A 69404-nucleotide genomic window follows, 5' to 3' on the forward strand; every position below is an offset into this window, starting at 1 on the left:
CCTTGTGTCACCTTTACCTTCCTTTACCTTGTGTCACCTTTACCTTCCTTTACCTTGTGTCACCTTTACCTTCCTTTACCTTGTGTCACCTTTACCTTCCTTTACCTTGTGTCACCTTTACCTTCCTTTACCTTGTGTCACCTTTACCTTCCTTTACCTTGTGTCACCTTTACCTTCCTTTACCTTGTGTCACCTTTACCTTCCTTTACCTTGTGTCACCTTTACCTTCCTTTACCTTGTGTCACTTTTACCTTCCTTTACCTTGTGTCACCTTTACCTTCTTTTACCTTGTGTCACCTTTACCTTCCTTTACCTTGTGTCACCTTTACCTTCCTTTACCTTGTGTCACCTTTACCTTCCTTTACCTTGTGTCACCTTTACCTTCCTTTCCCTTGTGTCACTTTTAAAGGTTCAATAAAATCTTCATTCAGCCAAGACATTTTCATTGATGGAATATTCAACAGAGTGAACAGTCATGTACCAATGAGATGAATTAGTGGCCGTTCAGCCTTGGTATGGGATAACTGATGACTGACAAAATAACTCATCATTTCCCTCGTTGGGGAAACAAGTCACACTTCCAGTTTGCACAAATCTGTATTTGACTTGCTGTAAAACAGAGATGAAGACCACATAAAAGCATACATTGTTTGAATATGTCTTCATTGTGTCTTAATTGAAAATGAAAGCATAGTCTTCCTTTATTTACCATTTCAATAAGGAACGAGCAATACCAGTATTTTAATGTCCAACAGGCTCAGACAATATCCATAAGACCTATAGAGGAAGTTCTAACACTTCAAGCCCCTATCGTCAGATGGCTTTTCACAAAGACGTCATGGTAAGTAATGAAATCCACATTTCTGGGTGCGTGGGGAGATAGTGACTTGAGCGGGAGAAATAACCAGTGGAGGCAGCCACCGGCAGGTAGAGCGGGGCCAGGTGGGATTGGGCCAGGCACATCCAGGTGTCAGGCCAGGGTGTCCTCAGTTGCAGTTTAAGAGCCTCAGGCTCTCCGGTAATATGAAGGGGAGACAGAGAAAGAGTACATACTGTATTAGGGTTAGCGAGATCATGGCTAAGAGCATAGTACACCGCGTGCTCTGGGGGTAGAGAATAATCAGTAGTGTTGCTGTGGACACTGGACAATCTGACTAACAAACACCTGTTTGATCTCGCTATGATAAATTAGGCCTACTTAAGTTACTTTTCTAGGTCAATTCAGGAGGCATTCAATGTCCTGCATTTGCATTAACCATGACAGCCAGCGTAAATAAATAGATGTGCTGTCCAGTGGAGGCTGCTGAGGGGAGGATGGTTCATAATAATGGCCGGAAGGAGCAAATTGAATGGGATACCATTCCACTAATTCCACTCCAGCCATTACCATGAGCCCGTCCTCCCCAATTAAGGTCCCACCAACCTCCTGTGGTGCATAAAGATAATCAGCTTCTGAGTCTGTGAATCCTTTCCCCTTATGTATTGTTCATGTCAGCCAGGCCCATCTTTTCAAAGACACACCATTGATTTCAAATCAAATCAAATGTATTTGTCACATACACATGGTTAGCAGATGTTAATGCCAGTGTAGCGAAATGCTTGTGCTTCTAGTTCCGACAATGCAGTAATAACCAACAAGTAATCTAGCTAACAATTCCAAAACTACTACCTTATACACACAAGTGTAAATGGATAAAGAATATGTACATAAAGATATATGAATGAGTGATGGTACAGAACGGCATAGGCAAGATGCGGTAGATGGTATCGAGTACAATATATACATATACATATGAGATGAGTAATGTAGGGTATGTAAACGAAGTGGCATAGTTTAAAGTGGCTAGTGATACATGTATTACATAAAGATGCAGTAGATGATATAGAGTACAGTATATACATATACATATGAGATGAGTAATGTAGGGTATGTAAACATTATATTAAGTAGCATTGTTTAAAGTGGCTAGTGATATATTTTACATCAATTGCCATCAATTCCCATTATTAAAAAGTGGCTGGAGTTGAGTCAGTGTGTTGACAGCAGCCACTCAATGTTAGTGGTGGCTAATTAACAGTCGATTGGCCTTGAGACAGAAGCTGTTTTTCCGTCTCTCGGTCCCTGCTTTGATGCACCTGTACTGACCTCGCCTTCTGGATGATAGCGGGGTGAACAGGCAGTGGCTCGGATTTCAATCTCGACTTAAGTAAAACAAGGAGTCTATTGCGCCAGTCCTTGTTTTGTCTTCACTTATTGTTACCTGGTAAATAACCAACAGTCATGGATAACCACAAGGATAATAAGGTGAGGAAACAGTCCGTGTCAGCCAGGCCTCATTTTTTTTCTTCGAAGAAACACCTTATATTTCAATTTCTAATTGAGTAAAATCAGTTATTTTGTTCTGTTCACAAGATAATTCAGAACGTTGTGGTAAACAGTGCCATACTCTGAATGTTCTATTCTCAGCCAGAAAACAATTGAATTCTCTCTCTCTTTTTTGCAAAATAATTTGTTTTGTTGTGATCACAAGAAAATCCTAAGAACAGAGGGAAAGAGCGCCACAGTCACGCAGACAAGTCGGAATGTTCAATCATAAAGGGAGAACAATTCATTTCCCTGACTGATATGGCTGCTACTTAGAAATACTCGAACAGTACATTGATAGATGACATTCACTGCTATAAACCAGTCTCCCATATAATCGCATAGTTTACACAGACCCACCACGGTCGCTTCTACTGAGACGCCTGAACCTGTAGAGCTAGCTGAGGCGCGGGAACCAGTCGAACCAGCTGAGGCATGGGAGCCCGACGAGTCGGCTGAGGCATGGGAGCCCGACTGGTCGGCTGAGGCATGGGAGCCCGACTGGTCGGCTGAGGCACGGGAACCCGACGAGCCGGCTGAGGCACGGAAGCCTGACGAGCTAGCTGAGGCATCCCCTGTAGCTTCGGCAATGAAAGCCTGATGAGCCAGCCAAGGCTTGAGAACCTGTCGAGCCAGCTGAGGCACGGAAGCCTGACGAGCTACCTGGAGCAGCAGTAGTAGACAATGATGTTGCTTTTTCTCAAGGCCTTTTAGGCTTATATACAAGGGATGCAAACTTGTCACTCTTCTGCGAAATTCGCAGTTTTGATCTCAAAATATGTCATCCGCATTAATCGTGTCAATCAATTTTTTTTTAACGCTTTGGGTGGGGTGGGTCTGACAAACGTGTGCAGACAGAGAGCTAAAATACTTTCTCCCGGTGTGATCACTACCTTCTCTCTCGAAAATGAATGACTGAGCACAGAATGCATCCCTACGCGTCCTACAAATAGAATATCAAACAGAGTTCAGAGCCGTGATATCAGATATGTCATATCAGAATGAGCGCTTCAGACAATATTATGTGTGACAGCTGTGAGCAGCCAGCCGCATCCCCAAGGCAGGCCTACTCAGCTGCTTCTCTCCATCAGTTTTTAAATGTTTTTTAGCTGTGAATGTGAGCTGGGGTGTGCAGGCAGTGATGGGGTTTCTTTTGTTACATTTGTTTAATTATTGGAGCGTCTCGCAGCGTGAGCGAAGTGGATTCATACAGTATCTTTTCATTCTCTCCTGTAAGAAGAAGCAGCCTCTGAGTGCCAATGCCATAGTCAGTATCTGGTGTGCCCACCAGCTGCATTAAGTACTGCAGTGCATCTCCTCCTCATGGCCTGCACCAGATTTGCCAGTTGCTGCTGTGAGATGTTACCCAACTCTTCCACCAAGGCACCTGCAAGTTCCCGGACATTTCTGAGTGGAATGGCCCTAGCCCTCACCCTCCGATCCAACAGGTCCCAGACGTACTCAATTGTTTGAGATCCGGGCTCTTCGCTGACATTCCTGTCTTGCAGGAAATCACGCACATAGCGAGCAGTATGGCTGGTGGCATTGTCATGCTGAAGGGTCATGTCAGGATGAGCCTGCAGGAAGGGTACCACATGAGGGAGGAGGATGTCTTCCGTATAAATGCACAGTGTTGAGATTGCCTACAATGACAACAAGCTCAGTCCGAGGATGCTGTGACACACCGCCCCAGACCATGACGGACCCTCCACCTCCAAATCGATCCTGCTCCAGAGTACAGGCTTCGGTGTAACGCTCATTCCTTCGACGATAAACAAAAAAACATTACACATGGTCTGCCACTGCGAGGACTATGAGCTGTCCGTCCTGTCTCCCTGTAACACTGTCTTAGGCGTCTCTCAGTATAGACATTGGTATTTATGAGATGAGCAGGGACCCTGGGCATCTTTCTTTTGGTGTTTTTCAGAGTCAGTAGAAAGGCCTCTTTAGTGTGTGCGTGTGTGTGCGTGTGTGCGAGAGAGAGAGAGAGAGAGAGAGAGAGAGAGAGAGAGCGTGTGAGTGCGCTTGCTTAATATTTATGCAGGTGAAACCCAACAGGCACAAAACGTACTTGGCAGCAACTGAAGATGAAACTGAAGACGTGCTCATTATACATTTCAAATCTGACCTCCATGATAGCCAACAGAAAAGGGCTGATGGCTGAAAAACAGGTGGGGGTCCACCACCAGCAGCACTAACAGAGGCTGAAGAAAAGGCCCTCAGTGAAAACAGTGGGCAACCTATTGCTGAAGGATATCTCTGGAGGAAGCTTATCTGACCCAACCACCCCCCAGGACACAAGGCCCTACATAAGAGGTTAGTTATTCAAATTTGTGATATATGTACATTCATTCTTTTGCCAGTGTTACCTCAGTGATGCCCACCCATCCATCTTAAACAAAACATGGAACTGTCATGGTCGTCCTCCTCTTCATCTGAAGAGGAGAGGCGAGAAGGATCGGAGGACCAAAATGCAGCGTGATATGTGTTCATGTTGAATGTTTAATTAAAGAAAGAACTGAACACTGAAACACTATACAAAAACAGTAAACCAAATAACAACCTGTAAAGCTAATGCGAACTGTGCTGAAACAAGCCATCAACATAGACAATCACCCACAAACAAACAGTGCAACCCAGGCTACCTAAGTATGATTCTCAATCAGAGACAACTAATGACACCTGCCTCTGATTGAGAACCATACTAGGCCGAAACATAGAAATACCCAAATCATAGAAAAACAAACATAGACTGCCCACCCAACTCACGCCCTGACCATACTAAATAAATACAAAACAAAGGAAATAAAGGTCAGAACGTGACAGGAACATTGATTTTCTTGTAGCAGTACAATTCTTTGTAATTGACTGCTGTTACTTTTTCAGACTCTTAGTTGTCCTTCAGACATCATCATCTATTTTAAAGTGACTCAGAGTTATATATTTGAAAAATGGTCATGTGGCCTGCACACTGTTGTAAAAACAAAATTCAAATTAGGTGGGGTAAAGTTCTAATTCAACTGTCTAATCTTCTTCATCTTCTACCAGTTACTGATGGTGTAATCTGTCTGGTAGAACCTTCTACCATAACAGACCTCCATGCAGTTGTAAGTACTCGTAATACTCCACAGATTTGTCATAATGGGTTAGAGTACAATTGTTCATTTTCATTACAGGAGAATGATGAAGACACCTTGTCAGCCGCCACAGAGAGGGAAGATACAGAGAGGTCTATTGAGGTTTACACCTTAAAAATAACTTCTAACAGTTGACGATAGTGTTGTACAATAACAAAATGTGCACCTTCTTTTTCTTTAACAGAGCAATGCTGGAAATTACAACGAGGAAGAGGGTCCATCCACCTCCACAGCACAAATTAAGTAAGTAAGATGTTGTTCAGCATTGGCCCATGGCTTACAATGAAACAAAGTAGACCTGGCACTGTGAAATTCAATTCATTTTTTGTGTGTCCCTATAGCACCCTGTGAAACAGCTGTACGAGGTGTACTTAGAGAAACACATTGAAAGACTGGAGACTGACCACATGAGGCTGCAGATGCAGACGATAAAAATAGAAATACAACTGCTAGAACATCAGTTAAAAGGTGGGTGGTTACTGTATTAAATACTGTACTGCATTTGTACTTGAAGAGAATAAAGAAGACTTCATAAAAAGAAAGGCATGTTGTCTTTATTTGACACTGGGGAGGTGATGGGTCAATCAGAAATGATGGTAGCATATTGTGTCTCTGACTGCTCTTCTATCTGGTGCGTCAGCGGGGACGGTCAGGATCGTTATCAGGATCCTTCACTGGTTGAGGAGGACATTGACCTCCTCTAATTGTGGCAATGTGGTGGAGAATCGGGCTGGCAGGGGTACCCTCTGTCGCCGAGCAGGTAACCATCTAACTCTCTTATGATAATACGAGGATACAGTTGAAATGCTCAGTTACAGGAAACAAAATATTGATTATTTACATTTACATTTAAGTCATTTAGCAGACGCTCTTATCCAGAGCGACTTACAATATAGCTATATATATATAAACTCACCACTGGCAAATCTAGCACTCAGTGTGCACTCAAGACAAATGTGCGAGTCATGCACAGACCCAGGCCACTTTGTTTCTACGTTGATGGTATGAGCTGCATCACATATTATCTTCACAGTGCAGAACAGTAATTAGCTGCAATAGCTGTATTGTGAAGTATCTTTCATTTGGAATGCCAAAGGCTACTATTTAGGCCTACCTGCACATTAATGCTGTGGGTCTGTGACTTGGGAACACCACAAAAGTGTACAGTAAACGTTTCAGTGCAAGAGTCACATTTCTGACAGCCCGACAGATGGTTGCCTTGGAAATATGCTCAACATTGGCAACAAAAAAAAAAAACGAAGTGCAACACAAAGAATTTGTTCTGAACTGAGAGCATGTCCACTATGTTTCATACGAACGATATGAGGGATGAGAATATTGTTCAGATGAATGATCGATTGTGCAGGAAAACTGAAACGCTCCAACAGATAATCGTTGGGGAATGATAAAACATCCAAGCGGGGTCTGATCACCCTCTCTCGACAGAGATTTATGCAGACTTACTTGTGCTTCAATATCAACTGGTTCTTTAAGAAAAGGACACGCCATGTCTGACACCTCCTTCAGTCTGCAATCTTCAGCTAAAGAGGAGGAGAAACTCAGGGTTAGTTGAAGAAAACCGGCCAGTGAGCAGGTTAGCGTCACAGAGTATGTTGCCATAGTAACTGACTCAGAGGTAAGCTGAACTGGCTTTGTGAAACCGAAAACCCAGAGTTTCCTTCAACTTTGAGTCAAATAACTCTGAGTTTTCACTAAACCCACTTTCTGAAACAGGGCCCTGGCCATATGGTGCCAGGACAACAACCTCTCCCTCAACATGATCTAGACAAAGGAGATGATTGTGGACTGCAGGAAGCACGTCCCCATTATCATCAACGGGGCTGTAGTGGAGCAGGTTGAGAGCTTCAAGTTCCTAGGTGTCCACATCAACAACAAACTATCATGGTCCAAACATACCAAGACAGTTGTGAAGAGGGCACAACAAAGCCTATTCTCCCTCAGGAGACTGAAAAGATATGGAATGGGTCCTCAGATCCTCAAAAGTTCTACAGCTGACCATTGAGAGCATCCTGACTGGTTGCATCACTGCCTGGTATGGCAACTGCTCGGCCTCCGACCGCAAGGCACTACAGAGGGTAGTGCATACGGCCCAGTACATCACTGGGGCCAAGCTTCCTGCCATCCAGGACCTCTATACCAGGCGGTGTAAGAGGTTTAATGTGCTTCAACACCTGCATTGCTTGCTGTTTGGGGTTTTAGGCTGGGTTTCTGTACAGCACTTTGAGATATCAGCTGATGTACGAAGGGCTATATAAATACATTTGATTTGATTTGATTTAACTGGACAGGTTCCACTCAGAACAGGCCTCGCCATGGTCGACCAAAGAAGTTGAGTGCACGTGCTCAGCATCATACCCAGAGGTAGACGTATGAGTGCTGCCAGCATTTCTGCAGAGGTTGAAGGGGTGGGGGGTCAGCCTGTCAGTGCTCAGACCATACGCCGTACACTGCATCAAATTGGTCTGCATGGCTGTCGTCCCAGAAGGAAGCCTCTTCTAAAGATGATGCACAAGAAAGCCCGGAAACAGTTTGCTGAAGACAAGCATACTAAGGACATGGAATACTGGAACCATGTCCTGTGGCCAGATGAGACCAAGATGAACTTATTTCGTTCAGATGGTGTCAAGCGTGTGTGGCAGAAACCAGGTGAGGAGTACAAAGACAAGTGTATCTTTATCTTGCCTACAGTCAAGCATGGTGGTGGGAGTGTCATGGTCTGGGGCTGCATGAGTGCTGCCGGCACTGGGGAGCTACAGTTCATTGAGGGAACCATGAATGCCAACATGTACTGTGACATACTGAAGGCATGATCCCCTCCCTTAGGAGACTGGGCCGCAGGGCAGTATTCCAACATGATAACGACCCCAAACAAACTTGTCAGTCTATTCTAGTTTTGAGAAATGAAGGCTATTCCATGCGAGAAATTGCCAAGAAACTGAAAATCTCGTACGACGGTGTTTATTATTCCCTTCACAGAACAGCGCAAATTGGCTCTAACCAGAATAGAAAGAGGAGTGGGAGGCCCCGATGCACAACTGAGCAAGAGGACAAGTACATTAGAGTGTCTAGTTTGAGAAACAGACGCCTCACAAGTCCTCAACTGGCAGCTTCATGAAATAGTACAGTCTCAACGTCAACAACATTAAACAGTCTCAACGTCAACAGTGGAGAGGCGACTCTGGGATGCTGTCCTTCTAGGCAGAGTTCCTCTGTCCAGTGTCTGTGTTCTTTTGCCCATATTAATCTTTTCTTCTTATTGGCCAATCTGAGATTGCACGCACTCAATTCTTCATTGCTGCCACTTGCTTGCTAGCTGATATTTCTGATCACGTTAGGCTGCGTTTCATTTTATTTTTATGTCGATGTGATCACGGGGAGGGCACTAGTAAGGTCTGCAGTTTTCGGGTTTGGCTATTGGTTTCAAGTGTATTAGTCTGTATATAAATCTCTTTACCAAAATTCGTAATCTCTCCCATGTCTTATTCGACTCATAGTTGTTCTGAAATGTGTATTTTCTGCCTACATTTTACTCCCTGCTCTATGTTTAATATAACACACATACATTAGTTATTCATTTCTGTTGCCTACCCCCCCCGTTGCCTATCCCCCCGTTGCCTCCCCCCCCCGTTGCCTATCCCCCTGTTGTCTACCCCCCCCCGCCCCTGTTGCCTACCCCCCCCGCCCTATCTTGGGACTGCAAGGCCTGGCACACTTACGAATAATTTTGGTAGCTCATGTTGACCAGTAGAGTGGGCCACAGAGAGTATTTGAATCTAGTCACAAAATTAAGGAAATTAGAAGGGGGGGGGGGGTCGGCATGGCTATTTTGTTACCTGCCGAAATCCCCCCCCCCTTCTATTTTGGGATTGCAAGGCCTGGCACACTTCAGAATCATGTTTGGTGATCTATCATGCCCTCTGATGTATGCCACATTAAGTATTAGACTCTAGTCACAAAAGGAATTGGTTATTTCAGAAATAATAGAGCCCTCTACAGTTCTCTCTACCAATCCCTCAACCCCCCCATCCATTCGTGCATTTTCCTCTTATGTCTGTTCCTAAAAAAATGTTTTACACTTTTTCTGTCTTAGTTTTTAAGAATGTAGGTACAGTAGTAATAATAAAATAATGATAACAATAATAAATCTGGACGAAATATAGTTCAAATATATAAGTCAACATATCCATAATCACAGTAATATAATAATATATTTTTTTAAACAAGCGAAAAAAATATATAAATGTGTAATAGTATAGTAAACAACACCACGACTGAATGTGCCTCCATGAAGAATCCCCTCCCCAATAGGTCCCTTTGCCCTCAATAGGACAGCCCCAGCACCTCCACCATCCTCATCAACCCTCAATAGGACAGTCCCAGCACCTCCACCATCCCCATCAACCCTCAATAGGACACCCCCAGCACCTCCACCATCCCCATCAACCCTCAATAGGACAGTCCCAGCACCTCCACCATCCCCATCAACCCTCAATAGGACAGTCCCAGCACCTCCACCATCCCCATCAACCCTCAATAGGACAGCCCCAGCACCTCCACCATCCCCATCAACCCTCAATAGGACAGTCCCAGCACCTCCACCATCCCCATCAACCCTCAATAGGACAGTCCCAGCACCTCCACCATCCCCATCAACCCTCAATAGGACAGTCCCAGCACCTCCACCATCCTCATCAACCCTCAATAGGACAGCCCCAGCACCTCCACCATCCCCATCAACCCTCAATAGGACAGTCCCAGCACCTCCACCATCCTCATCAACCCTCAATAGGACAGTCCCAGCACCTCCACCATCCCCATCAACCCTCAATAGGACAGTCCCAGCACCTCCACCATCCTCATCAACCCTCAATAGGACAGCCCCAGCACCTCCACCATCCCCATCAACCCTCAATAGGACAGTCCCAGCACCTCCACCATCCCCATCAACCCTCAATAGGACAGTCCCAGCACCTCCACCATCTTCATCAACCCTCAATAGGACACCCCCAGCACCTCCACCATCCCCATCAACCCTCAATAAGACACCGCCAGCACCTCCACCATCCCCATCAACAGGACACACCCAGCACCTCCACCATCCCAATCAACACTCAATAGGACAGCCTCAGAACCTCCACCATCCTCATCAACCCTCAGTAGGACACCCCCAGCACCTCCACCATCCCCATCAACCCTCAATAGGACACCCCCAGCACCTCCACCATCCCCATCAACCCTCAATAGGACACCCCCAGCACCTCCACCATCCCCATCAACCCTCAATAGGACACCCCCAGCACCTCCACCATCAACCCTCAATAGGACACCCACAGCACCTCCACCATCCCCATCAACCCTCAATAGGACAGCCTCAGCACCTCCACCCTTGCTCTGCAAGGGGAACTTTGTGGAGCGATGGGTAACGATGCTTCGAGGGTGACTGTTGTTGATGTGTGCAGAAGGTCCCTGGTTCGCGCCCGGGTATGGGCGAGGGGACGGTTTAAAATTATACTGTTATATTGATGCTGTTGACCCGGATTACTGGTTGCTGCGGAAAAAGGAGGAAGGTCAAAAGGGGGGTGAGTGTAACGGATGTGAAACGGCTAGCTTAGTTAGTGGTGCGCGCTAAATAGCGTTTCAATCGGTTACGTCACTTGCTCTGAGACCTTGAAGTAGTAGTTCAAGGGCCGCGGCGGCTTTTGTGGAGCGATGGGTAACGATGCTTCGAGGGTGACTGTTGTCGATGTGTGCAGAGGGTCCCTGGTTCGCGCCCGGGTATGGGCGAGGGGACGGACGTCGGTGAGGCAAGACTTACAAGACTTAGAAGGTGAGGCAAGAAGGTGAGGCAAGACTTACAAGAATGTATAGTTAAAGTGACTATGCATATATGATAAACAGAGAGTAGCAGCAGTGTAAAAAGAGGCGCTGGGGAGGGGCACACAATGCAAATAGTCCATGTAGCCATTTGATTACCTGTTCAGGAGTCTTATGGCTTGGGGGTAACTGTTGAGAAGCCTTTTTGTTCTAGACTTGGCACGCCGTTACCGCTTGCCATGCGGTAGTAGAGAGAACAGTCTATGACTGGGGTGGCTGGGGTCTTTGACAATTTTTAGGGCCTTTCTCTGACACCGCCTGGTGTAGAGGTCCTGGATGGCAGGCAGCTTAGCCCCAGTGATGTACTGGGCCGTACGTACTACCCTCTGTAGTGCCTTGCGGTCAGAGGCCGAGCAATTGCCGCACCAGGCAGTGATGCTCTCAATGTTGCAGCTGTCAATTCAATGTTGTGTTAATTTGTAGTTTACAAAACGTTTTTGTGATATCAAGGTAAGATCTACTTGTTTTAAACGGCCACAATTTAACATTGGGATTAATAATGCATCATTTACACTCACCTGTGCATATGACAAAATAGCTTACTATCAAATTCAAACGGCTGAGTGATTTATCTAAATGTCAGAGTTTCATAGATTATCCTTTTATCATAATATAGTAGTATGGCTCAGGTTTCCAGACGGTGGCTAAAACTTAGCCATTTTGTCTTAGAATCAACAGTAGAGGTTTGAAGTAAGTAGGCCAACTTGTTGAATATTGTAATCTTACTATATCAAACTTTTAATTCAATTAATGAGTGGAACAAATTGAATTTTGCTCAAGTCACGTTCTTTCAAAATCGAACCCAGAAGCAGACCAGGACAAGGAGAGTAGGAAGAAGGTGAGTATTTATTTACAAGTGAATGTGAATGGGTAGATATATCCAGGTGGCGTAGCGGGCAGCGGTGGTGAGTTGATGGGAGTAAATAGGTGGATCCAATGGGGTAGCGGAATCCTCCGACGACCAGGCGGGAATGGGGTAAATGATCCGGGTGAGTAACTGAAGACAGAACAAACGGAGATAAGTTCAAGGCAAGCAATACGTTAAAAAAAACATTAAAAATTCTATCCAACTTGAGGCTGACACTATGGCACAACATACTGTTCATGGCTAACGATCCGGCAGGGAATGGATGTCAGGTCAGAGCTTTTGAAGGGGAGAGGTGATGATCAGGACAGGTGTGCAGATTACTGATGGGATACAGGTGCGGGTGAACATCGATCTCCCAACAAGCTAATTCGCCCGGCAACCAGACAGGGTGCGTTCCAGGACACCGGAAACACGCTCCAGGACAGAAACACAGGCAAACACAGACTCAGGAAGCGGGATTCGTGACAATTGTTCCAAGTATTCTTAATGAATACTTTTATCATGTTTAATCATGTATCCATGCGAGCAGCATTGGGGCTCATTGTGGATAAAAAAAAACAAGAGATGCAATCTAAAAAATATTTTATCGGTCAGGGATGTCCGCTGACATAGACAAATGGGTAATTATAAATGTAATGTCCTCTTGTCTAGGTTATAGGTGGATACAAGGTATAGGACTGATTGGTGCCATTGGGAGCTGTTGTGCCTCACATTTATTCAAATTGGACATAGCTAGTTTTCCAGGTGGTACTGTCTGGACCTGGGGGCTAGCAATCACATTTAATTTCTTGAGTAATAGACTCAAACACTCGTGTGAGGGTGTCAGGTTTCACAGTAGAACTGTGGGGAGTTGTGTGTGTGTGTATGGAGAGACCTCTCCCCTTGTCACTCTTCTGATTTATTGCCCTGGTTTCCTGGAGAGAGCCCCTAAAGCCAGTTGTTTTTCTGTGTGTTTAAGTTTGTGCTTGTCTTAGTGCGTGTGATGTAGGTGACCCTAACCTATCAGATAGGTTAACCTGTTACTCCTACCCCCTACTTTTTCAAACATTCTGTTAAAAATCGCGCAACATTTCAGCGCCCTGCTACTCATGCCAGAAATATAGTATATGCATATGATTAGTATGTGTGGATAGAAAACACTCAGACGTTTATAAAACTGGTTAAATCACGGCTGTGACTATAACAGAACGTGCGTTTCATCGAAAAGCGCAGGAAAATCTGATCAGATCTGATCACTGAAAATGCGAAAATATATCCATGCGCCACTAGAACCCATTGTTGAATGTGAACCACATTAAATGGGGCCGAGGTTGCAATACCTACAGCAACCTACAGTTGCAATACCTACCCACACGATGTCAACAGTCTTGTCATTTGCCTACGATTTGTTTCTTGGTCAAACGGACACAAGGTAGCGCCTTTCTTCCAGTCTCCGACCGGATATTTTGGTTGAGATTTACCCGGACATTATTTCCAGACGTACAGCTATAGAATATACATCGCCTCGTGATCAATTTGATCGCTTTTTAACATTTACTAATACCTAAAGTTGCATTACAAAAGTATTTCGAAGTGTTTTGTGAAAGTTTATCGTCAACTTTTTTAATTTAAAAAAATGACGTTAAGTTATAAAACGCTATTTTTTTCCTTGATCACAGTCTTCATAGATCGATATCTAGGCTATATATGGACCGATTTAATCATAAAAAAGACCTAATAGTGATGTTTATGGGACATCTAGGAGTGCCAACAAAGAAGATGGTCAAAGGTAATGAATGTTTTATATTTTATTTGTGCGTTTTGTGTAGCGCCGACTATGCTAATTATTTTGTTTACGTCCCCTGCGGGTCTTTTGGGGTGTTACATGCTATCAGATAATAGCTTCTCATGCTTTCGCCGAAAAGCATTTTAAAAATCTGACTTATTGCCTGGATTCACAACGAGTGTAGCTTTAATTCAGTACCCTGCATGTGTATTTTAATGAACGTTTGAGTTTTAACGAGTGCTATTAGCATTTAGCGTAGTGCATTTGCATTTCCAGATGTCTAGATGGGACGCCTGCGTGTCGGGTAGGAGCAAGAGGTTAATGACATAGCAATTCCATCTACAATGTTGTTACTACAGGTGTTGATATATTCCAGCATAGCTCATACACACTTAACGTAAAGTGTGTTCAAGGTTTCCTCAAGGTCAATCTGCCATTTGAACTACATGGAATTGACATGATTGGCAAACTGACACAGATAGACAGGTGACACCAGTATATCTGTGTTATGATTGACTACCTCACTAAATGGCCACATGCATACCCCCTCCGCACAAAGTATGCTAAGGAGGTCAGATTGCATAATGACATTTTTCTATCCGTTTGAGGCACTCTAACGTATACTCACAGACCAAGCGAAGGAGTTTGTCATGAAGTATATAGTAGCTGTGTTTCTCAACTTTAAAATTAGTTTAAATGTCTTCAGCTTTCTAAGAGTTTTTTTTCCCCCTTTTATAATAAAAGATTGACGAAAATGTTTGCAAGGCTCTGGCGATCTGAAGAAATCTCTGCTCACCGTACCATCCCCAAACGAATGGATTGGTAGAAAGGATGAACAGGACAATACAGAGGTATAAGCAACATCTGTAGACTGATGTTATAACATATTTAACAGGCATTAGTGGTTTTGAGTTCATCAATTGTAATGTTCTAAAAACGTTCACATTCTAAGAATAACTTGTCATATTATTTCCTATTCAATCATATTTTCAGATCCATCTCTAAATTAGTGGGCCAAAAACCAAAAGAGAGGGACATGTTTGGTTTAAGAACCAATAATCAAATGTCAACAAAATACTCCCCCTTCTACCTGATGTTCAGTAGAGAGGCTCGCTACTCGTCAGAGCTTCCAGAACATTTGAGGGTTGGTGTACATCATTTTACATTCTAGTTGATTTGAGAAGTGCATAGTGTATCTTTGTAAGTTTAAATTAATATCAGAAATGTATGTATAGATTGACAGCAGTGTCGAGGAGGTCTTAGCAGTGGAAGACTTAACAGAGGTCAGTAAGAAAATCCACCGAAAGATGGGTCCACGGCCGTTGTGGAACGGGAAGAGGTTGTAAATTACCTCTTGGCAGGTGTCTAGGAGCCTTACTCTGGGCGCACACCGAACAGGAGGAAACATAGAATCGCACATCCCTCCTCAAAGTGGGCCACCAGTACTTCCTCTCAAGACCTCTCACTGTCCTATAAATACCTGGGTGACCCGACGAGGGTAGACAATGAGCCCATCGAATCAATTGATCACGGACAGCCAGCGGCACGTACCTACGACCCTCCGGACACTGTGGAGGCGCAGGTTCCCCCTTAGCGCTCGATGTCCGCGTCCACATCCCATACTACCGGTGCCACCAGCTTAGCTGCCGGAATGATGGGAGTAGGATCGATGGACCTGTCCTCAGTGTCATAGAGTCTTGACAGCGCGTCAGCCTTAGTGTTGAAGGAACCTGGTCTATACGAGATAGTGAAACGAAATCTGGTGAAAAACATGGCCCACCTTGCCTGACGAGGATTCAGTCTCCTAGCTGATCGGATATACTACAGGTTACGATGGTCAGTCCAGATAAGGAAGGGGTGCTTAGCCCCCTCAAGCCAGTGTCTCCACACCTTCAGGGCCTTAACCATAGCCAACAACTCCCTATCCCCCACATCATAATTCCGCTCTGCTGGCCCGAGTTTCTTTGAAAAAAAGGCACAGGGGCGGGGCTTCGGTGGCACACCCGAACGCTGTGAGAGCACCGCTCCAACCCCAGCCTCGGATGCGTCCACCTCTACTATAAACGCCAAAGAAGGGTCCGGATGTGCCAACACCGGCGCCTCAGTAAACATCGCCTTCAACTTATGAAAAGCTCCGTTCGCCTCTGCTGACCACTGCAAACGCACCGGCAGTGAGGTAATAGGGGCAGCTACCTGACCAAAACCCCAGATAAACCTCCGGTAGTAATTGGCAAATCCCAAGAACCGCTGCACCTCCTTTACCGTGGTCGGAGTCGGCCAATTACGCACGGCCTTAACGCGGTCACCCTCCATTACGAATAGCTAGCCAGGGAATCCCCAGAACAACTGGAAACGCAGGTGAATCGACAAGGAACAAACTAATTCCCCCGCTCCTTGTGATTCCCCTGCGTAATCATCTCCAACGAAATTGTGGCTCTCTTCACCAGCCCTGACCCTAATGGTCGACTATCTAAAGAGTGCACGGTAAAAGGGGGTCTACTTTTACTAACGGAATCCTCAACCTCTGAGCGAGTCCGCGATCTATAAAGTTTCCAGCTGCGCCTGAATCTACCAGTGCCTTATGCTGGAGAGAAGGAGAATAATTAAGGAAACAAATTAATAGGAACATGTGACCAACAGGAAACTCTGGGAGAGTGTGGTGCTTACTCACCTGGGGTGACCGATGAGTGCTCTGCCTGCCCTCACGATTCCCAGATGAATTCCTCCAGCACCGACCAGACGTGTGCCCTCTCCGGCCACAACTGGTACAGGAGGAGCTTCCTCCCTCGATCTCCCTTGACGCGGTCCCTCCTAGCTCCATCGGGATAGGGGCAGGAGGATCAGGAGGTAGAACTGACAGGACCCTTTCAGAACGTCCACGAGCAGCTAGCAGATGGTCCAACCGGATCGACAGGTCTATCAGTCCATCCAGGCTAAGTGTAGTATCCCGACAGGCCAGCTCCCTACGGACGTCCTCTCTCAGGCTACACCTGTAATGGTCTATCAGGGCCCTGTCGTTCCACCCTGCTCCCGCAGCCAAGGTCCTGAACTCCAGCGCGAAGTCCTGCGCGCTCCTCGTCCCCTGTCTAAGATGGAACAATCTCTCACCCGCCGCTCGACCCTCTGGAGGGTGATCGAACACGGCCCTGAAACGGCGGATGAACTCCGGGTAGTTGTCCTTCGCTGAGTCGGGCCCGTTCCAGACCGCATTAGCCCACTCCAGGGCTCTACCGGTCAGGCAGGTGATGAGGACCCCTACTCTCTCCTCCTCCGAGGGGGCCGGCCGAACGGTGGCCAGGTAGAGGTCTAATTGCAACAGGAATCCCTGGCACCCCGTCGCTGCTCCATCGTAATTCCTCGGAGGCGTCATGTGCAGAGCGCTGAAACCGGATCCAGATGGGGGAGATGGTAGAGTTGCTGGTAGGAGGGTCGGTGGGGTAGTCGTAGGGAAACCATTCCTCTCCCAACGATCCATCCTCTCCTTCATCTGTTACATTGCTGATCCTAGGCGATGGTGGATGGACGTGTGATGTTGAACTCGCTCCTCCATAGTGGGAAGAGGAGTGGTCGCTGCTCCTTCTGACTCCATAGTATGGTGCGGGCTTCTGTTACGAGTAAATGAGTGAAGAGATGTGGAGTCAGGCGCAGAGAGCAAAGGATGTGGGAAAAACAACACACTTTAATGTCCTGGAAACATAACATGAACAAAAGTGGAAACACAAATGAACAGAAATATAAACGGACAGCGTGAAACCCAAAATGCCAACAAAAAATACACTCAAACAAGAAACAGGAGAACAAGCCCGCACGAAACAGAAGCGGGCTGAACAGACTATATATAACCCTATCCTAACAACCAAACTAGAAACAGGTGCTACCAATTAGACAACTAAACGAACACAGAACAACGGATCGGCGATAGCTAGTAGACCGGCGACGACGACCGCCGAGCGCCACCCGAACAAGAAGGGGAGTCACCTTCGGTGATATTCGTGACAATTTATTGTGTTTCGTCTTGTCTAAGGGTTTATTAGATTTATGGGGTTGTGTTCAGTGTAGTATTCTAGGTAAGTCTATGGTTGCCTAGAGTGGTTCTCAATCAGAGGCAGGTTTTTATCGTTGTCTCTGATTGGGAACCATATTTAGGCAGCCATATTCTTGAGGTATATTGTGGGTGATTGTTCCTGTCTCTGTGTTTTGCACCAGTTAGGACTGTTTCGGTTTTTCCACGTTTTCTTATTTTGTATAGTGTTCACGGTTTCATCTTTCATTAAAGATGTTTATAAATAATCACCCTGCATTTTAGTCCTCCTCTCCTCCCCAGGAAGAAAACCGTAAAATTATGTCTGGCTGCCTGTCAGGACAAGGTTAGGCTTGAGTTCTAGGCAGCAGTATCACCTGGGAGACTAAATGTTCAGTGGAGCTGTTGCAGCTTTCCAATATTTGTTTATGTTTTTTATTGTCTTTTTATATTATATGTATTGTAATTTTATATCTTATTATGCAAATATCAACATTTGTATTTCCTATTTAATGCCTGTTAACAAGTATAACTTTCTGTGATGTTTTTGTGTTATTGTGTGATAACATGAGGATTATCTTGATTTTCTTAAACATTACAAAATGAATCCAAGAAATGTTTATGTTTCTTTATAATCTCAAGAAAACACCCTTGCAGAAATCCTTCCCCCCCTTCTAATATCCTTAAACTTGTGGCTAGGTCAAATACTTTCTTTGGCGCACATCAGAGTCAAATCATTTCTATAGAACAAACTTAACATCGGGATAGGCAACGGAAATGAATAATTCATGTGTTATATTAAACAGAGGAGGGAGTAAAATGTAGGGAAGCAATAAACATCTCAGAACAACTACTAGTCGAATAAGACATGGGAGAGACGAATTTTGGCAAAGAGATTTATTTATATCCTAATACATTTGAAACAAATAGCCAAACCGAAAATTGCAGACAATACTAGTGCCTCCCAGCGATCCAAACCGTGATAAAATATTAAATGAAACGCAGCCTAACGTGAACATAAATCTCAACTAGCAAGCAAATCGCAGCAATAACGAATTGAATGCATGGGCGCTCATGCGAACGGGGCATTCTGTCAGGTAAAGTTTTTCGGAACAACACCAGGCTGATGGAAACAATTTGTTCGTTCGACATGGTGAGGTCTTTTTGTGTAGGTGGGATCTTTTGTGTTGGTAAAATGTATTATGCAATAAATGGCAGTGGAAACGCATTTATGCGCAAATATTGCTTTAATAACCACCATATCGAAGTAAACTTGGGAGTTGCATGATGATATGTTGTGTGGTCCTCCCACTACGACTCGGGGGGAAAAAATCAGTTTTTAGGCTACAGATGAAATAAGATCAACTTCACAGTGTGCTGAAAGCGCACTTGACGAGCTTGATGCTTGACTCGCCTTTAAATATTGAGGGTCTTATTCTGGTGGCATAATGTTCGATGCCTAGCTGCTGTTAGACAAATACAAATTGTATCGCTCTTATCCATAATAATCTCATAATGTAGAGTAGCCTATTCGCACTACATCTGCGAGCTGTCGGCTAAAGTGCACGTACCAAGACCAGAGTGGGCACGTTTGCTATATAACGCAACAGTGACAACACTATCAATAGCCTTAAATGCAATGGAAACCCATTGAACTTGTATTTTTCATTCTGTACATAGGAATTTAACCGCAAAGTTAATTTAACGTGCAGTATGTCATCACTCATGGACTTTTATCCACAATAAATCAGTTTGATGGAAACACATCGCTGGTGGGAAAATGGGCATATTGTTTTATGCAGATTTTAGAATATTAGCGTTGAAAATCTGTCAAATTGATGGACCCTTCGCTAATTAAAGCAACATAAAGTTGCTGGATGTCTTTCTATCTCAATGATTTGAGATTTTGCACTGCAAAGCAACCTGGAACCCGCTGTCAGAAAATGTTTAACTTTTAATTGCCTGAGGAGGAAACATTGCAATGGCCCCATAACTGTCTCTGCCACCACATTAAACATTTGCATTAATTATGCCTGTGTTCAACTACTCATTTATCTATTTTTATTGAACCTTTATTTAACTAGGCAAGTCAGTTAAGAACAAATTCTTATTTACAATGACCAAAAGGCAAAAGGCCTCCGGCGGGGACTGGGGCTGGGATAAAAAATGAAATAAAGAATATATATACAGTGGGGCAAAAAAGTATTTAGTCAGCCACAAATTGTGCAAGTTCTCCCACTTAAAAAGATCGTAGTTGAAGTGTACCTATGATGAAAATTACAGGCCTCTCTCATCTTTTTAAGAGGGAGAACTTGCACAATATATATTGTAAAAAACACACATCATGACAGGAGAGACAACACGACATAAAGAGAGACCTAAGACAACAACGTAGCATGGCAGCAACACATGACAACACAGCATGGTAGCAACACAACATGACAACAACATGGTAGCAACACAACATGGTAACAGCACAACATGGTAACAGCACAAAAAATTGCACAACCATTATTGGGCACAGACAACATCACAAAGGGAAAGAAGGTAGAGACAACAATACATCACGCAAAGCAGCCACAACTCTCAGTAAGAGTGTCCATGATTGAGACTTTGAATGAAGGGATTGATATAAAACTGTCCAGTTTGAGTGTCTGTTCCAGCTCGTTCCAGTTGCGAGCTGCAGCGAGCTGAAAAGACAAGCGACCCAGGGATGTGTGTGCTTTGGAGACCTTTAACAGAATGTAACTGGCAGAATGGGTGTTGTATGTGGAGGATGAGGGCTGCAATAAATATCTCAGTTATTATACTTACAGATTCTCCCTATGGGGGTGTGGCTTTGAATTGTGAAGAATACCCATATATAGAGGTATTAACTCAGGGGCACTGCTGCATGCTGACTAGAATAGATGCTATTATGTTTCATGTAATGAGCTGTTTTAGCTGGAACACAGTTTCAATATAACGGGTCTACACAGACTATTGTAATAGCAAGGGGGTTACAAAGCCACACATATAGAATGTATCTTCTTTAGTATTTTTATTCTCACATTAGTGCCTTATGTTGGTGGTTAATTTGTGTCGTGTAAACGTTTGTGGTGGTGTTTGTTTCATAGAGCTCCGAGGGCTCTGGTAGAAAGTTTTATAATGAAGGTTTTCCAGTCATCCGGTTCTTGGAATAGCCCTGCCGGCTCTGATAATATAATGCTGTATATATGAGCTTCAATTAAATATTCGGCTCAGCTGCTCTGTAATACCCTTTTCCCACTATCAAGCCAAACTGGACAGTGCTGGCTCTGAGGTTCTTCTTTCAAGTTGTCCTTTCCAGCAGTTTCAGCAACTGTGTTGGATGCGCTACCAGGCCAGCCAGTACAGTTCGGCACAACTTAGTAGTGTGATGGGGGTATAAGTACACCTACACAGAGCTGATGGCTCTTCTTGTGGGCACAAAGCAAGTTGATTTACAGTGCCTTCAGAAAATATTCACACCCCTTGACTTTTTCCACATTTTATTGTGTTAGCCTGAAATGTAAATATTTTAAATTGAGATTTGGTGTCACTGATTTACACACAATAATAATGTCAAAGTGGAATTATGTTTTTAGACATTTTTACAAATCAATAAGTATTCAAACCCTTTGTTATGGCAGACCTAAATAGGTTCAGGAGTAACAAGTCATATAATAAGTTGTATGGACTCATTCTGTGTGCAAAAATAGTGAAAACACGAAAACCACCCAAGGTTAAGCAGTGAATTTCAAATACAGATTCAACCACAAAGACCAGAAGGTTTTCCAATGCCTCGCAAAGAAGAGCGCCTATTGGTAGATGGGTAAAAATTCAAAAAGCAGACATTGAATATCCCTTTGTGCATGGTGAAGTTATTAATTTCTCTTTGGATTGTGTATCAATACACCCAGTCACTACAAAGATACAGGTGTAACTTGCTAACTCAGTTGCCGGAGAGGAAGGAAACTGCTCGGGAATATCCCCACGAGACCAATGTTGACTTTAAAATAGTCTGGCAATGATCGACAACCAAGTTGAAAGAACTTGAAGATTAAAAACATATATATTTGCAAATATTGTGCTATCCAGGTGTGCAAAGGTCTTAGAGACACAGCTGTACTCACTGACCAAGGTGATTCTAGCATGTATTGTCTCAGGGATGTGAATACTTATGTACAGTGCCTTGCGAAAGTATTCGGCCCCCTTGAACTTTGCGACCTTTTGCCACATTTCAGGCTTCAAACATAAAGATATAAAACTGTATTTTTTTGTGAAGAATCAACAACAAGTGGGACACAATCATGAAGTGTAATGACATTTATTGGATATTTCAAACTTTTTTAACAAATCAAAAACTGAAAAATTGGGTGTGCAAAATTATTCAGCCCCTTTACTTTCAGTACAGCAAACTCTCTCCAGAAGTTCAGTGAGGATCTCTGAATGATCCAATGTTGACCTAAATGACTAATGATGATAAATACAATCCACCTGTGTGTAATCAAGTCTCCGTATAAATGCACCTGCACTGTGATAGTCTCAGAGGTCCGTTAAAAGCGCAGAGAGCATCATGAAGAACAAGGAACACACTAGGCAGGTCCAAGATGCTGTTGTGAAGAAGTTTAAAGCCGGATTTGGATACAAAAAGATTTCCCAAGCTTTAAACATCCCAAGGAGCACTGTGCAAGCGATAATATTGAAATGGAAGGAGTATCAGACCACTGCAAATCTACCAAGACCTGGCCGTCCCTCTAAACTTTCAGCTCATACAAGGAGAAGACTGATCAGAGATGCAGCCAAGAGGCCCATGATCACTCTGGATGAACTGCAGAGATCTACAGCTGAGGTGGGAGACTCTGTCCATAGGACAACAATCAGTCGTATATTGCACAAATCTGGCCTTTATGGAAGAGTGGCAAGAAGAAAGCCATTTCTTAAAGATATCCATAAAAAGTGTCATTTAAAGTTTGCCACAAGCCACCTGGGAGACACACCAAACATGTGGAAGAAGGTGCTCTGGTCAGATGAAACCAAAATTGAACTTTTTGGCAACAATGCAAAACGTTATGTTTGGCGTAAAAGCAACACAGCTCATCACCCTGAACACACCATCCCCACTGTCAAACATGGTGGTGGCAGCATCATGGTTTGGGCCTGCTTTTCTTCAGCAGGGACAGGGAAGATGGTTAAAATTGATGGGAAGATGGATGGAGCCAAATACAGGGCCATTCTGGAAGAAAACCTGATGGAGTCTGCAAAAGACCTGAGACTGGGACGGAGATTTGTCTTCCAACAAGACAATGATCCAAAACATAAAGCAAAATCTACAATGGAATGGTTCAAAAATAAACATATGAATGGCCAAGTCAAAGTCCAGACCTGAATCCAATTGAGAATCTGTGGAAAGAACTGAAAACTGCTGTTCACAAATGCTCTCCATCCAACCTCACTGAGCTCGAGCTGTTTTGCAAGGAGGAATGGGAAAAAATTTCAGTCTCTCGATGTGCAAAACTGATAGAGACATACCCCAAGCGACTTACAGCTGTAATCGCAGCAAAAGGTGGCGCTACAAAGTATTCACTTAAGGGGGCTGAATAATTTCGCATGCCCAATTTTTCAGTTTTTGATTTGTTAAAAAAGTTTGAAATATCCAATAAATGTTGTTCCACTTCATGATTGTGTCCCACTTGTTGTTGATTCTTCACAAAAAAATACAGTTTTATATCTTTATGTTTGAAGCCTGAAATGTGGCAAAAGGTCGCAAAATACTTTCGCAAGGCACTGTATGTAAATATTATATTTCTGTATTTAATTTTAAATAAATTTGCAAAAAATGGATATTTCTCTGTTTCATATAGATAACATGTGCAAACATGTCTAAAAACATTTTTTGACTTTGTCATTATGGGGTTTTGTGTGTTGATGAGTAAGAAGAAATATATATTTAATACATTTTTAAATTCTGGCTTTAACAACAAAATCAACGAGGCACTGTTCAGAGCTCTGCTTATTACCAGGCAAGAAGGCATTGAAGAACCCCTCCAGGTATAACAATTAAATCCGCAACTGAAGGCAATAAACAACTTCTCTGATAAAAAAAAACCCGGCCTATGTGGCATCGATATTATTCTAGTGTCAAAATTTGCTCAAGTGTAAATAGTACATCGTTGGCATAAAGTCAGCATAAGTGAGTTTGTTGTGACTTGAGGGGTGAATTTTGCTTTCGACAATGCTCACTTTCCCATTAACACGGGATACTCAGCTGCAGTAATTGCGCTCTATCCAATCCTTCCTCTGCTGCTCGGACATTGTTTACCTAAAACAACACATTGCTCGTTTTGTTACTTGAGAAATACTGTACCAAACACCTTATGTAGATGTAAACTTGTGCGACTAAAATAAATATATATATATATATATATATGCCATTTAGCAGATGCTTTTATCCAAAGCGACTTACAGTCATGTGTGCATATATTCTACGTATGGGTGGTCCCGGGAATCGAACCCACTACCCTGGCGTTACAAGCGCCATGCTCTACCAACTGTGCTACAGAGGGACTCACTGCAAAAGCCTAACATTTAATTACAGATTTCTTTAGTAATCTTAGTTTCATTCAGACTATTTTAGGCTTTCTTCCTAATGTGTCTCATGGTGGACAAACATCAGTAACTGCCACATCAAACCCCCAAGTCTGAAATCAACATTTTCTTCGTGAGAAACAGAGAAATGCCATGCAGAATTGGTGCATTCAGTCACCTCTTTTAATTTTTTTTTTATAGGATTTGAAGAAACTTCTTTCTTTGGCACTAATAAAATTCTTACTTCACCACTGAAGTTTTTATGAACCATTTTGAACACAAGTGTAAGATTATAGAAACAAGGAGAGTGCAATGTCAGGAGATTGTTGATGGTGCCCTGGGATGCAACTATCCCCCATGAATCCTGAAGTTAGCACCTGTGCTGATAATAAGCCTGCGGGAATATATGATTGAATACCTAGTCTCCCTATGAGAGTAATGTTTTTGTAAAAGAAAAGTGTTATTGACACTGTGATGATATTGGGCTTCTGAGTGGTGCAGTGGTCTAAGGTACTGCATCTCAGTGCTAGAGGCATCAATACAGACCCTGGTTTGATCCCGGGCTGTTAAATAAATATTGCCTCTGGACTCCAATTTTGTCTCCAGTGAGTTAACCTATGAATCTCGTAAACAGGACATCGCTTTATCTGATTTACATACAGTTGAAGACGGAATTTTACATAAAACCTACATAATACATTTAAACTCAGTTTTTCACAATTCCTTACATTTAATCCTAGTAAAAATTCCCTGTCTTAGGTCAGCTAGGATCACCATTTTATTTTAAGAACGTGAAATGTCAGAATAATAGTAGAGAGAATTATTTATTTCAGCTTTTATTTCTTTCATCTCATTCCCAGTGGGTCAGAAGTTTACATGCACTCAATTAGTATTTGGTAGCATTGCCTTTAAATTATTATTATAATTAAATTATCTTGGGTCAAACATTTTGGGTAGCCTTCCACAAGCTTCCCACTATAATTTGGGTGAATTTTGTCCCATTCCTCTTGACAGAGCTGGTGTAACTGAGTCAGGTTTGTAGGCCTCCTTGCTCGCACACGCTTTTTCAGTTCTGCCCACAAATCTTCTATGGGATTGAGGTCAGGGCTTTGTGATGGCGACTCCAATAGACCCATTTGCGACCAAGCCTTAACTTCCTGACTGATGTCTTGAGATGTTGATTCAATATATCCACATAATTTTCACGGTTGGGGTGGTGTTCTTCGTCTTGCAAGCCTCCCCCTTTTTCCTCCAAACAATGATGGTCATTATGGCCAAACAGTTCTATTTTTGTTTCATCAGACCAGAGGACATTTCTCCTTAAAGTACGATCTTTATCCCCATGTGCAGTTGCAAACCGTAGTCTGGCATTTTTATGGTGGTTTTGGAGCAGTGGCTTCTATGTATAAGACTCATTTTACTGTGGATATAGATACTTTTGTACCTGTTTCCTCCAGCATCGTCACAAGGTCCTTTGCCGTTGTTCTGGGATTGATTTTCACTGTTCGCATCAAAGTATGTTCATCTCTAAGAGACAGAACGCGTCTCCTTCCTGAGCGGCATGACGACTGCTTCAGAACGCGGCTCCATGGTGGTTATACTTGCGTACTATTGTTTGTACAGATGAACGTAGTACCTTCAGGCTTTTGGAAATTGCTCCCAAGGATGAGCCAGGCATGTGGAGGTCTACAATTGTTTTTCTGAGGTCTTGACTGATTTCTTTTGATTTTCCCATGATATCAAGCAAAGAGGCACTGAGTTTGAAGGTAGGCCTTGAAATACATCCACAGGTACACCTCCAATCGACTAAAATGATGTCAATTAGCCTATCAGAAGCTTCTAAAGCCATATAATTTTCTGGAATGTTCCACACTGTTTAAAGGCACAATCAACTTAGTTTATGTAAACTCTGACCCACTGGAATTGTGATACAGCAAATTTTTAGTGAAATAATCTGTCTGTAAACAATTGTTGGAAAAATTACTTGTGTCATACACAAAGTAGATGTCCTAACCGACTTGCCAAAACTATAGTGGAGTGGTTGAAAAACGAGTTTTAATGACTCCAACCTAAGTGTATGTAAACTTCCGACTTCAGCTGTATTTCAGCTTAGAAGCTTCTGGAGTTGGTGCCTGTCAATCAATAACACTGACATTCAGTGTATGCAGTCATTATCTTCAGATTAGCAACTTCTGCCAGTTAAGAGAGAGACCGAATATTGCCTCTGGCACTTGAATTTCCAATTTCCCGAACTCTAACAATTAATACACAGATCATTAATCTGTCTTTGATGTTGTTTCTGTATTTGATGTCAGGCTGTCATTGTCAATGGGAGTTTGTTCTCAACTTACCTCTGAAAAAGTATGTTACAATGATTATGAATCTAATAGATTTTAATTAATCATTGTATCTCCATGTTCATTACATGATTATAATGAGTATGATGCTCATGCGTTCTGACCATTTTCTAAAACTGGCGCGCGCAGAGGTAAGCATGCTCCCACCAGACAATCTCAGGATGAATCTTCGAAAGCACCACCTGCACTGCTTTTCAATTCCATTGGATTTTGTCTTGATATTTTTGTATTAAATCCCTTGGTCGCCTCAACTTGTGCCAGTCACTCTTTCTCATCCATCCCTGTTACTTGTCCCAGACTCCCATTGTAATTCCCAAGTGACTGTAACCACTTGGGAATCCCCCACACACACACACACACACACACACACACACACACACACACACACACACACACACACACACACACACACACACACCTACCTCTCTCTGAGAAGGAGCACTCTACCGCCCCACAGCAGAGTGAAACCAGCAGAGCATTCAGTAAACTCATTTCCCCAGATGGCTCAGGGTAAAAAATAATCATCCTGGGAACGTTGGGGGCATTTATACTGTGTCCTCAGTGCTGTCATTCGACCTGACAGATTGTGATTCTGAGATGTTATGATAAGTATGTCATTAACTAGAAAAGTGTTGGTCATTATCTAATCAAATACTTGGTGAGGAGAGATGCCGGTCAGTCGGTGCTGTCGTTAGCTAGAAAGCTAAAGAAAGTGTTTGTCCACTAATCTACTCGAGAGCAGAACGCTACCGGAGCAGTCAGTAGACTCATCCTGGATGGATCGGGGTAATAACGGGGGAACTGTGAGCCATTTGTACTGTGCCCTTAATGCGGTCATTCCATTGAGATTCCACTGACATGCTGCATTAAGCCCAATTCATATGTGTACGTTCCCAAATCACAAACGTCAAGTAGCTACGCAAAATGGCATTGTGTAGCAAAAACAAAAACTCAGACGTGTGCAGCCCCACAATTACAAACTTGACCCGTGTACACAGGACCTACATTTTTTCGGAGCGTTCTTGCGTTAAGTACATGCAGTGTACATTAGGCTTTTTACTACAAGTCGAACAGTGTTGTTGTTATGTATAAAGCTAATGACCTTTTTGGTCTTGTATACTACTTGATTAGGAGAGCAGAAATCCAGCAGAGGTCAAAGGTAAAAGCGGGGGAACTGTGGGACATTTATACTGTTCCCCCAGTGCTGTCATTCAACCGGACAGATTGTGAATACAATTAGCTGTCCCTATATTACATCCTATGGAATATTCTCAAGGTCACACGGGGAAAGGTCAAGAGAAGTCTTATTCATCTTGAAGGAGTGTGTTCCTATCAAACTTGTGGGATCAAAAACATATTGGCTTTAGGATATGCCTGTGATGTATTCATTGGTAATCCCCATGCAGTATTTATTTTCTCTTAAGTTTCAATTACACCGTTGCAATTGAATCACGGAAATAACAAAAAATTAAAATAAATGATTTGTCATGCATCTCCTCAATAAAACCATAAAGTTTAAACGTTTTTTTTTTGTAATTGTTTTATTTAACCAGGCAAGTCAGTTAAGAACAAATTCTTATTTACAATGGCAGCCTACTCCGGCCAAACCTGGGCCAATTGTGTGCCGCCCTGTGGGACTCCCAATCACAGCCGGTTGTGATACAGCCTGGATTCGAACCAGGGTGCCTGTAGTGACACCTAAAGCACTGTTTAATGTGCATGCTTTACAATAGGCTTCTTAAAAGCAATATAATTATTCTTCTGTAAACAATCAAGCCCTTACTAAAACCACATGACAACATGACAGGTATCTCAACTATGTCTCTTCATACTGAAAACATTTGAGACTCTATGGGAGCATGCAAATAATATGATACACATTGTTTAGCAATGAAAATGTAGGTGATGCTGAAAACTTTTGTCGTTGTAAACATGTTCAATTCTAAATCAGTTTACACAGGAAAAAAAGATTGCAGTTTCCAGAAAGCACTTGAAGCTAAATACTATACATTTTGGAGTAGTACTACAAAGGCACATAACATGTGTTTAGCACATGTGTTTACTTACTGTCGATGGAAATTCCCCCCCCTTTTCCATTTCTTTAAGGATGTTATGCGTAAATCGCATGTCACATTTTCGATTTCTATGAAAGTTGTCTTTTCCATCTCCCATGTACTGTACTTCCATATTGCCAGGGCTATACATTCATAGTGAGTGGGATTTTGATGGTATAGCTAGTACACCGAACGGTACAACACATTGAAGAAGACAGTTAAGAAGACCGCTACAACCTATAATTGTGCCTCCTGAAACATTTGAACAGAATAAGATATTCAAGCTTCACGGATTACACATCAATAAGCTCATTTACAAAGCTGGGTATTGTTTCTTTTTCACAGTTCAATTATTAGATAAGCTTTATGAATGATGTGTTCCACCGGAATATTAATATCCGAACGAAGAACACTTTCATCTGCACAGAATAATCATTTGAATATCCCACAAAACAATTAGTATGTTTGTGGGAAGTTTATTTTAAATCCAAAGCCAAAGGCAACTTTCGCTCTAGCCACTCTCACTGTACACATTCAATCAGTGATACATTTGTTATTAATCTTGTTTCATTTTGGTATCCCCAGTGAGAATTCTACTCCAAAGTCAAGGCCAAAACTTCAACACGGTTGCTTTCGCTCCATCCAAACTTTCACTGTACTCGTTCATTCAGTCACGAATATGGTCATTTTGGTACCAAATCCTGGTTATTTTTTGTGCCTCGTTTTGGTACCCCCACCCCCTCACCCATATCTAATCTGGGCTTGTGTTGGCATATACAGGCTGGTGGTGGGAGTATACATACACGTGGTGCTCCTCTCTGTCTGGGGTGATTCTCTCTGGGGTCCCATTGTGTTGCGGCAGTACTACGCAGGGTCAGTTGGGTGCAGCCGGAGGTCAGCCGGCGCACGTGACCACCACATGGGCCGTAGCGACACGTGACCTGCCGGAACATCTCCCGGAAGCGGGTGGACATGAGGCTGTAGAGGATGGGGTTGACCGCCGAGCTGAGGTAGAAGAAGACCCCGGAGACGATGTGGACGTACTCGAAGACCAGGTGGTGGTGGCCAGTCCAGGAGTTTATGAAGCTCCACATGAGGCGGTCAATGTGGAAGGGAGCCCAGCAGATGCCGAAGACGATCACCAGTACGCCTGGTGGGAAGGCGGACAGTTAGATGGACTGATGGATGGACAGAAAAGCAAGCTGACGGAGAGGCAGACAGACAGATGCAGACAGACAGGCAAGTGGACAGGAGGATAGAAGAAAATAAATTTGCAGACATTGAGAACAAGACATGTTTACGTGACAATAAACATATTCAGAAACAAATATATTGGTTTGTATCCTCAGCACAGAATTTTAAGTCCAAATTCAAAAGAGATCGGTCTATAATTTGTCACTTTCCAGAACATCTTATCATCTGAAAGCAAGAGCAATATTTAAGTAACAATGGACCCGATTAGGAACTAATCTTTTAGTCTGTATTTCAGAAAACACCTTGAAATCCCAATTCAATTGAGATATCGGGCTATAATTTGTCATTTCCTCTTATCTCCTCTCAACCCTTCTGGTACTGTAGAGAAAGTGGGTGAGGACTTACACAGCATCTTGCTAATTAAAAGAGTTTCAAATCACAATTGAATATAGATATACAGTAGGTCTATAATCTGCACATGTCCAGGACATTCTGGTACTATAGCGACAGTGGATGTGAAACTCACATAGCATTTTGGTGACCTGCCGGTGGCGTGCCGTCTGCTGCTGCCTGTGGACACTCCAGTGGCTGTCAGAACCAAAACTCGGCCCGGTCCCCAGCCCCTGCATGCCCCTCTCCATCCTCAACTGCAGGCCAATGCGAAGGTACAGCCCGGTGATGATGAGCATGGGCAGCAGGAAGAAGACCAGCGTGGTCACCTGGATAATCAGGTTGTATATCCACCGGGGCTTCACCATCATGCAGATGGTCGACTCTGGGAATTGGCGCCCGAACCGGGTTCCTAGCACGGCCACCCCATGGAGGCTGGTGTTGGGCACGGCGCACGCCATGGACATGGCCCACAACATCAGGATGACGTGCTTGGCGTGGGCACGAGTGGCGACGTGCTTGACCTTGAGCGGGTGTATCACGGCGATGTATCGCTCCACGCTCAGCACTGTTATAATGAGGATGGACGCAAAGCAGACAGTCTCGAACAGGAAGGTCTTGAAGTAGCAGCCGCCAGCACCGAACAGGAATGGGTAGCTGCTCCACATCTCATAGAGTTCCAATGGCATACCCAGGACTAGGACCAATAAGTCGGACACGGCCAGACTGAACAGGTAGTAGTTGGTTGGCGTCCGCATCACCTTGTTGCGCACGATGACGCTGCAGGTGAGCATGTTCCCAAACAATCCCACAATGAAGATGATGAGGAAGGTAATGCAGACAGGCAGGAACATGGGTGACCGACGGAAGCCTAGAAACTTCTCCAGGTACTGACTCCGACTCAGGCACATGTCCTCCATGTCATCAGCACTGATGTTGCCCAGAGCCCAGGACAAATTCCAACCCAGCTGGTCAGGAGTGGTGGCAGGTAGACCCAGAGAGGAACAGTTATACTGAGCCATTGTGGTTTATGGGGACACAACACCTGAGGGGGAGAATGGAAAGAATGAATGGAAAGAATAGGAACGAGGTTTTGCTTGTCTCAGTGTAGGTGACAGTTTCTACATCAACATCTAGCAGTTTTTGAATAACCTTGTTAATGCCCGCAGCAAATGGAAATGAGAGCTTTGGGGAGACTGAAATGGATTGAAATGGATGATTGAAATGGATGTCACATGCAGTCAGGTCCAAAATAATTGGCACCCTTGATTAAGATGAGCAACAACAACAAAAAATGGTATAGTAAAGTAAATATCACAACTACTGAGCTATATTATAGGCTCAAATTGGAAAATGACATTATTTTAAACAAATACAATTGCTCAGAGAAATAGATTGTGTTTCACAAGTATATATTTTATATATTTTAAAGAGGGGTCAAAATTATTTAGCCAAAAACCTGGCTGCCTCTGTCAGGAGGCTGAAACTTGTGGATCTTCCAGCAAGACAATAATGCCAAGCACACATCAAAATCCACAAAGAAATGGTTAATTGACCACAAAATCAACATTTTGCAATGGCCATCTCAGTCTCCTGTGAAACCCTGTTGTTTGAATTAAAGAGAGCAGTCCATAAGCGCACATGAAAGATTTCAAGGATCTGGAAATATTCTGTACGGAGGATTGATCTAAGATCCCTCCCCCACAGCTTGGCTAAACTACTGAGACTAATTCAGTCCAACCAACTACTACACTCCCCCATTAAAATTCATATAAACGTCAAGGTTATTAGCTATATGTAATGCTTGTCGTCTGGGGAAAGAGAGGAGGACCAAGGTGCAGCGTGGTAAGTGTTCATATTATTTAATGAAATATGCAACACTAGACAAACCGACAAACAAACTGTCCTGAAAGGTGAAACAAAAACACTAAACAGGAAACAACCACCCAAAAAACACAATGGAAAACAGGCTACCTAAATATGGTTCTCAATCAGGGACAATGATTGACAGCTGCCTCTGATTGAGAACCATACCAGGCCAAACACAGAAATAGAAAATCATAGACAAACTAACATAGACAACCCACCCAACTCACTCCCTGACCATACTAAAACAAAAGACAAAACAAAGGAACTAAGGTCAGAACGTGACACTATAGGAAGTATTAAAATATAAAGATGAATATGGGAATACAAATATGCCTTCTACTGTATTATTTGTACTGCATAAATGTATACATTATTCATTTGGACATTCTCTTAGTGATACATGTACTACATATAGTTTTGAACATATAGCTATTTTTGAGAGGGAACAAATAGTTACTTGGGAGGTGACTACAACTACTTGAATGCAGATCCAAAAAAGTACTACTTTTTACATCTATTTGAATACAGATCTCAGAACGTGACTACTTTTCAAAACTATTTGAATACAGATCTGAGAAAGCAACTCCTTAAAAAAAAAATTGGAATACAGATCTCGGGAATGTAGTACTTTTCAGAAACTATTGGCCTTCAACTAATGGCAGGGCTCTATCTGGAGCTGCATGTTGAAGATAGAAATATCACGAATAGCAAGCACAATCTCCTATACAATTCCAATCTATCTGACAGTCATATTTGATCTACACAATACAGTTATTAATACATTACTGCATGATTGTAAATATCCAATTCCCTGAATATCCATTAACCCAGGTGTGCATAATCAAGTCAAACCAATGAACCAATGATATGCCACATGCCACTGAAAAGGTAAAACGTTGGAATGAATTGAATGATACCTGAACATTCTGCAGAGACATTCAAAAGACACTTGCAAACAGCAAGTTGGACGCTTAGCAAAAACAACTTTGAAACTCTGTGTCCATCTGAGGACAAGTGTTCTTGTTTCAAACACACAAACGATACCATCTTTAAAGGGATAGATTACTCAGAATACAAAAAAACTAACATGATTCTGCACCTACTTTGGCTTTAGCAGATTCAAGGAAGCAGTTTATGGATATTTAGTTTCCTTTCAACATTTAATAGCCATATTGTTACTGTTCGCATGCTCAGTAACACTTAACATTAAACTGTTCTTGTGTCTGTGTAATAAAACTCTAATGACTTTTAACCAACATTTTATTAGCTTGTTGAGACATCATACTTTGGCAATTGCATTTTAGCCTAATGAGCTGAGAGTTTTTGTAAGTACTGTATACAAGAGGAATAGGCACTGTTCCTTATTCCACTTGTGTAATAACGCCACTATTATGAAGTTATCAAGCAATTTCCAAAGTGCAAGGTAACAACAATGTTGCTATTGTAATAATCATAAAGTTACTACACATAAGAACTTGATGTGAAGTGTTATTGCCTTTTGTCTTACTCATTATGAAAATATATATTTTTTGTCATTTTGAAGCTAGAAAAGTGTTTTTTTTTTTTAAAGTTGAGGTGATTCCATGTCACACATTTATTTAATTCAAGGCTATAGGCTATATTAAGAGTCACATCTGAGAGCCCTGGGAGGCAACCCATCTTTCTAGAGAGACTATATTTGTACTATGAAGCGAAATTATCTATATTTTAACAAAACTTTATATATAAAGTATATATAGAGTACCAGTTAAAAGTTTGGACATGCCTACTCATTCAAGGGTTTGTCTATATTTGTAATATTTTCTACATTGTAGAATAATAGTGAAGACAATAAAATGATCAAATTACATATATGGAATCATGTAGTAACCAAAAAAGTGTTAAACAAATCAAAATATATGCAATAATTTAGATTATTTTAGTTTATTTCTCAGTTGTTGAATCTTGTTATGTTCATATAAATATTTACACATTTTTATTTATTTATTTATTTATTTCACCTTTATTTAACCAGGTAGGCAAGTTGAGAACAAGTTCTCATTTACAATTGCGACCTGGCCAAACATGTTAAGTTTGCTGAAAATAAACGCAGTTGACAGTGAGAGGACGTTTCTTTTTTTTTCTGAGTTTAGAAGATAGCCCTATTTGGTAAAAGACCAAGTCCATATTATGGCAAGAACAGCTCAAATAAGCAAAGAGAAATGACAGTCCATCATTACTTTAAGACATGAAGGTCAGTCAATCCAGAACATTTCCAGAACTTTGAAAGTTTTTTCAAGTGCAAAAACCATCAAGCGCTATGATGAAACTGGCTCTCATGAGGACCGCCATAGCAAGAGAAGACCCAGAGTTTATGAGAGTTACCAGCCTCAGAAATTGCTGCCAAAATAAATGCTTCACAGAGTTCAAGTAACAGATACATCTCAACATCAACTGTTCAGAAGAGACTGTGTGAATCAGGCCTTTGTGCTCGATTTGCCGCAAAGAAACCACTACTAAAGGACATAAATAAGAATAAGAGACTTGCTTGGACCAAAAAACACGAGCAATGGACATTATACTGGTGGAAATCTGTCCTTTGGTCTGATGAGTCCAAATTTGAGATTTTTGGTTCCAACCACCGTGTCTTTGTGAGACGCAGAGTAGGTGAAAGGATGATCTCCGCATGTGTGATTCCCACCGTGAAGCATGGAGGAGGTGGTGTCATGGTGTGGGGGTGCTTTCCCGGTGACACTGTCAATGATTTATTTAAAATTCAGCACACAGGCACACTTAACCAGCATGGCTACCACAGCATTCTGCAGCGATACACAATCCCATCTGGTTTACGCTTAGTGGGACTATCATTTGTTTTTCAACAGGACAATAATCCAACACTCCTCCAGGCTGAGTAAGGGCTATTTGACCAAGGAGAGTGATGGCGTGCTGCATCAGATGACCTAGCCTCCACAATCACCCAACCTCAACCTAATTGAGAGGCTTTGGAATGAGTTGTTCCTCATTGTGAAGGAAAAGCAGCCAACAAGTGCTCAACATATGTGGGAACTCTGTCAAGACTGTTGGAAAAGCATTCCAGGTGAAGCTGGTTGAGAGAATGCCAAGAGCGTGCAAAGCTGTCAAGGCAAAGGGTGGCTACTTGTAAGAATCTCAAATATAAAATATTTTGATTTGTTTAACACTTTTTTTGGTTACTACATGATTCCATATGTGTTATTTCATAGTTTTTATGTCTTCACTATTATTCTACAATGTAGAAAGTAGTAAAAATAAAGAAAAATCATTGAATGAGTAGGTGTGTCCAAACTTTTGACTGGTACTGTATGTGTGTGTAATAATATTTCAGATCATTTTATCGGTGTTGTGTGTTTGCGCACACGCCACGCATTGAATAATTGCAAATCCATTGTGTAAGGCAATTTGCGTTGCGAATCATTCCGATGAGACGTGTCCATATATTGGTATTTTACTGCCACATATCAGTCAGTAACTGTGGATGCTACATCGGTCCATGACTGAGATGAGTTGAGCAGTGTGTATTTTGGGTCACGGATGAAACATTCCACCATCGGAGGCTATCGCTTGTGTATCTTGACTACATTGGTATCTACGTTTGGTGGAAATAGTTGGGTAATTTCGATGAATGTTGTTGGAGCTGTTGTGTGTTGTGAATCTGGCTTTGATAATAGCCAGTACCTACCTACCCAGGCACCGACCTCACCGTATGTCACTGCAAAAAGGGAACATTACTCTCTTTGTCTACCAAGAACCACCGATGGACACTAATGCAACTTGGATTTGTGTATGGACGTTAGTTTATAATAAGCATTCTCGGTAGTCATTATGGAAATGTCCTTCTCTACTCATTTGCCATTGATGTAAAGATGGAAAACTCACCTAGTCCTTTTTAAATGTTCTCTTCTTATTCCTCTTCAAACATGGATGTAAACGAGAGGGGGGGGGGGGAAAGGTTGCGAATCAGCATTCATCAATTGTCCTCCGCTGCTTAATTTTCAACATTGCAACGAGTCCGTACTTCTGTACTTTTGTCTGTTTGGTTCCCCGTGTTCATACCTCTTGAACAGCCGTAGTGAAGACTGAGAGTGCTGCTCTCTGCTCTCAGTCTTTATGAACTGGAGAGCTAAGAGCCAAAAGGAATCTCTCTCTCTCTCTCCCGCTCTCTCGCTCTCTCATTCTTCTCCGTTGTTAGAGTAAATGATGCTCAGCTCTCTATAACCTTCTCCTCTCTCTGGTCTCATCCTCTATGTACAGTCAGATCCATAATTATTGGCACCCTTGATAAAGGTGAGCAAAATATTTAAATTAAATAAACAATACAAATTCTGAGCAATATTGTGTGTTCAGAAATATGTATAAAACATTATTTTATGTAAATACAACTGCTCAGAGAAAAGACGTTTTGTATACAAAGTTAAACAAAACGTTTCAAAAAGAAAGGGATCAAAATGATTGACACCGCTGTTTTCAATACATAATCTTTCCACATCCTTGACATCCTTCGTCTGCGTTTATGGGCTGCCTTCTTCAATTCAAACCACAGGTTTTTTAATGGGGTTCAAGTCCAAAGTGAACCCTGGTCTTAAGATCCCTTCCAATGTAGGAAAAAGGCTTGGTTGCCATCGTCATTTTGGACCTGACTGTATGTGGTGGAATTAAATCACTAGGTCTTAATCCTGTGGTGCAGTGCCAGACTAAGACATTTAGCCACAATTAGGCTGCAGGCTGATATTGACTTGGTGTAAGACCCTCTTTAGTCTGTTATTATTCTATTCATATATGTAACATTTTATTTATTCAGAGTCCAGTCAGCATTTATTTATGTGGGAAGTCAGTAATTTATTATTTACATTGCCGGCCATTAAGAGGCATCCGGCAGGCATTTGAGACAACAGAAAAACAGGAAAAGAGAAAGACAGGATACTTGTTTAGTAGCTATAGACTTGATAAGAGGTTATTGTATAAGGACATTTCTGGCATTGTGATATGTCATCCCTAGCCTGTTTAAACCAGACCAATGGTGAGCGCAGCGTTCAGTCTGGTTCAACCAGACCAATGGTGAGCGCAGCGTTCAGTCTGGTTCAAAAAGACCAAGGGTGAGCACAGCGTTCAGTCTGGTTCAACCAGACCAATGGTGAGCGCAGCGTTCAGTCTTGTTCAACCAGACCAATGGTGAGCGCAGCTTTCAGTCTGGTTCAACCAGACCAATGGTGAGCGCAGCGTTCAGTCTGGTTCAACCAGACCAATGGTGAGCGCAGCGTTCAGTCTGGTTAAAAAGACCAATGGTGAGCGCAGCGTTGAGTCTGGTTCAAAAGACCAAGGGTGAGCACAGCGTTCAGTCTGGTTCAACCAGACCAATGGTGAGCGCAGCGTTCAGTCTTGTTCAACCAGACCAATGGTGAGCGCAGCTTTCAGTCTGGTTCAACCAGACCAATGGTGAGCGCAGCGTTCAGTCTGGTTCAACCAGACCAATGGTGAGCGTAGCGTTCAGTCTGGTTCAACCAGACCAATGGTGAGCGCAGTGTTCAGTCTGGTTCAAAAAGACCAATGGTGAGCGCAGCGTTCAGTTTGGTTCAACCAAACCAATGGTGAGCGCAGCGTTCAGTCTGGTTCAACTAGACCAATGGTGAGCGCAGCGTTCAGTCTGGTTCAACCAGACCAATGGTGAGCGCAGCGTTCAGTCTGGTTCAAAAAGACCAATGGTGAGCGCAGCGTTCAGTCTGGTTCAAAAAGACCAATGGTGAGCGCAGCGTTCAGTCTGGTTCAACCAAACCAATGGTGAGCGCAGCGTTCAGTCTGGTTCAAAAAGACCAATGGTGAGCGCAGTGTTCAGTCTGGTTCAAAAAGACCAATGGTGAGCGCAGCGTTCAGTCTGGTTCAACTAGACCAATGGTGAGCGCAGCGTTCAGTCTGGTTCAACCAGACCAATGGTGAGCGCAGCGTTCAGTCTGGTTCAAAAAGACCAATGGTGAGCGCAGCGTTCAGTCTGGTTCAAAAAGACCAATGGTGAGCGCAGCGTTCAGTCTGGTTCAACCAAACCAATAATGAGCGCAGCGTTCAGTCTGGTTCAAAAAGACCAATGGTGAGCACAGCGTTCAGTCTGGTTGAACTAGACCAATGGTGAGTGCAGCGTTCAGTCTGGTTCAAAAAGACCAATGGTGAGCGCAGCGTTCAGTCTGGTTCAACCAGACCAATGGTGTGCCCAGCGTTCAGTCTGGTTCAACCAGACCAATGGTGAGCGCAGCGTTCAGTCTGGTTCAAAAAGACCAATGGTGAGCGCAGCGTTCAGTCTGGTTCAACCAGACCAATGGTGAGCGCAGCGTTCAGTCTGGTTCAACCAGACCAATGGTGAGCGCAGTGTTCAGTCTGGTTCAAAAAGACCAATGGTGAGCGCAGCGTTCAGTCTGGTTCAACCAGACCAATGGTGAGCGCAGCGTTCAGTCTGGTTCAACCAGACCAATGGTGAGCGCAGCGTTCAGTCTGGTTCAACCAGACCAATGGTGAGTGCAGCGTTCAGTCTGGTTCAACCAGACCAATGGTGAGCGCAGCTTTCAGTCTGGTTCAACCAGACCAATGGTGAGCGCAGCGTTCAGTCTGGTTCAACCAGACCAATGGTGAGTGCAGCGTTCAGTCTGGTTCAACCAGACCAATGGTGAGCGCAGCGTTCAGTCTGGTTCAAAAAGACCAGTGGTGAGCGCAGTGTTCAGTCTGGTTCAACCAGACCAATGGTGAGCGCAGCGTTCAGTCTGGTTCAACTAGACCAATGGTGAGCGCAGCGTTCAGTCTGGTTCAAAAGACCAATGGTGAGCGCAGAGTTCAGTCTGGTTCAACCAGACCAATGGTGAGCGCAGCGTTCAGTCTTGTTCAACCAGACCAATGGTGAGCGCAGCTTTCAGTCTGGTTCAACCAGACCAATGGTGAGCGCAGCGTTCAGTCTGGTTCAACCAGACCAATGGTGAGCGCAGTGTTCAGTCTGGTTCAACCAAACCAATGGTGAGCGCAGCATTAAGTCTGGTTCAACCAGACCAATGGTGAACGCAGCGTTCAGTCTGGTTCAACTAGACCAATGGTGAGCGCAGCATTAAGTCTGGTTCAACCAAACCAATGGTGAGCGCAGCGTTCAGTCTGGTTCAAATAGACCAATGGTGAGCGCAGCATTAAGTCTGGTTCAACTAGACCAATGGTGAGCGCAGCGTTCAGTCTGGTTCAACCAAACCAATGGTGAGCGCAGTGTTCAGTCTGGTTCAACCAGACCAATGGTGAGCGTAGCGTTCAGTCTGGTTCAACCAGACCAATGGTGAGCGCAGTGTTCAGTCTGGTTCAAAAAGACCAATGGTGAGCGCAGCGTTCAGTCTGGTTCAACTAGACCAATGGTGAGCGCAGCGTTCAGTCTGGTTCAACCAGACCAATGGTGAGCGCAGCGTTCAGTCTGGTTCAAAAAGACCAATGGTGAGCGCAGCGTTCAGTCTGGTTCAACCAGACCAATGGTGAGCGCAGCGTTCAGTCTGGTTCAAAAAGACCAATGGTGAGCGCAGCGTTCAGTCTGGTTCAAAAAGACCAATGGTGAGCGCAGCGTTCAGTCTGGTTCAACCAAACCAATGGTGAGCGCAGCGTTCAGTCTGGTTCAAAAAGACCAATGGTGAGCGCAGCGTTCAGTCTGGTTCAAAAAGACCAATGGTGAGCGCAGCGTTCAGTCTGGTTCAACCAAACCAATGGTGAGCGCAGCGTTCAGTCTGGTTCAAAAAGACCAATGGTGAGCGCAGCGTTCAGTCTGGTTCAAAAAGACGAATGGTGAGCGCAGCGTTCAGTCTGGTTCAACCAGACCAATGGTGTGCCCAGCGTTCAGTCTGGTTCAACCAGACCAATGGTGAGCGCAGCGTTCAGTCTGGTTCAAAAAGACCAATGGTGAGCGCAGCGTTCAGTCTGGTTCAAAAAGACCAATGGTGAGCGCAGCGTTCAGTCTGGTTCAACCAGACCAATGGTGAGCGCAGCGTTCAGTCTGGTTCAACTAGACCAATGGTGAGCGCAGCGTTCAGTCTGGTTCAACCAGACCAATGGTGAGCGCAGCGTTCAGTCTGGTTCAACCAGACCAATGGTGAGCGCAGCGTTCAGTCTGGTTCAACCAAACCAATGGTGAGCGCAGCGTTCAGTCTGGTTCAACCAAACCAAATGGTGAGCGCAGCGTTCAGTCTGGTTCAACCAGACCAATGGTGAGCGCAGCGTTCAGTCTGGTTCAACCAGACCAATGGTGAGCGCAGCGTTCAGTCTGGTTCAACCAAACCAATGGTGAGCGCAGCGTTCAGTCTGGTTCAACCAAACCAATGGTGAGCGCAGCGTTCAGTCTGGTTCAACCAAACCAAATGGTGAGCGCAGCGTTCAGTCTGGTTCAAAAAGACCAATGGTGAGCGCAGCGTTCAGTCTGGTTCAACTAGACCAATGGTGAGCGCAGCGTTCAGTCTGGTTCAACCAGACCAATGGTGAGCGCAGCGTTCAGTCTGGTTCAAAAAGACCAATGGTGAGCGCAGCGTTCAGTCTGGTTCAACCAGACCAATGGTGAGCGCAGCGTTCTGTCTGGTTCAACTAGACCAATGGTGAGCGCAGCGTTCAGTCTGGTTCAACCAGACCAATGGTGAGCGCAGCGTTCAGTCTGGTTCAACCAGACCAATGGTGAGCGCAGCGTTCAGTCTGGTTCAACCAAACCAATGGTGAGCGCAGCGTTCAGTCTGGTTCAACCAAACCAAATGGTGAGCGCATCGTTCAGTCTGGTTCAACCAAACCAAATGGTGAGCGCAGCGTTCAGTCTGGTTCAACCAGACCAATGGTGAGCGCAGCGTTCAGTCTGGTTCAACCAGACCAATGGTGAGCGCAGCGTTCAGTCTGGTTCAACCAAACCAATGGTGAGCGCAGCGTTCAGTCTGGTTCAACCAGACCAATGGTGAGCACTATACTGGCTATACTGTATGTCATACTGCTTAGTGCTTTTAGTGAATGAATTAATCCCATCATTTCGAAATGTAACAGTTGGAATAGGACACCGGGGAAAACTATAGGTGTAGAACTATTGTGCATCTGTCCCCATGCATTGAGGATATAATGAGATAAATGTATTTGTTGGACATATCTCTCACAAACTGGGGGTCGTGGATTGTTGGTGACCATTGTTGGATGGCTGTCGTTGTTGTCGGTGACCTCTCACAAACTATCCCAGGGGGTTAAATTCAGGAAACCTTCAGTCCCTTTTCAGTTTTTCTCGTTCGCTCTATTTTGTCCTTCACTTTTCGTCAGGAGACTGCTGAAGGACACGGCAACCTGCAGCTGAAAGAATCCTGTCAGAGTCAATATACAATATATAGAGGATACTCTGTCTCTTGCTTTACTGGAATATTCTGGAAGTAATCTTGGCTAAAGCTAGTCATAAGCATCAAAAACAAATTCCTCAGCATCACCTTGCTAAAAGGGATTATCATTGTCAGATCTAATCTTTTTTCCATGATGCTACTTATTTTATATTTGATATATACAATGTATGTACAACCTGTATATAAATATTAGATTGAGTAATGTTGGAGGGACATGGACTAAAATAAAGTAGAAAATACAGTATATACATATGAGATGAGTAAAGCAGGACGTAAACATGATTTAAACATGACTAAAGTGACTAGTGTTCCATTTTTAAAGTGGCCAGTGATTCCAAGTCTATGTATATAGGGCAGCAGCCTCTAAGGTGCAGGGTTGCGTAAATGGGTCAAATCAAATCAAATGTTATTTGTCACATACACGTGTTCAGCAGATGTTACTGCTGGTGTAGCGGAATTCTTGTGGAAGCTAGTGATGTCTATTTATCTGATGGCCTTGAGATAGAAGCTGTTTTTCAGTATCTCGGTCCCAGCTTTGATGCACCTGTACTGACCTCGCCTTCTGGATGATAGCGGGGTGAACAGGCAGTGGCTCGGGTTGTTGATGTCCTTGATGATCTTTTTTGGCCTTCCTGTGACATCAGGGGCTGTAGGTGTCCTGGACGGCAGGTAGTTTGCCCCCGGTGATGCGTTGGGCAGACAGCACCACCCTCTGGAGAGCCAAGCGGTTGTGGGCGGTGCAGTTGCCGTACCAGGCGGATATATAGCCCGACAGGATACTTACTCTCTATTGTTTGTGGGGGTTTTAGGGGCCAAGCCAAATTTCTTCAGCCTCCTGAGGTTGAAGAGGCACTGTTGCGCATTCTTCGCCACACTGTCTGTGTGGATGGACCATTTTAGAACGTTCCACGTGCTCCACCCTCTGCTGTTTCCTGAAGTCCACAATCAGCTCCTTTGTTTTGTTGACGTTGAGCAAGAGGTTATTTTCCTGGCACCACTGTCCCAGGGCCCTCACCTCCTCCTTGTAGGCTGTCTCGTCATTGTTGGTCATCATTAGTTACCCTTTACTTCAAGTGTGCAGGAACCTATAGCACAATTGTTTGGTTAGCAGTAAGCAGCTTTTTTGGGAAAGCCTTTCCATCTACCAGAAGACTGTTAGGCCTATCATGACATTTTTCCTGGTCCTTAAATCTTTGAAACATGGAAGTTTTACGTCATATTATGAGGCATATCTTAGCTTGGTTCAAAGTCGCCTATAGCCAAGATCTCACCATAGAAATACGGAGACAGTTATTTTATAAAGACTGACTCGAATCAAATCAAATGCTTCGTAAACACCAGGTGAAAACTAACTGACGCTTAGTTATGGGCTCTTACCAACAACGCAGAGAGAAAGAAAATACAGAAATAATAGAAAAGTACAAATGTGTAATAACAAAAGCAATAATAAATACAAAGTAATCAACAATAACTTGGCTATATACACAGAGTACCAGTACCAAGTCAGTGTGCACGGGTACAAGGTAATTGAGATAGATATGTACTGTACAAATAACTAGGAATAAAGTGAGAGATAATAAACTGTATGTGATGAGTCAAAGAGTTCATGGTAAAAGGGTCAATGCAGGTGGTCCTTGTAGCTATTTGGTTAACTATTTAACTAACTATTTAGCAGTCTTACTATGCCTTGATGACTTGGGGGTAGAAGCTGTTCAGGGGGTTGGGGGTAGAAGCTGTTCAGGGGGTTGGGGGTAGAAGCTGTTCAGGGGGTTGGGGGTAGAAGCTGTTCAGGGGTTGGGGTAGAAGCTGTTCAGGGTGTTGGGGGTAGAAGCTGTTCAGGGGTTGGGGGTAGAAGCTGTTCAGGGTGTTGGGGGTAGAAGCTGTTCAGGGGTTGGGGGTAGAAGCTGTTCAGGGGTAGAAGATGTTCAGGGGATTGGGGTAGAAGCTGTTCAGGGGGTTGGGGATAGAAGCTCCCTGTGTCGTTGTTTTCTGTGATCAGGCCTACCACCGTTGTGTCATCATAAACTTAAAGGAGTAATTCAGTATTTTACAACTTGATGTTAGATGGTTCCTCACCCTGAAAGTGGGCTATGGGCTCGGAAAAACTGTAATCCACAGTTCAGTTTTCTTTAAACAGCCACTACAAACTTCCGCCAACTTTAGCCACCACTAGCTAACAATCAATGAAAGTGATGGGAGCATGTATTAAAAAAAAAAAGTAACATCAAACCAAATATGGAGATAATTTGAATTGATTTCAATCACAGGGTCCTTAGTGTAACGGAGGGTGAGTGATGGGTGTGGAGTCAGACGCAGAGAGCAAAAGTAAACGTGGAAAAACGCTTTAATGTCGTCTACAAAGTAACAGGTCCAAACATGGGTGAAGCCCTAAACACAGGCGCAAACAAACCCAAAACCTTAGTTACAAAACCCGGACAGCGAAAACAGAAAAGACAACGATAACCACAAACGTAACAATAACAACAAGGCCGCACAAACACCAGCGGGCAAAACAAACTTAAATAACACCCATTCCAAAACCCCAACAAAGAACAGGTGAAAACAATTAGACAAAAACAAATGAAAAGGAAAAAGCGATCCGCCGAGCGCCGCCCGAACAAGAAGGGGAGCCACCTTCGGTGGTATTCGTGGCACTTAGCTTAGTAATGAGCTTAGAGAGCACATTGGGGTTGAACACTGAACTGTAGTCAATGAACAGCATTCTCACATAGGTGTTCCTCTTGTCCAGGTAGGGAAAGGGCAGTGTGGAGTGAAATAGAGATTCTGTCATCTGTGGATCTGTTGGGGCGGTATGCAAATTGGAGGGGGTCCAGGGTATCTGGGATGATGGTGTTGATGTGGGCCATTAACAGCCTTTCAAAGCATTTCATGGCTACAGATGAGTGCTACTTGGCGTTCTTGGGCATAGGGACTATGGTGGTCTGCTTGAAACATGTAGGTATTACAGACTAAGTCGGGGAGTGTTTGACATTGTCAGTGAAGAAACTTGCCAGCTGGTCAGCGCATGCTCCGAGTACGCGTCCTGGTATTCCGTCTGGCCCTGCGGCCTTGTTAATGTTAACCTGTTTAAATGGCTTACTCATATAGGTTATGGAGAGCATGATTACACAGTCATCTGGGGAAAAATGCTCTCATGCAGGGTTCAGATTTTCTTGCCGATCATGGAAGGCATTTCGCTCGTCTGGTCGGCTCACGTCACTGCACGCGGGATAGTTTGCAAGCCCTGCCACTTCCGATCAGCATCAGAGCTGGTGTTGTAGGATTCGATCTTAGTCCTGTATTGATGCTTTACCTGGTTGGTGGTACATCGGAAGGCGTAGCAGGATTTCTTATAAACGTCCGGATTAGTGTCCCGCTCCTTTAACCTGTTAGTCCACTAGGGGCATTATTTCATTTTTGGATAAAAAGACGTGCCCATTTTAAGCGCAATATTTTGTCACGAAAAGATGCTCGACTATGCTTGGAATTGATAGTTTTGGAAAGAAGACACTCTTACGTTTCCAGAACTGCAAAGATTTTCACTGTGAGTGCCTTATAACAAAAGCTTCAGGCAAAACCAAGATGTTTGAGCAACCAGGAAATGAACAGGATTTTTGAAGGTACGTTTTCCATGATCGCCTTATATGGCTGTGAATGCGACAGGAATGAACGGACACTTTCTAGCGTTTCCCCAAGGTGTCTGCAGCATTGTGACGTATTTGTAGGCATATCATTGGAAGATTGACCATAAGAGACTACAATTGCCAAGTGTCCCGCACGGTGTCTGCGTGGAAATTGGTGCGTAAAAGTCAGCTACCAGTATTTTTCCATCCGAATCAGAGAACAAAGAAGGCTTCTAGGACTGCCATTTCATTGAAGAGATATATGACAAAACACCTTGAGGATTGATTCAAACAACGTTTTCCATGTTTCAGTCGATATTATGGAGTTAATTCGGAAAAAAGTTTGACGTGTAGGTGACTGAATTTTCGGTTAGTTTCGGTAGCCAAATGCATAGTAACAAAACGGAACGATGTGTCCTACACAAGAATCTTTCAGGAAAAACTGGACATCTGCTATGTAACTGAGAGTCTCCTCATTGAAACATCTGAAGTTCTTCAAAGGTAAATTATTTTATTTGATCCCTTTGCTGGTTTTTGTGAATATGTTGCGTGCTAAATGCTAACGCTAAATGCTAAGCTAGCTATCACCACTCTTACACAAATGATTGATTTTCTCTGGTTCTAAAGCATATTTTGAAAATCTGAGACGACAGGATTGTTAAGAAAAGGATAAGCTTGAGAGCAGGCATATTTATTTCATTTCATTTGCGTTATGGTAATGAGCTTGAGGCTGTAGTAACGCGACCGCATGCGGGATGGGGCGGACTATGAGGTTAAAGTGGCAGCTCTAGCCTTTAGCTCAGTGCAGATGTTGCCTGTAATCCATGGCTTCTGGTTGGGACATGTACTGAACATATGGTCATTGTGGGGACGATGCCGGTCGATGCCGGTGACTGATGTGGTCAACACATATATCCTCTTACTGTTCTATTGGTGTTCTTTCAACTTTCTTTCGTTATCTAGCAGCCAAAGACATGATCTTAGTCATGTTAGCAACCCATGATAGTTGCTGCATCTATAACACTCCCTTCTTTTGAAAATGTATATTTATTGAATGTATATTTCCATCTCTGTCTTGGAAACGTCTCGCATGTGCATTTTAGAACGGTGTTTTCCTGCAAAATTGCATTTTGGAAGATTCACGCACAGGCCTACCGCCGCGTGCACATCTATGTGCCTAGAATGTTCAGAAATAAGAGTTTATTAAGATTTTAAGCTTAACATTCTGATCTGTTCCACCAGCCTTATTAATTGATACGGCATATACCTCCACTACACTACTTTGATACTTATCAGTGGGAAATAAGAAGCACTGAGAAGCGCAAAGCCCACTGAGAAATAAGTGGGTATATGACATATACTGTACCTGCGTATACCCTCCACCACACCACTGCATATAACACTATCATGTGGTGAAGCTCCAGTTCACTGACAGCCCCAACGTAACAATCAGCTGTTGCCTTTTTGCCATTAAAAACATTGCACAAAAAAAAAAAAAAAAAAAAAAAAATGTAAAGAATGATTTAGGTGGATTGTACTGTAAGACCAAAGAAGGACAAATGGTCTGCAGTGTGTTGTTGAATATTTCCCCTTTGACCTAAATCAGCAGTCAAATTTGACGGAAACAAAAGCCTTCCTGGTTCATTGTATTGGCTATTCTTTATCATGCCACCATCCATAAAGTGCTTATTTAATGAGGACCACACTCAAAGTTGAAACGCATAATATTATTCATAATTATTCATCACTGTTTCTAAAAAAAAAAAGGATCACCTAATTATGGAGTTCTGTTTACGAACCCTGAACCCTGTTTACGTGTTGATGTTGCAACGTCCCACCTCTTTAATCAATATGTGCTGTTACAGGTTCCTCGGCGCACACATCACGGATGATCCGGTGATAAACTGACGGAAAGAAGAAAAAAATGGGGATAAACGTGGACATGATGACATTGTTTTACAGTCATTTATCGTCACCAGGACATTTCTCAGGAATTTCAGTGAAGTACTCTTCCTGTTATTTACTTCCTTTGAATGTCAAGACTACGCTGCTAGCGTGATATTGACCATAGGAGTTAGCAAGACAGCACAAACAAATCTGGGCCCGACGTCACTTGTTTGCACTGTACCAGACCTATCCTCTTAAGGCCATGGAACAATGCCTGAACGACCCATTATAGTACAGGAAACATCCCTTTAGTTGATAGTTTTGTTTGCTATTTGGTGTTGCCAAGAAGGTGCACTACAGACTGACGGATTAATATCAACAGCTTTCATCTGCACAGACTTCAAATGTAACCTTGTAAACCTTTTATCTTGTTTGCACAAAACCACCCCAGGTGTACCTGCACTGACAAAGTGCGTCCCTCTCAGTCCTTGACCTTTTCCGATACCAGTGAGTTGGAGAAAAGGAGACATTGGAGACTTTGTCCACACCAAAACAATAATAGAGAGATGGTCTGACATCCTTCAAATCCATTTGACATATTAGAATACATGTCTGCCACTTAACACAGTTGTAGTTCATGTGGGTGGAAATAGGAAATCAATGTTGTGCCTGAACATACAGACCACAGCTTAGAGTTTCCACCAACTAAATGCAGGATAGTGCATGTGTGTAAAGTAGGCACCGCCACTTAAAATAGTTGGATAGTAATGGGTCTCTCAGATCTCTCCGATCTTTTCACTGTGAAGTCACCATGACCAGAGAATTAGAATACAGAACCAGAACTCTATTATTTGATGTTTCTTCAGAGAAAATATATGTGTTGCGATATGATATGTTTTCTTTTGTTATTTTATTGTCATTTGAAATTGTATAATACAAAATAAATAAAATAATAATAATAAGACAGCCCTATTTGGTTAAAGAATAAGCAAAGAGAAACGACAGTCCATCATTACTTTAAGACATGAGGGTCAGTCAATCCGGAACATTTCAGGAAGTGCAGTCGCATGGATGACTGCCTCATGTGTGGTTCCTACTGTGAAGCATGGAGGAGGTGGTGTGATGGTATGGGGGGCTTTGCTGGTGACACTGTCAGTGATTTATTTAGAATTCAAGGCACACTTAACCAGCATGGCTACCACAGCATTCTGCAGCAATACGCATCCCATCTGGTTTGCACTTAGTGGGACTAACATTTGTTTTTCAACAGAACAATGACCCAAAACACTCCTCCAGGCTGTGTACATGCCATTTGACCGAGAAGGAGAGTGATGACGTGCTGCATCAGGTGACCCGGCCTCCACAATCATCCAACCTTAACCCAATTGAGATGGTTTGGGATGAGTTGGACCGCAGAGTGAAGGAAAAGCAGCCAACAAGTGCTCAACATATGTGGGAACTTCTTCAAGACTGTTGGAAAAGCATTCCAGGTAAAGCTGGTTGGGAGAATACCAAGGGTGTGCAAAGCTGTCATCAAGACAAAGGGTGGTTACTTTGAAAAATCAAAAATAGAACATTCGTTTAACACTTTTTTGGTTACTACATGATTCCATATGTGTTATTTCATAGTTTTTATGTCTTCACTATTATTCTACAATGTAGAAAATAAAAAAATTAACTAGACAAGTCTGTTAAGAACAAATTCTTATTTACAATGACGGCCTACCCCAGACGACACTGGGCCAATTGTACGCCACCCTATGGGACTCCCAATCACGGCCGGATGTGATACAGCCTAGATTCGAACAAGGGGCTGTAGTGATACCTCTTGCACTGAGATGCAGTGCCTTAGACCCCTGTGCCACTCGAGAGCCTCTATGATGTCTCTACTGTGTTACAGTAGTGATTACAAAATAGGTTAATTTGAACTTGTACACATTTGCAACTGAAAGCTGAATTACAGTATACAGACCAAAATAAAAATGAGTAGATTTAGATAGGGGGAATGGATGAAGGGTTGATTGAAGCAGGTTAGGACTGGAGGGGAGGGAGCATCGTTGAGTGTCTGAGCAGAGGGAGCATTGCATCGCAGCCATTGGAGCCAGACAGTCAGTCAGATATGGACAGGTCCGGAGCCTCAGCAACGCATCTCGCCAGGCCTCTCCTTATCAGTAGCGGTGCGTGGGTAAAATCACTGAGGAAGCCAAGCCAGTAAAATAGCCTCATTGCCAACTATGTTGTGATAATTGCGTTGTTATAACCCATTCGTTCTCACGCCACCCTGATATACAATAAGGCCCTGACAATAAAAAGACAACAGTCACACAGTGGCGGAATAAATTCAAACTTCACATACGTTTGTTTCATCACAAAACTCGGAAAGCAACAGAGTTACCGCAATTCAGCACAAAGACAACAGGAGCCCCCACTATTCCAGCACCATTTCAACTCAAACATTTAAACATCTATGTGACTGACCGCCTTGGTTTGGTCTTATTTAAAATTGTTTAAATTATTTTAAAAAAATGTTTTACATTGGATAAAAGCAGACTCAGAGCTAGAAAATGGTTTATCATAGTGAGTGAGGAACACATAATTAAAGTAATTCTGCTTTAAAAGTTGATAAACGTGTAAACAGTGAGTACGGTAGTGTACAACCAAACACTTCAAGACTGAAGGCTGGTTTATACTACCTCTATCAACATGTCTGTATGCAGTTGTCGCAGTGACATCATGAACATTCTATTGTCGTCCGACATCAAACTTGTCGTTGCCGTTATGAAAAAAGTATAAATACAAAAATGACAGGCTACATGACATTATCAGCCTGTGTGTCACGCCTTGGTCTTAGTATTTTGTGTTTTTTTTAAATTATTTGTTCAGGCCAGGGTGTGACATGGGGTTATTGTATTGTCGTATTGGGTTTTTTGTAGGCATTGGGATTGTGGTTGATTAGAGGTGTGTCTAGTATAGGCTTGGCTGCCTGAGGCGGTTCTCAATCAGAGTCAGGTGATTCTTGTTGTCTCTGATGGGGAACCGTATTTAGGTAGCCTGGGTTTCACTTTGTATTTCGTGGGTGATTGTTTCTGTCTCTGTGTAGTTTCACCAGATAGGCTGTAATTAGGTTTCACGTTCCGTTTTGTTGTTTTGTATTTGTATCAGTTATTTCATGTACCGCGATTCATTCATTAAAGACATGAGTAACCACCACGCTGCATTTCGGTCCGACTCTCTTTCTACAAACGAAGAACGCCGTTACACTGTGGGTCCAAAATAGTATTTTAACACCAATAAACCAATCTGTTTAAAAATGATTTTAGTATATGTCAAATCTAGCAAACCGGGCAACTAAAAGCAACTTTCTAAGCAATGTTTTGTTTCTTTCTAGCTTGGTAGGTGTAAAGTGAAATGGTATCTTGCAAAGTTTAATCTTTTGTTTAGACATGTAGCTCTCTAACATTGCTGAGGGGACGTGCTTCCATTCAGCCACAAGAGCATTAGTGAGGTCAGGCACTGATGTTGGCCAAGTAGACCTGGCTTGCGGTCGGCGTTCCAATTCATCCCAAATGTGTTCGATTGGGTTGAGGTCAGGGCTCTATGCAGGCCAGTCAAGTTCTTCCACAAACCATTTCTGTATGAACCTCGCTCTGTGCACGGGGTCATTGTCATGCTGAAACAGGAAAGGGCCTTCCCCAAACTGTTGCCACCACATTAGAAGCACAGAATCCTCTAGAATGTCAGTGTATACTGCAGCGTTAAGATTTCCCTTCACTGGAACTAAGGGGTCTTGTCATTATTGTTCCTCCACCAAACTTTACAGTTGGCACTATGCATTAGGTAGCGTTCTCCTTAATATATACCAACGACCAGATGAGTCCAAATGAAGACTAAAAAATATCCTAATCAAATCAAATCAATGCATTTATTGATGGTTAGATCCTACTGTCCTCTCCCTCAGATTGTCTGGGACAAATCTCTCAACCGATTGGTGGACAAAATGTCCCTTTGTTGCAGAGATTTCATTTTCTTCATTGCTAAGCATTACATCACATCTGGTTGTGGGTGTAAAGTCCTGTCTCCCTTTAATTCTACAGAGCAAGCCTGTGCCACCACCTCCCACCTTGTCCATGATGAAGCCTGGCTGGTTAGTGGACTACCTAATCCACAAGAGTTCCCCAACAGAGTCCCCCAACAGAGACTACAGTAGTCCTCAAAATAAAAGAAAACCATAGCATTCAAAATGTCATTCTTGATGCTTTTACACGACTCTTACCTAAAAAAAATAATTAAAAAAAAGGTGTAAGTGTACTTACTATGACCGAGATGTGGTTGCCCCACCAAGCTCACTTGAGATGAATACACTAACTGTAAGTCGCTCTGGAGAAGAGCGTCTGCTAAATGACTCAAATGTAAAACATGACATTTATATTTTTCAGACTCCAGAGATTCATTCCAGAGATTCATTCCATGCATGTCTAATGTAGTGCTCAAGATCTGAGAAAGTACAGAGATATTTTACATTGATTTGATGCCACTTCACTAGAGTGTTTCTCACGATCTCAGCCCCCATCTCATCCAGGTTGGCCTCAGACACAGCATCCTGGAAGAACAGAGCTGAAAAGACAATGTAGCACATATACACTCAGAAAAAAAGGTGCCATCTAGAACCTGAAATGGTTCTCCGGCTGTCCACATCGGAGAACCCTTTGTTACTAGGTAGAACCATTTTGGTTCCAGGTAGAGTGTATAGATGGAATGGGAATAAACCCAGACCCAGAACACTGACACGTCCATAAACCTTCATAGCAATAGGAGAAGTTGCAGCCACAGGGTTGATACTGGTGAGCAGCAGGAGGTAATGTTAAGCCATCCTCTGAGTTATTGTACACTTTCTGTAGTACAAGGCTACTCATTTCCAAATGCTGTAGTTTAGAGCAAGCATTCTTTCTAATGCACTGCTTTGAACTAACATTGGGCGCATATAACAGTGTGTTAAATAGGTACCACCAGAGTATTTCTCTATGTTCATCTGCCTGTCCACTCTTAGCAGTGTGACATCGCCACATTGGGAGTTTGAGTGGCCCGGTGGGAGAGGCATCGATGACTGTCAGATGGAACTCAGTGTCCATTTTACACACAGTCTGCCAAATTCCCAATAACTCTCAGCTGGATAGAGAGAAAGGATGCTGGAGATGATATATTGAGCAGTGGGGACAGAACATGGTGGACCAGGATGTGTACTGTGTGTGTGTGTGTGTGTGTGTGTGTGTGTGTGTGTGTGTGTGTGTGTGTGTGTGTGTGTGTGTGTGTGTGTGTGTGTGTGTGTGTGTGTGTGTGTGTGTGTGTGTGTGTGTGTGTGTGTGTGTGTGTGTGTGTGTGAGAGAGAGAGAGAGAGAGAGAGAAAAAGGGCAAGGAAGATGGAGAAACAGGGTAGCAAACAGTGTAGTCTTCAGGGTTCATCAACAACTTGATCTTACAAGCTCACCGAGATATCTAATGTTCATCCGACGGCCTCCAGACACCAAGCTGGTGATCCACATGCGCACGACCCTACAAAATGGAAAAGCTACTTCCATCACATCCGTTCCATCACATTTCGTGATGGTCAAAAACCCATTGAATTAGGGTGATAAAAATCAGTCATTGGATAAAGCCAGGATCCCCTCAGTGACTTATATAACAAACAAATGAGGAAGTAGAGGGAACAGAGTGCAAATTATACCGTGACATTCGGGGTTCTATATTTTCTTCACACGTGCGCACATTTTTTGGAACGGGCATAATAGTAAAGACATGTCATTTAACTGTAAAACATTTTTTCATTACCTTTCAATGTGGCATGAACACAACCAATCATGATGTTTTCATCTTGCTCTCGAACGAATCACTTTGAAAAGTAGGCTGGCTACCTGCGCTACCTCGTCCACTCCAAATTAAATCCAGAATCCAAACAGTGCACTGTGCACCCGCCATTTGATGAATGGAAAGAGACATCTGTTACAAAACACCAAAAAGTGTAATGACATTCGCCATTCTCATTGGGTCTACACGGTTGTAGTCTGTATTATTTCATACGTCTTGCTGACAAGAAGGACCTGTTTTTTTTGTAGAAAGAAAAGTTGGGACAACTGAATAGGGGCTGAAATATGGGACTGTCCTGGGATGAGTGTAGACATGACACAGAGGTGGGGGTGTTTTGTTTCATTTGTAATAAGCTTTTATTTTCATATTTACCACTCTAGTGGTACTAATTGCATTTTAAACACATAGGAGAGCCTGTGATTGTGCGCGCACACACACTTCACGCACACACACACACACAAAGCAGTTTTAAACAATTGCATTAAAGAGATGACCGTTCATGTACTGTACATTTTCACATTTGATTGACTTCATCTAATCGGCAGCAGTGAAACAGTGGGAAGACCTCTAGATTCAGTCATATCAATTCTCGTTATGAACACAGTTTGATAAAAGCCATTATTGGGAGACTAATGGACAGTCTGAGGAAATAATTGATCAACTCTTAGTGAGAGGATTTGAGTGACTACCTTCCGACAGTTAAGATAATTGAAAAACTGTTTCATGCTTCGGATGTTTATTACCATACAAGAACAAATCTTCCATTTCAACGGGGTTCAAGGGCTTACTTGATAAAGAGACGTAACTCTGGTAAAAAAAATAATAATAATAATTAAACGACAAATTAAACAAAATAAAAAAAGTCAAATTTAGTTGAAAGTTAGTTGAACATCTAAAGAACATTTCCACACCATATATTTTGGGTAAGTGTTACCGAGAAAATGCCAAAAGCTACAATGAAAAACTCTCTGTAAGATAATTGCATTCACCCACTTGTCATCTACAACCAAATGGATGGTATAGGTAAGATTAACTGACTAGATGTAATTGGGGATCATAAAACATTGTATATTTTGTTTGTTTTTCTGTCCATATTCCTCCCCCTCTGTTTGTAGTGTTTGTTATTTTGTAGTTCACATGGTCCAGTTAACCTCAGAGGTATTTTTCCATGTGTGTTAGGATTTCCAAGTGTTTCCATGGAGAGTGTTTTGTTTAAAAAAAAAAAAATTGTTTCAAGAAATATATTTTCCTTTCTTATTTTCCCCTAACCCTACCTTCCTATGGAGAGTTAGTGGGAAAGCTTCAAGACCAAACAGATAATGGGAAAGGTAGCAGACTTGGGATAAATACAATTCAGAAGAGACACTGAGGAGAGCTATTATTCTACATCCTCCAAATCCTCACCTCATATTCTTATTCATCCCTTTACGTTTGTGTGTATTTGTGTGTGTAAGGTAGTTGTTGTGAATTTATTAGATTACTTGTTAGAATTTCCTGCATAGTCGGAACTAGAAGCACAAGCATTTCGCTACACTCGCATTAACATCTGCTAACCATCTGTATGTGACCAATAAAATTGGATTTGATTTGATTTTAGCATGGGCAATGCCATTGAGGACTTCCACCACTTTGAAGTAGTCAACTGGGTGGGACTTGTTATGGGTCAAGGAAGAATCACAGAATTCCATCCAGGTCGGCAGGAGAAATCAGCCCATGAATCATACTCCGCGCGCATATGCAGGTGGCAGTAAATCACCAACCATGGCTTTACACACAACGCACTTCGGCTGCCATTATGCACCCTTTCAGTTTGTTTCATAGAAGTAATAGAATGAGCTACTTTAATGAAGAAAGCCTTCAATGGCAGTGCCCATGCAGTCACAGAACCATTATAGAAAAGCCCTATATCCAACTCTTTATCAATCCCATATTTAAACCATAAAAAACTCAGAAGAAGGTCACTGGTATGAAATATATTGATATATGACTGACTGGTATAACTCAGGGGTGTAAAGAGAGACAATCTATATGCTTCACATCCCCATTGTTCCCTTTACATCTGCATCATGCCAACCAATTGTTTCCTTTACATTTTCTAAAGGTCTGTTTCTGTAGAGGCTTGCATACTCTATACAGAGTCCGTGTCAGCCAGACAGAGTCTGTGTCACAATCATGATTTATATGTCGTGAGGCATGACACCTGCTGCTGTATAATGGCACAGTATCATTCATTTGGCAATGGAGGCTGATGTAGGCTTACTACTACTTTGGACTTTAATATTCAGTTCCTATGATTGTTAGCTAGTGGTGGCTAAAGTTAGCTGAAGTATGTAGTGGCTGTTTATTACAGTTCCTCCTGGGCCATGGACTACTTTCAGGGGGACCATGTATTGATAACCTCCTACTGTATTGGTATCATAATTGAAAGACCTAGGCACCCTTACCACCCCCCTGCATCCCAGCTGAAGCTTAGCAGGGCTGAGTCTGACAAGACTGGGTCAGCGACAAATACAAATCATGACAAAAACAAAGTGATCAACCAGTCATAACTAGCCAATGGCAATGCAGATTACACAGTAAGCAAACAATCGATTAAACACAGGATATGACATCATGGAACACACTGCTTCTTCGCTTCTAGAAACTTAAAAAAACAAACACAAATTAACAAACTTAGTTGTGCCCTTCATGGGAGAAATTTGTTGTTGGAAGGACAGAAAGGGGCACTCTTTTTTTGGAACGTTTCCCTGCAAAGGGTGCTGCCCTTCATATAACATGAGCAGTTGAGCATGCCACCACTGACCATGGACCGCCTCAAAGACAGCAAATCATATATAACCTAATTCATACCACATAGTTATGTTTAATTGAAAATGTGAGAAAAGAAATCCTACCTTTGCAACTCTTTCCCAGATTTATGCTGTAATTATTGACCATTATTTTACACTGTCTACTAACACAACAACATAGTACAAAAGTTTGATTTGTAATGATTCTATCAAGCACTAGATGGCGTCTCCACTCCATAATTTAGTGAACATCTGGCATTCAGACAATAATGTGATTAAGCAAATAGCCAGCAGGTTTCAGTGCAAGAGAACATAACCAATGTCCTCATGCCAGCTTGAGTAACTCATCAACCCTTTCAAATGTCAGCATTCTTCACTGATGACCTAAATCCACCCCTGTCACCTGTATGGGAACTGTAAGGGACCCCTGCCACCTGCTCAGTGTCAACATCCCTTAAAGGGCAGTTTGTGATATTTACAGATATTTATATTTTTGTCATTTAAATGAATGACCATCATATTCAAATCTGTTATTCATCCAATGGCATCTCTGAAGGACAGTTATGTCTCTGACCTTTATTTCCTTTGTTTTGTCATTATTTAGTATGGTCAGGGCGTGAGTTGGGTGGGCAGTCTATGTTTGTTTTTCTATGATTTGGGTATTTCTATGTTTCGGCCTAGTATGGTTCTCAATCAGAGGCAGGTGTCATTAGTTGTCTCTGATTGAGAATCATACTTAGGTAGCCTGGATTTCACTGTGTGTTTGTGGGTGATTGTTCCTGTCTCTGTGTTTTGCACCAGATAGGGCTGTTTTGGCTTTCCACATTTATTGTTTTGTAGTGTTCATGTTTATCTGTTTTTATTAAACATGAATCAGTATAACCACGCTGCGTTTTGGTCCTCTACTTCACCACAGGAAAACCCTTACAGAATCACCCACCACAACAGGACCAAGCGGCGTGGTAAACAGCAGCTGCAGCAAAAGCAGCAGCAGGAGAAGGAACAGCAACAGCGAGGTCAGGATTTCGGGACATGGGAGCAGAATCTGGACTACACAACTTGGGAGGAGATAGACAGGTGGGCGGTCGACCCAGGGAGAGTGCCGGAGCCCTCCTAACACCAAGCCTCCTGAAGGTCTCCCCAGCCTGGTGGTTCCTGTGGCAGCCCCACGCACCAGGCTGTCTCTCTGTCTCCTCCCTGCAGGTGGTCCCGCCTGTCCGGCGCTGCTGCCGGAGTCTCCCGCCTGTCCGGCGCTGCTGCCGGAGTCTCCCGCCTGTCCGGCGCTGCTGCCGGAGTCTCCCGCCTGTCCGGCGCTGCTGCCGGAGTCTCCCGCCTGTCCGGCGCTGCTGCCGGGGTCTCCCGCCTGTCCGGCGCTGCTGCCGGGATCTCCCGCCTGTCCGGCGCTGCTGCCGGAGTCTCCCGCCTGTCCGGCGCTGCTGCCGGAGTCTCCCGCCTGTCCGGCGCTGCTGCCGGAGTCTCCCGCCTGTCCGGCGCTGCTGCCGGAGTCTCCCGCCTGTCCGGCGCTGCTGCCGGAGTCTCCCGCCTGTCCGGCGCTGCTGCCGGAGTCTCCCGCCTGTCCGGCGCTGCTGCCGGAGTCTCCCGCCTGTCCGGCGCTGCTGCCGGAGTCTCCCGCCTGTCCGGCGCTGCTGCCGGAGTCTCCCGCCTGTCCGGCGCTGCTGCCGGAGTCTGAGGCGCCAGAGCCCCTGCCCCTCTGTCCAGTGCGGTCATTGAGAGGAGTGGCCATGGTTAGAAAGCCACGGAGGCGGACAATAAAGCGGACTAAGACAATGGTGAAGTGGGGTCTGCGTCCCGCGCCAGAGCCGCCACCGCGGACAGACGCCCACCCAGTCCCTCCCCTATAGGTTAAGGTTTTGCGGCCGGAGTCCGCACCTTTGGGGGGGGGGGTTACTGTCACGTTCTGACCTTTATTTCCTTTGTTTTGTCATTATTTTGTATGGTCAGGGCGTGAGTTGGGTGGGCAGTCTGTTTGTTTTTCTATGATTTGGGTATTTCTATGTTTCGGCCTAGTATGGTTCTCAATCAGAGGCAGGTGTCATTAGTTGTCTCTGATTGAGAATCATACTTAGGTAGCCTGGGTTTCACTGTGTGTTTGTGGGTGATTGTTCCTGTCTCTGTGTTTTGTGCCAGATAGGGCTGTTTTTGGTTTTCCACGTTTATTGTTTTGTAGTTTTAATGTTTATCTGTTTTTATTAAACATGAATCAATATAACCACACTGCATTTTGGTCCTCTACTTCACCACAGGAAAACCCTTACAAGTTAGCATTTTCCCAGATTTCAACATCCGGTTTGTTACAAAGATGCTTAAAGATCTTGACAAACAGAAAGCCACAGTACTGGAAAACATTCCAGATAGAATCCTGAATGATGCTGCTGATCGTATTGGACCTTATGTAATGCACATCATCAACCTTTCCATTCAACGTGGAAAGGAACCACAAGAGTTGAAACATGGAAGCAAAGTTGAACAAGGGAACTACAGACCAGTGTCAACAATGAGTGTATTGTCAAAGGTTTTAGAGCACTCCATGAACAGATCCTGAAGTACAGTACATTGATGACATAACACTTTATATGACATTCAGTCCAGTTTTAAGCAATCTTATTCTACTGACACTTGCTTACTATTCTTGACTGATGGCAACTTCTGAGGTATGGTCATGCTTGATCTATAAAAGCATTTGATACTGTGAACCATGATATTTTGTCATACAAACCGAAGGCAATTGGTTTTGGCTCCAACTCCGTATGATGGGTGAAGTCTTACCTAACTGATAGGGTCCAAAGGGTGGATGTGGACAGGACACTGTCTGATGCTAAGGAGATAAACAGTGGTGTCCCCCAGGGGAGCACATTGGGACCTTTGCTTTTTTTGCTCTACAGAAATTACATGGACTCTGCCTGTTCATGCCCTCTTTACCTGTATGCAGATGATTCTGCCCTCTTTGGTTTCACATAATAAGGAGACTGAAAAGACCCTACGCAGCCAGCTGACTATAGTCACCAAGTGGTTATCCGACAATCTGTCTCTGCATTTAGGCAAGACAGATTGCATCCACAAAGTGTGAAACTCTTCTAGCCTTTCAGTCAAGTGTAATTGTGTAGCGGTGAAGGAAAAAATGCTCTGTTATATAATTGGGATGTGAACTGGACCAACACATGACAGGTGAACTCATGGCTCAGAAGGTCATGGGGAAGGTTCACTCCATGACAAATATTCCAGCATACAGAGAGGACCCTGGCAAACATCTCAGATACCGTGCCTCTATGACTATGATTGTATCTCATGGTTTAGTGGCATAACAAAAAATCTGAAGGACAAATTTCAAACAGCCCAAAATAAACAAATGAGAATTATACTCAAGCGCAGCTTGAGGAACTGGAGGAACTGAAGGAACTCAAGGAACTGAACTGGCTTCCAGTTGATCTCCGGGTGGTGCAGATCAAACTGTTGATGGTTTTTAAAGTTATACATGACCTTGCCCCCAGTTACCTGTCTGGTTATTTTAATTTCATTAGACTCTCATAGCTATCACACCAGAGCCAGTGTTGCCAATATCAGACCGCTGGCTATAGGAGCATGGCTGGAAAAAATGTCTTTCCTTAACACTGGTGCAGAGGAATTGAATGGTGTACAGTACCAAACCGTATAAAATATTTTATATAAACCGTAAGGGTTTATGGACAAAATGCTTTAAAACTGTGCAGGCCTAAATAAAGTATAGTTGTTTCAATAAATTTTACTTGCAAATTGATTTTATTCCTTTGACTATTTCCTCCCTATTGATGAGATGTAATTTATATGTATTTTGTTTTCATGTCATAATATTGTGTATATTTGTTTTCATATGTCTATCTGTTGCAGGAATTTAATTCCTCTGTTTTAATTCCCAATTAAAATGAAACACTCTTTCAATTCATAAGAATTTGTATGACCCTTATTTTATAGAAATGGACAGAGCCCGGCCTTAAAGTCAAATAGCAGCCTTTATTCACGAGAGTACTGAACACGATACAGGTTACCACAGGTTATAAACTGAAAATGACATCATTAGTTCCAGTACCAACCCGTCTCTTCTCCCACCCTGGTACAAAGGCAGTATCTCAAGCCTTCCCACATCGTCTCGCTACCAATTTAATATCATTTATGAGCCAAGGTCTTCTTGTGTAGATAAGCATTCTAGCCAGTCTGAAGATATCGTTCATTCATTTCTACCAAGGAACAGACAGTCATTGTTCTAACTCTTGACCAAATTTACACACATTATATTCAGCACTGGGATCAAGAAAGAAAACTCATACATATACAGCAACATAATAGTATTCTGATTAGTACATATAAGGTAACATAATAGTATTCGGATTAGTACATATACAGTAACATAATAGTATTCTGATTAGTCAGTCCTGATTGAATTGTATACATAATTAGTCATCATTGATAAAAATTCCCTTAACACTATCTGTAAGTCTTTGCTAGGTATAACCCCGCCTTATCTCAGCTCACTGGTTGCCATAGCAACACCCACCCATAACACGCGCTCAAGCAGGTATATTTCACTGGTCAATCCCAAAGCCAACTCCTCCTTTGGCCGCCTTTCCTTACAGTTCTCTGCTGCCAATGACTGGTACGAATTGCAAAAATCACTGAAGCTAGAGACTTATATCTCCCTCACTAACTTTAAGCATCAGCTGTCAGAGCAGCTTACCGATCACTGTACCTGTACACAGCAATCTGTAAATAGCCCACCCAACTACCTCATCACCATATTGTTATTTATTTTTGCTCTTTTCCACCCCAGTATCTATACTTGCACATCATCATCTGCACATCTATCACTCCAGTGTTACAGTTTTTCTCAGTCGCTTTGGTGCATTTTTCACATCATCTCTAACATGTGCAAAATAATAACGGCATTTCTCAGAACAATTTGTACAAACTGCAATATACAATAGATATGTTTCTAAAGCTAGTCAGTCAGTAAAAATCCTTAGTACATCTCTCAAAAGTAAATATTCATGCCAATGATCATGTCAGTGTCATCAGAATGATAAGTCATTGAGTCATTGTTCACGAACATGGTCGTCAAAATGTTTAGGCATTTTGTCAATGTAACTGTGTACTTTGACAGTATTACCTGATGTAAACGTAGGCTACAGTTTGGATGAAAGTTACTGTATTGAAAATGCACAAGGTTGCACTTCTATGGCATGTATCAATTTCAACAGTAGTATTTACATATGACTGTATGTGGGTTATTGATTGAAAGAGACTGGACAACCCAAGGGGCACAAAGCAAAAAAAAACTAAATTAGAAAGAAACACAGCAAACCACCCCTAAGGCACAACTTTGCCCGCAGCACTGTTGTGCTGTCTCTACACATCCAGACGTTCCTGTCTGTCGGCCCACATATTCTCATCCACATCACACCGGATATTTTCCCTTCCAATGCAACGTGGAAAGAATATTTTGGAATGCCTTATCCATCCTCTGCAGGCGTCTACTGTGATGTCCTCACATGCTGCATCCATTGCAGCCAGCAGGGTCATCTGTGTGTGTGGCTGACGATCGTACACCTTCCACCTCCATGCTGAAAATAACTCCTCAATTGGGTTAAGGAATGGTGAATAAGGTGGGAGGAATTCTACGAGCATCCTCGGGTGGGTCACAAACCATTGCCTTATGATGTTTGATCGATGGAAACTCACATTATCACAAATGACCACATACTTTGGCAAATCCTCTCTAAACAGACCCCTCTCATCATCAGGGATGAGAGCCCTGTAGAGAGTCTCTAAAAAGTTGAGTAGATGCTGGGTGTTGTATGGCCCTATAAGGGGGATATGGGTTAGGACACCATGCTCCGAAAATAGCAGCACACATGGTGATATTTCCTCCCCGTTGGCCTGGCAAATCCATATTGCTAGGAACATGGTGCAAATAGCCTCCTCCTGTTGAGGTGTGAAAAGGCGTCCTCTGCCACCGGTTTGAGGTAATCTTGCAGTCCTATGTGGGGAAAAATGCAGTGATGCATCGCACACTTTCACATAGACAAAACCTATGCGAACACACATTTTACTGTAAAACATTGCAACTCTGTGTTGTGGTCTGTCTATATATGCTTGCCAATTGATTCTTCATGAGATGCACCTTTGAGAAATTTAGACAACTGGTTGATTGTTGGTTGAACTAACACTTTACATTCCTTCATGAGAGAGGGTCAATTTCACCTGCACAATTCATCAATTCACGTTTTTGTACAAAAGGTCTAATAGAAATGTGTAAAACTATGCTTGACAGTTTATGACAAATAGTTCAACAATTTTGCATGTAATGGCTTATGCAAGGAACTAATGCCTAGATGTTTTGAGGGGTAAGACTATTCAACAGAGAACCATCTACTATATTTTGATCAACATGACATGAGCGATTGATAATGTGGAAAAAAGCTGACACTTGTACATTATCAATTGCAATTTGTTCAAAGGAATAAGAAATTGCTTTAATGATGTGCACAAGTGACAAGATGATTTGGAATTTGTACAAGTAGTATCAAGAATTGCACTTTTGATCTAAGAAATGCACCAAAGCGACTGAGAAAAACTGTAATGCTAAATTGTAATTTTTATATCGCCACAATGGCCTATTTATTGCCTTACCTTCCTAATTTTACTACATGTGCACACACTGTATATAGATTTTTCTATTGTGTTATTGACTGTACGTTTGTTTATCCCATGTGTAAGTCTGTGTTGTTGTTTTTACGCACACACTTTGCTTTATCTTGGCCAGGTCACAATTGTAAATGAGAACTTGTTCTCAACTGGCCTACTTGGTTAAATAAAGGTGAAAGAAATAAAAAATGTAATAAAAATCTATATATTTTCACGACGACCACAATGGAAATACGTTTTGAAACTTTTTTGTGTCACCCTCAATGATTTTACAGTTTTTCTCAAAACTATCATTGCGTTTACTTGATAGCTACCTACACAAATAGCTAGCTAGAACAAAGTGTTAATAAGATAAATTCATTTAAAAAGATCTAAAACACTAAAACCCATTGGCTGAACTAAGTTCTCAGTTGCCTGGACTCATTTAGCTAATTATGCAGTCTGTTGTCAATACCTTAAACCATTTCACACAATTTGCAGATCTCACTTAGACTTTTCAGCAAAACTCTAAACACATTCTCATTCTCAAAACACATTCTGCACTCTAATGCACATGTCATCCATACTGGTAAACACAAGTGGCAACAATCAAATACAAATAGAGAACATGTGTCATTGATTGAACACAACCACTCAAAATTGATTTAACCTGTTTCAAATGATGCGACACAACCAATATAAGCCAGTTCAGAGAGCAAACAGGTTGTTGAAGGTGGGAAGGAGAAAGTCTGAGAATGGATACTGTAGTACAGTGCATTGTAGGCTGTATACTGTAGTACAGTGCATTGTAGGCTGTATACTGTACAATGGACACATTGTATGGTCCTGAACATTGTGCTTTCCATTTATTAACAGTACTGACTGCTCAATAGATTTTGACTGGTTGCAGGTTCATATCAACAAAGAACAAGAATTACAGTATCACAGAGACAAAGGACAAGTTTGTGAGATGCAGGGTACAGTACTGTAAAAAATAGGGGTACAAGGAGAAGGCAGAACAAAAAAACAAAATTGCAAAGAGCAGAGCAGAGTAGTAATTTCTGATCAATTTTGAGCTACTATGATAGAACTTGTTTTCGTTCACCAAAAGACAATGACGGAAAAATATGAATATTTTTTTTAGATAAAAAATGTACTTCTCCCTGAGAATTGTATGTTTTGAACAATGTGTTTTCTATTTTTCAGTGTATTGTTTACTGACTGCTTGAAAGTGTATATCATTTTGATCACTTTGTTTATGATTTGAGAACAGTGTTTGATTTTGAACATTTAAGACATTTACATTTAAGTCATTTAGCAGACGCTCTTATCCAGAGCGACTTACAAATTGGTGCATTCACCTTATGACATCCAGTGGAACAGTCACTATTTACACAGGTAAAACTGTTTTGAGGCGAATGTTTCATTTTGCAAGAGGAGTCAGAGGTTATGTAAATAGTGCTTGAAGATGAGGTTGTGTGTTTACTGTTTTCAGGAAATGGATCAAGGTTTCAGAAATTGTGTTTTAGCAACTGAGAAAAACTATAATGGCATCCACATGTGTGAATGTATTGTGTTTTAAAATGGTCAAATAATTCCAATCAACCGCCAAAAAATGCAATATCTCCATATCACTTAGAAATATCACTTAGAAAAGCCCCATGGTCTTAGTTAAACTATCATAGGCCAAAATATACGGTTGGTTTACTCTTGGTGAACAATGTATTTGTCCAATTATGGAGTGTGCCTTAAAAAAGCTATGGAGAGACATTCAGGTCTGAGACATGTAATTCATCCGGGACATGTCCCAGTAATGCACTCACACATAAGTGAGCCTTTCTTAAGGCACTTGACTCATACATACAGATACAGGAGAAGACGAACCTGCTCTGACCCCATTATGAAACATGTAGAGGGCATTTGACCTGCAGAAAGGGATCCCTGTTTTTTCTGCTTCAAACTGATAAGGATAAGATAAGGAGTGATGTGGGATATGTCATCCACAGACAATCAGAAGCCAGTGACAACACTGGTGGTTACATAAGACATTAGAAGTTGATGTTTGAAGTGACGTAATCTATTCAGCCCATCTGTCATTTCTTAGTTTTCCGCTTGGTCTGTCATAAAGACACCATTTTCTGGTTGAACTGTAACTTCCTTGTCAGATAACCAGAATACAACCAGGTAAAGACGTTTTTTTTTCAGGATTACAAAAAGACAACGTTTTCAGTCACTTCAGTCTGATGTCGTTTCAACCAATATTACCCATGTGACATGACCAGGAAAACCTCCAGTCCAGCCCCTAATCCTACACCTTTATACAATCTAATTTAATAACCCCCCTCACTCTATCTCACTGGATATAAACTACTATTGTCTCTTCTTCCATAGTTTCCTTCCCTCCACACTCTTCCTATGGGAGTTCTGTGTGGCTGGCGAATCCTACTGCTGATGGGATGTAAACATAAAATTAGGCATCAGTCGAGGGCGGTAAATTGTTACTTGCGCCGGAGCCACAAGTGAACGAGGCAAACCAGGCGAAACTCAGCAGAGTAGTGCAAGGCCAAGTTTATCTAAATTCCCCTTCCTCCTGCTCTATAATGGAAAAACACTCTGAAATGTCATTTCAAATAGACCCCAATGTAATCCGCAGCCCAACGAGGCCCACTTAATCAATGCTACGGACATGTGCATAGAAGAGGAACAGTCTCCAAATGGAAAAGGAGTTCTGAGTCAGCTCACAGGAGATTAAAAAGAGGGAGATGAATAATGGAGGAGGGGGAATGGTGGGAAAATTTGCCCGAATGTGGCGAATCATCAATAACAGACAGAGGGTGGGAATACTTTGGAATAAAAAAAGACTACTGCTGAAAATGAAATATCCCTACCCCGAGTTGTTTTTAATTAGTTTCGCTGCGTCTCGTTTTGTTTTCATCGTGTAGACTCATTATGCAAGTAGGCTGAGAGAGAGTTCGGCGTACTCAGAAAGGCTGGACACAATGGTTGTGGTAAGCCCACAAACAAGAGCTGTCTCCCATGGCAACCAGTTGAATAATAGTAGTCAGGTGTCATTGGATGCGTTGACATATTTGAGTAGCCTGCTCATACAATTTTACCAGGTTGACACTGACAGGTTCATAAATAATCCCGGTTCAGGATCTATTTTCAAAAATCCCAACACATTGAAGGTGTGTGATCATTGATTCATATTTCATCAGGTTGTGGTGCAACACTCACACGGTGAAAAAAGTAACCCTCCACCTCCACAGTCTTGGAGCCCTTGGGCATCAACCAGTTCTTTCTCCACACAAATCATTAGTGTCTTGTCGTGAATCAAGCTCTACTCCAGAACCCCACTGACTTCTCATTTCATTGGCACGAAAATGGAGCGAATGACAGTCTTGTTGGCCCTTGTTGGCTGAGAAATGAATTTAAAAGTTTCACACAGTTTGACACTATTATACGTCAGCATTGAAATACAGGACAAATGTTTGGTATTACTTTTTCAAGTTTATTATTCATCAGTCTGCACTGCAGTAACTTTTTATGTCTCCGGCTCCTCTTCTATTGCCTTCTTAGCTGTAAGTCTTACCTCAGTCTTGAAATATATACATAATTTAGAACCAAGACACACAGACTTCCAATATTGTCCAGAGAGCTTTATTCACCTTTGTTTTATGCCCTGGCCTTCAATGCCCTCCCCCCGCCCCCGGCCCATACACTCAAACACAATCCCCCTACACACACACACACACACACACACACACACACACACACACACACACACACCCCGTCCACACATACGGTGGCAGAGTCGACTGACTCCATAATACGCAGGAGAGCTCAGGCTCTGAGATGATCTGTCATCCTCTCCTGTCAGCTTAGCGCCACTGTGCCTCCCCTTTCAGACGCTGTTTCGCAGCTGATACCTCTAGTGCAATTCTCTATTCCCAGGCTTATCCTGGGTCTGCGTCCCAAATGGCACTCTATTCCCTACATAATGCACTACTTTTGACCAGAGCCCTTACGGGCCTACTCAAAAGTAGTGCACTTCATAGGGAATAGGGTGCCATTTGGGAGTTAGCCCTTGACTTCGTGTCGTCTCGCTGCAGCGTCTCTTCGGCATGCTTTGTGAAATGTGTTTCCCCCCCCACCTCATCCCAATGACTGAATTATCATTTGTGGACTGCAGCGGGATCGTAAAAGGTTCTCTCCACAATGATTCTTCATAACACACATGTCACCACCACAGCAAAACCCAGATGGTTGTATTTTCAGTCCATGGTCAAAAGCTAAGGTATACAGTATGTGATGGACTTGACTACCTGTGTTAGGATCGGTTTGAATGAACGAATGAAGACACAGACAGACAGACAGACAGACAGACAGACAGACAGACAGACAGACAGACAGACAGACAGACAGACAGACAGACAGACAGACAGACAGACAGACAGACATCTATATTTTAGTCATTTAGCAGGACACATCCATCTATCTACAGTGCCTTCAGAAAGTATTCACACCCCTTGACTTTTTCCACATTTGGTTGTGTTGCAGCCTGAAATTGAAATTCATTACATTTAGATGTTGTGTCTCTGATCTACACACAATAAATACCCCATAATGTCAAAGTGGAACTATGTTTTTAGACATTTTTACAAATGAATAAAAACAAGTAAAAGTTCAAATGTCTTGAGTCAATAAGTATTCAAACCATTTTGTTATGGCAAGCCTAAATAAGTTCAGGAGTAAACATTTGCTTAACAAGTCAGATACTTTGCATTGACCTACTCCATGTGCAATAATGGTGTGTAACATGATTTTGGAATGACTACCTCATCTCTGTACCCCACGCATACAATTATCTGTAAGATCCCTCAGTCGAGCAGTGAATTTCAAGCACAGATTCAACCACAAAGACCAGGGAGGTTCTCCAACGCCTCGCAAAGAAGGGCCCCTATTGGTAGATGGGTAAAAAAAACTGACATTGAATATCCCTTTGAGCAAGGTGAAGTTATTCATTTACACCCAGTCACTACAGAGATACTGGCGTCCTTCCTAACTCAGTTGTCGGAGAGGAAGAAAACTGCTCAGGGATTTCACCATGAGGCCAATGGTCATTTTAAAACAGTTACAGACTTAAATGGCTGAGGATGGATCGACAACATTGTAGTTACTCCACAATACTAACCTAAATGACATAGTAAAAAGAAGGAAGTTTGTACAGAATCCTGCCTGTTTGGCCCTGTCCGGGGTATCATTGGATGGGGCCACAGTGTCTCCTGACCCCTCCTGTCTCAGCCTCCAGTATTTATGCTGCAGTAGTTTGTTTCGGGGGGCTAGGGTCAGTCTGTTATATCTGGAGAATTTCTCCTGTCTTATCCGGTGTCCTGTGTGAATTTAAGTATGCTCTCTCTAATTCTCTCTTTCTCTCTCTCTTTCTTTCTTTCTTTCTTTCTTTCTTTCTTTCTTTCTTTCTTTCTTTTTTTCTTTCTTTTTTTCTTTCTTTCTTTCTTTTTTTCTTTCTTTCTTTCTTTCTTTTTTTCTTTCTTTTTTTCTTTCTTTCTTTCTTTTTTTCTTTCTTTCTTTCTTTCTTTCTTTCTTTCTTTTTTTTTTTCTTTCTTTTTTTCTTTCTTTTTTCTTTCTTTCTTTCTTTTTTTTTTCTTTCTTTCTTTCTTTCTTTCTTTTTTCTTTCTTTCTTTCTTTTTTCTTTTTTCTTTCTTTCTTTCTTTCTTTTTTCTTTCTTTTTTTCTTTCTTTCTTTCTTTTTTTCTTTCTTTCTTTCTTTCTTTCTTTCTTTCTTTCTTTTTTTCTTTCTTTTTTTCTTTCTTTCTTTCTTTTTTTCTTTCTTTCTTTCTTTCTTTCTTTCTTTCTTTCTTTCTTTCGGAGGACCTGAGCCCTAGGACCATTCCTCAAGACAACCTGGCATGATGACTCCTTGCTGTCCCCAGTCCACCTGCCGTGCTGCTGCTCCAGTTTCAACTGTTCTGCCTGCGGCTATGGAACCCTGACCTGTTCACCGGACGTGCTACCTGTCCCAGACCTGCTGTTTTCAACTCTCTAGAGACAGCAGGAGCGGTAGAGATCCTCTCAATGATCGGCTATGAAAAGCCAACTGACAACTACTGTGATTATTATTATTTGACCATGCTGGTCTATTTTGAACATTTGAACATCTTGGCCATGTTCTGTTATAATCTCCACCCGGCACAGCCAGAAGAGGACTGGCCACCCCTCATAGCCTGGTTCCTCTCTAGGTTTCTTCCTAGGTTTAAGCCTTTCTATGGAGTTTTTCCTAGACACCGTGCTTCTACACCTGTGTTGCTTGATGTTTGTGATTTTAGGCTGGGTTTCTGTACAGCACTTTGATATATCAGCGGATGTGAGAAGGGCTATATAAATATATTTGATTTGAATATAAATATTACAAAACATGCATCATGTTTGCAATCAGGCACTAAAGTTTGCAAAAGGCACCTTATTGATCTCCTGTGTAGCTCAGTTGGTAGAGCATGGCACTTGTAATGTCAGGGTGGTGGGTTTGAGTTCCACAGGGGACCAGTAGAAAAAAAGGAAGAGTGTTTATGCACTCACTACCGTAAGCTGCTCTGGATAAGAGTGTCTGCTGGTTGACTAAAACGGAAAGTCGTACTGTGAAAAAATTTGCAAAGAAATGCATTTTTTCCCCT

General features: G+C 42.8%; 1 protein-coding gene across 2 annotated transcripts; it reads right to left on the reverse strand.

Moving 5' to 3' along the window:
- Positions 1-28554: 28554 nt before the first annotated feature.
- Positions 28555-56293, reverse strand: LOC118401717 (neuromedin-U receptor 1-like). Of its 2 annotated transcripts, none has more exons than XM_035799299.2 (3): positions 56144-56293; positions 30771-31679; positions 28555-30200 (listed from the first exon to the last, which is right to left on the reverse strand). In XM_035799299.2, exons 2-3 carry the CDS (start codon positions 31654-31656, stop codon positions 29734-29736), a joined length of 1353 nt encoding a protein of 450 aa, XP_035655192.1. In that variant the 5' UTR covers positions 31657-31679; positions 56144-56293; the 3' UTR covers positions 28555-29733. The 2 variants fall into 2 exon arrangements, with proteins under 2 accessions (XP_035655192.1, XP_035655191.1); XM_035799298.2 differs by lacking the exon at positions 56144-56293 and adding an exon at positions 36398-36581.
- Between the last annotated feature and the right edge of the window lie 13111 nt (positions 56294-69404).

This window comes from Oncorhynchus keta, chromosome 23 (genome assembly GCF_023373465.1).
Source record: "Oncorhynchus keta strain PuntledgeMale-10-30-2019 chromosome 23, Oket_V2, whole genome shotgun sequence".
Taxonomy (NCBI): domain Eukaryota; kingdom Metazoa; phylum Chordata; class Actinopteri; order Salmoniformes; family Salmonidae; genus Oncorhynchus; species Oncorhynchus keta.

What these genes read in the sequence shown, in the direction of transcription:
- LOC118401717 (XM_035799299.2), bottom strand. Translation starts at nt 31,656, where the DNA reads ATGGCTCAGTATAACTGTTCCTCTCTGGGTCTACCTGCCACCACTCCT. An exon ending in GCAGGTCACCAAAATGCTAT is followed by an intron (nt 30,201 to 30,770) that starts GTGAGTTTCACA and finishes CCTTCCCACCAG; the next exon opens with GCGTACTGGTGATCGTCTTC.